The following is a 72,089-nucleotide window of genomic DNA, read 5'->3' as shown; positions in this document are numbered from 1 at the left end:
GATTTTTTTAAAGAATTTTTCAAGAACCAATACAGGGCAATAAACGTGGATTTTTTTTAAAGAATTTTTCAAGAACCAATACAGGACAATAAACGTGGATTTTTTAAAGAATTTTTCAAGGACAAATACAGGACAATAAACGTGGATTTTTTAAAGAATTTTACAAGGACAAAATCCAGGACAATAAACGTGGATTTTTTAAAGAATTTGTCAAGTACCAATACAGGACAATAAACGTGGATTTTTTAAAGAATTTTTCAAGGACCAATACAGGACAATAAACGTGGATTTTTTAAAGAATTTTTCAAGGACCAATACAGGACAATAATCGTGAATTTTTTAAAGAATTTTTCAAGGACCAATACAGGACAATAAACGTGGATTTTTTAAAGAATTTTTCAAGGACCAATACAGGGCAATAAACGTGGATTTTTTAAAGAATTTTTCAAGGACCAATACAGGACAATAAACGTGGATTTTTTAAAGAATTTTTCAAGGACCAGTGCAGGACAATAAACGTGGATTTTTTAAAGAATTTTTCAAGGACAAATACAGGACAATAAACGTGGATTTTTTAAAGAATTTTACAAGGACAAAATCCAGGACAATAAACGTGGATTTTTTAAAGAATTTGTCAAGTACCAATACAGGACAATAAACGTGGATTTTTTAAAGAATTTTTCAAGGACCAATACAGGACAATAAACGTGGATTTTTTAAAGAATTTTTCAAGGACCAATACAGGACAATAATCGTGAATTTTTTAAAGAATTTTTCAAGGACCAATACAGGACAATAAACGTGGATTTTTTAAAGAATTTTTCAAGGACCAATACAGGGCAATAAACGTGGATTTTTTAAAGAATTTTTCAAGGACCAATACAGGACAATAAACGTGGATTTTTTAAAGAATTTTTCAAGGACCAGTGCAGGACAATAAACGTGGATTTTTTAAAGAATTTTTCAAGGACCAGTGCAGGACAATAAACGTGGATTTTTTAAAGAATTTTACAAGGACCAATACAGGACAATAAACGTGGATTTTTTAAAGAATTTTTCAAGGACCAGTGCAGGACAATAAACGTGGATTTTTTAAAGAATTTTACAAGGACCAATACAGGACAATAAACGTGGAATTTTTAAAGAATTTTACAAGGACCAATACAGGACAATAATCGTGGATGTTTTAAAGAATTTTTCAAGGACCACCACAGGACAATAAACGTGGATTTTTTAAAGAATTTTTCAAAGACAAGTACAGGATTTTTGGATTTTTTTTTTTTTTGAATTTTTAAAAAAGGAATTTTTTAAGCATTTTTCAAGGACAAGAACAGGACAATCAACTTGGATTTCTTTAAAGAATTTTACAAGGACCAGCACAAGACAAGAAAAACTAGATTTGTTAAAAAATATACAAGGCCAGCGCCTGGCTAAAAATACGATTTTTAAAGAATTTTACATGGACCAACAAAGAACAATATGGACTAGGTCGGTCCACTACTTCCAGCACCTTCCATACATAATTCCAATAATGTTCTGAAAAGCGAAGACTAATGTTGTCTGGTAAAATGGTAACTTATTTTCGGAGCAAGTGCATATTTCCGGATTGACTCGAAGGAATCTTCGACCAGGGACCTCCATCACAAAAGTTCAAAATTTTCCCTTAAATGCAGTTTAAGGGGTATTCCTGGATTTTTTTTTTTAATTTTCTTGCTTTGATTCTGATTACAACAATATTTTTTCTTTGGTAAGCAAGGCAATGCTTCTTGACATAATCAGCCAAATCATAACTACAAGATTATAATTTTTGTACCCTCCACCATCGAAGTCGATATAACCATGTCCGACTGTCCGTTCGTCTGTCTGTTGAAATCAAGACATAGCTCGAAATATGTATGCCCTCAGCATTTATGCTAACGAAGGTATATATGTATGTATTCTTTCATACTAGCAAAATATGCCTCATCGAAATAATGGTTTTAGACCCCAAGTACGTTTGGACGAAATCCGTTTCAGACCATTTGGAGTCGATTTAGCAATGTCCGTCCGTCTGTCTGTCTGACTGGTGCGCACGATAACTCTCGAACGGATGAACTGTTTTGGTTCAAAATTTGGCTTTCGTAATATATTGTCCAAACTTAGTTTAAGTTCGAAGATGGACCATATCAGTCCACTCCTTCAGGTACCTCCCCCACAAAAGTTCGAAAAAGTTGTGTGCACGATAACTCTTGAAGGGAGTAATCGATGTGGTCCATACTTTGCACATCGTGAAATTACTACCAGACTTAGATAAGGTTCCAATAAGGACTCAATCGGTTCACTCATTCGGGTACATCCCAGCTTTCGAATCGCTTCGATTTTTGTTGTAACGACTTGTATTCAACGCTCCCAATACAACGGTACATGTTTTATCTGGGGCAAGTCCGTACTTCCCGACAAAATAGCCTGAACGGATCTGCCGATTCCGTCCTTGTCATATTTTGTCCAAACTTAGTTTAAGTTCGAAGATAAGCCATATACACTCCTTCAGGTACCTCCCCTACAAAAGTTCCAAAATGTTCGGAAAAATTGTGCGCACGATAACTCTTGAAAGGAGTGACCGATGTGGTCCACACACCCTAATACATCTAACATATGTATATCACGTTTGAATATGGATTATATTTGTCCACTCCTTTGGGTACCTCCCACACAAAATTTCGGATAAGTTCACTTTAAGACCTGCTCTCGAATCACTTTGATTTCTGTTGAAGCAACATGCATTTGCTGCCTCAATTACGACGGTAAAAGTTTTTTCAGGGGTAAGACCATACTTTTTGAGAAAACTGGCCGAAATGTGTAAAACCCCTATGGGGTTTGGCCTTCGTCATATTTTGTCCAAACTTAGTTGCAGTTTCAGTTCGAAGATGGACATTAAAATCATATGCACGATATCTCTTGATTTGCACGATATCTCTTGATTGCGCGTCGGCACCATCAACTTAGTCTTCTCGCCGTTTACCGCCAGACCCACTTTAGAGGATTCTCTTTCATCCTTCTTAAAGGTATCAGTTACTTTTTTTACTTGTCGCCCTATCATGTCTATATCATCGGCATAAGCAAGTAACATGTGGCTATTGGTGAAAATTGCGTCATTTCTTTTAAGATGTGCATCTCGTATAACCTTTTCCAGCATTATGTTGGTCACATTAGGCAAATATTTGCTCCAGAACCCGGCAGTGCGTAAATATTTCATTGAAATGCTCACTTGCGTTTGGAAAGCACATACTGCCGATCACTGGAGCAAATATTTGCCTAATGTGACCATACCTTAAGTCACACGAAAGGCTGTCTCCTTGTCTGAAACCTCTTTTGGTATAAAACTCCTCGCAGAGGTTCTTTTCTATTTAAACTGATTTAATATCATCTTACAAAGCCGAATGAGCTTTGGCTTGGAATACCTTTAAAGGTAGGGGGCTGTCTAAGGCTGCTTTATAATCCACAAAAAAGTGGTAGGTGTCGATCTGCATCTCTTGGGTCTTCTACAAGATTTGCCGCAGGGTAATATCTGCTCAAAGGTGGATTTGCCATTCCTAAAGACGCATTGGTATGGCCCAATTATTTCGTTGACCATAGGCTTTAGTCATTCGCACAATATCCCTGACACCACCTGACACCAGGGTGCTCAGGCTCAAATCGTCGGGTACGCGTTGTTCCTGCCAGATGGCTGATGCATACACTTTATCAGCATGTCGCTTCCGTTTTTGAACAACTCGACTGATAAGCCCTTGGCTTCTGCTGTCTTATTATTCTTCCGCCGAGTTGTTGTTGTCTTTATCTCACCTCGGCCAAACGGTATATATTCAATACCATATCCTATGATTGGAACTGTGATACCTTCTACCTCTTCGCTAATATTGACTACCAACAGTTTGTAAAAATGCTGTGTCCATAACCTGAGCACACTCTCTATATCAGTTACCAAATCACCTTGCTGGTTTTTATACAGGAGGATGTGCCTGTACAAAAGCCATCAGTTTGATGTTTTCCTCTCTGGTAGATTTTTCGTACTTCATTCTGATTCCTGTACATGTCAATTTTTTTATTTTTTCGTTTTTTTCTCTCTCCTTTTCTACCGATACCTCTCCCATGCATAACGCGTTGCTACTGACTGTAGAGTAACCCTATATGGTCCCAGCAAAATGTTTGCCTCCAAAGATGCAGTTAAATCATATGTGCAAGTGATCTGGAAGTGCATCAAACTGTGCATTTTCACTCATGATTTTTACAAGAGTGTGACTAAAGATGCACTCCATTAGCAACTGCATTTTAACTAACCCTTTAAGGTAGAATAGGATGCAGTCCGATTTGCATCCAAAGTACGTGTTTTGATGCAGTGCTTTGGATTGAATTAAAAGGCACTCTTCGGAATGTGTTTCGCGTTCAAAGATGCAATAAAAATGCAAGCCATTGCAAACAATCCCAAAACAAATAAAAAGAATTTATTGTTTGGGTAAAACAAGAATAATAAGAACTTTTTTATCTACACATTGGCTTGCTTGCTAGGGATCACTAAGTAACTGCATGGAAAATATATCGAACGGAGTGCCTTTTTAACGACTCACCTTGAACTGCATCCGGATGTGAGAAATGGATGTCAATAGTGGGATTGCATCCAAATGCTATTAAAATGTGAGGAATTGGAGTGGACGACTCTGACTGAACTGCATTCAGATGCTGTTAAAATGTAAGGAAAGGATTTCATTCATTTCGCATCCGAATGCGGTTAAAATGTAAGGAATGGAGTGCATCTTTAACGACTCCGTTTGAACTGCATCAAGACATGACGTGAAAGAACTAGTCTACATTGCACTACTTCCAATTTATTTTGCTGGGGTGCACTTTTCCCTTCGGTAGCAGCACGACACTTCTGGTCATACCATGCGTTCCTTGGTGGAGGTCTCTGATATCCAAGAGTTGACTATACTTTGCCAGTTTTCTGATATGTTATCGGAACAAGAAGTGCTTTCAATTGGGCCACTTGAGTGGAAAATGCTGTGGCTTCCGTGTTGTGTCTGTTCGTACTTTATATGCTACGTTTAATCTGATACGTACATTTGTTGCAAAACAGTGGTGGTCCTAGTCAATTTTTGCTCCTCGGAACGATCGTACATCCAGCACGCTCGATGAATGTCTTCTATCTATCACAACGTGATCAAGTTCTTTTCTTGTTGTTTTGGTTTGGAGACAGCCAGGTGCCCTTATGAATGTCGATTGGCATAAAACTGGTACTGATAACTACCATGCTTTTTTGCCTCTGCGAAGTCTATTAGCCTCATACCCATTGTCAGATGTTTCACTGATTTTCCCGACTGTTGGAGCAAAGATATTCTGCTTTTCAATTTTGGCATTAAAATTGCCAAGAATAATTTAAGGTCATGGGCAGGACAATGGTCATATGTTTCTTCTTAGTGCTCGTCCTTGTCTTCAGTGGGAGAAGGAGCAAAAATAAAGCTGATGTTGTAGATTTTCACAGGGGTGAAGCTGGAGGCCAGATGTTATAACTTCGGACAAACTACAAATCCGCACGCAAAATCATGCTTTATGTCATGGCAGCTATAATAGTTTTTGTTGTGACGCCTTTCCCAATATCGGTCTTATATTTTTCAAGTGCATCTGCCAATGCGTATACTGCGCGTCCTCTATAAAGAGTGCGAACATTACAGGTGCATATTCGACGATCATGGTCCTTAAAACCATTGCAGGGGTAGTCAACTTAAAGGGTGTTTCTTTTAATTTTTTTTTCATAGTGCTATATTTTTTGGAGAATATATCTTCTGAGATGATTTGTGGGACAAATAGGAAATGCTAGCCAACCACCCACAGTTACTAAATAAATATTCTCGTAAGTTTTGTAGAAAATAGCTATGAAAGGCGCTGGACTATATCTGCAATTCTAACTAGACGAAGAATATGTCCCTTTTCAACATAAAAATGCATTATTGGTTAATTTGTGTATAACTGACAAATGTAGGAAATTAATTTTCACTCTCGTTTTAAATCTTGAAGTTCCGTATTAAATTTTGTATTGAATTTAAAGAAAATGCGTGAAGCAATTAAAACAAAACCACTTAAACGTGCCTCCAGTTTTTCTTTTCATTTTTAATTCAATAAAAATTCAATTTTGAAGCTAATTGGAAACTCATGAAATTTCATAGGTGACATTATTAATTTGTGAATGCGTATGTATGCCGTCCGATTAGCGTGTCGTTTTCTTTTCGTCATCTTCTTGGCATCATTTCGTTGCGAATCAATAGCTGTAGAGAATTTCCGCCTATGGTTGTCTCGAATTGTTGTTGTTCTTCTTTTTCAAAATTAATTAATTTAAATTGGTATGTCTTCCGAGCCGTTTACTGAAACCAACCAAAGAATTTAACGCAAGCACTTGAGCTATGTAAACAATGATGGCAAGCAAACTCGTTGGCAACAGGAGATGTGCGGAAGGAAAAAAATGAGGAAATGTGTATGCCGCCACGTTGGATTCAATTGTCAAAGGTGAAGGAAGAAATGTCATAGACCTTGATATGACCTACGTATAATTTATAACTTTAGAAGCTTTTGAGTACACATACATACATTATATAACCATCAAAATATAACTTTGACCATGTAGTACTGCGCTCCAAAAGCTACATGAATCTAATGAACTTTTGACTATGGGAAAACACTTCGGATTAGATGGACATTTTATAAGCATACTTTGCGGCGGAATATTTTAATAATAAAATTAACGAACTACGAAGTTATAAAAATTTAAAATCATGCACCATTATTGTTTAATAAGTTTGAAATGTGGTGAGATTTTGAAAAAAAGTTTTTATTATAGTAAAAAACAATAGTATCGTACTCACAAATCGACGCCTCCAAACAATAGTATGCTAAGTCGACATAGCATGTTTCAAGTTCTTTACATTTTTATATTTAACGTCCTTTAACTTAAATTCTGTCAAATTTTGGTAATGATCGGACAATCCGAACAGAAGTTCAAACAAATTTCCAAACTTTGAGAGCTTCTCCTGCAAAACTCACGTTTTAGACTTAGCATACTATTATTTGGAGTTGTCGATATGAAGTGCCTCATTCGTACAAATATACGAAATAAATGTTTCGTCAAAAACATGGGTCTCAAAACAAACAGACATGTATGATATACAACGTCCTGACAATAACAAACTGAAATAAAAAAGAAAAACAATAATTTAACTGAATAACGACCACCAAGAATAAGAAACGGGAAATTGAAAAAGAACACCTCGGTACAGGAAAACATTGACGTAGAATACAAATAAAATAATGCAGATGCTTAAAAGTAAAAGTAGAAAAGGCACACTTTAATGAAAGTTGCAAACAACAAATGCAACATGCCAAAAAAGTGACCTGGTTAGAAGTAGTAAAACAAACTCTGTATCTTCGTGGAAAAATTAACAATTCAAAGTTTTAATTAAGATGCCAATGCTTTAAAGTAAAAATCCTAAACCAGTATGATTTTAGAAGTTAGTGCAAGATATAAGGTCAAATCTTAGTTCAACCATTACTGTCTAACAGAGGTCAAATGAAAATGCAACGTTTCGAGAAACCTTAACCCAATCTTAACCAAATTTAATATCAACCATTGCAGGCCTACTGTGCTCACAATTTCAGGACGATATCAATAAAATTGCAACCTTAGAGTGATTAACAAGTTTATATGGACACCAGACGGACGGACGGAGGTACACTTTATACTTGTCTTCGCAAAGCCACATCTTTGTTGTCTTGTGAGCTACCCCAAAAACCAATACATAATTGGAAAGATGAGACGTTCTTCTTTCAAATGATGCAGAGAAGAAGAGAAGGAAAAGGTTCATGAAAAAATGTAACGAAGATGGAAAGCTCTAGAACGCCCGTTCCCTCACAAGAATTCCGGGAAACCTTCTGAGATTTCTCAATTCATCAAGCCGGGTATAATTGGAATAGCAATCAATACGCGAGTGGTGCGGATTTAAAAACGATATAGGTATTAATCCTACCGATTGAGGCTATGGAGGAAACCAACGGACCAAAAGAAAGAGAACCCTCTAGTTTTCTAAAAGACACAGTAGTCATCTTTAAAATATCAGAGCAAGTGGTACTATATAATCTAGAAGACTCTGCTGCCTTCTACAAGATAGAAGACAGTATGCTGTTCTATATGTTAAAAGAATCTGTTCTCTTCTATAAGTATATCCTTGATAAATGCACTCTATCTACGATGGTGAATAAAATTATCCACGATGGTAGATAAAATATCCACTTTGGTGGATAAAATTATCCACTTTTGTGGATAAAATTATCCACGATGTGATTGCTTAAGTCTGGAGTATTCCACGATGGTGAATAAAATTATCCAAGAAGGTAGGTTAAATTAACCACGATGGTAATTACTAACGATAATGAATAAAATTGTCTATGATTGTGGATAATTATATCCACAATGGTGCATAAAATTATCAACGATTGTGGACAAAATTATCCACGATGGTGAATAAAATTATCTACGATTTTGGATAAAATTATCCGCGACGGTGGATAAAATTATCCACGATGGTGGATAAAATTATCCACGATGGTGGATAAATTAATCCACGATGATAGTTTAAATTATTCACTATGGTGTACAAAACTACCCACGATGGTGGATAAAATTATCTACGAATGTGAATAAAACTGTCCACTATGGTGGATAAAATTGTCTATCACGGTGGATAAAAAATTATCCACTATGGTGGATAAAATTAATCACGAGATGGTGCATAAAATTACCCACGATGGTGGACAAAATTATCCGCTATCATGAATAAAATTATCCACGATGGTAGATAAAATTGTTCATTATGGTGGATACAATTATCACGATGGTGAATTACATTATCTACGATGGTGGATAAAATTAAAAACTAAAATTATCCACGATTGTGGATAAAATTAATCACCATGGTTAATGAAATTTTTCACCACTGTGGAAAAAAATATCCACGACGGTAGATAATGTTATCCAATATGGTAAATAAAATTATCCACGATGGCGGACAAAATAAATCACGATGGTGAACAAAATTATCCACTATTGCGGATAAAATGGCCACGATAGTAAAATTATCCACTATGGTGGATGAAGTTATCCGCATTTGTGGATAAAATTATCCGCGAATGTGGATAAAATTATCCACGATGGTGAATAAATATTGTGGATAAAATTATAGACGATGTTGACGATGGCGAATAAAACTATCCACGATTGTGGATAAAATTATCCATGATTGTGGATTAAATTATCCTCTACTGTGGATAAAATTATCCACGATGGTGGATAAAATTATCCACGATTTTCGAAAAAAATATCCAAGATTGTGAATAAAATAATCAACGACTGTGGAAAAAATTATCCACTATTGTGGATAAAATTATCCACGATGGCGGATAAAAATAATCACGATGATTGATTGCAGATAAAATGATCAACTCTTGCGTTTAAAATTATCCACTATTTGGGAAAAATTTATCCACGATTGTGGATAAAATTACCAAAGATTGGAAAAAATTATCCGAGATTGTGCATACAATTATCAACGATTTTGGATAAAATTATCCACGATATTGGAAAAAATTATCCGCGATTGTGGATAAAATTATCAACGATTGTAGATAAAATTATTCAAAATATGTGAATAAAATTCTCCTCTATTACGGATAAAATTATTAATGATTTTGGATAAAATTATCCACGATTTTGGATAAAATTATCAACGATTGTGGATAAAATTATCCACGATTGTGAATAAAATGTTCCTCTATTGAGGATAAAATTATCCACGAGTGTGGATAAAATTATCCACTACTGTGGATAAAATTGTCGACGATGCAGGATAAAATTATAAACATTGGTGGATAAAATTATCCACGATGGCGGATAAAATTATACACAATTATGTATAAAATTATTCACGATTGTGGATAAAATTATTATCCACGATGATGAATAAAATTATCCACGATTACAGATAATATTATCTACGATGGTGGATAAAATTATCCATGATAGTGGATAAAATTTTTCACAATGGTGGATAAAACTATCCACAATGGCGAATAAAATTATCCACCATGGTAAATAAAACTATCCACGATAAAATTATCCATTATGGTGGATAAAAATAAGCACGATGGTGGAAAAACTTATCCACATTGGTGGATAAAATTATCCGCGATTGTGGATAAAATTATACACGATTGTAGATAAAATAATCCACGATGGTAAATAAATATTGTGGATAAAATTATCAAGGATGGTGAATAAAATTATCCACTATTGTGGATAAAATTATCGACGATTGTGGATATAGCATATAAAATTATCCACGATTTTTGAAAAAATTATCCACGAATGTGGATAAAATTATCCACGATTGTGGATTAAATTATCCTCTATTTTGGATAAAATTATCCACGATGGTGGATAAAATTGTCCACGATTTTCGAAAAAAATTATCCAAGATTGTGGATAATATTATCCACGATTTTCGAAAAAAATATCCACAATTGTGGATAAAATTATCCACGATTTTGGAACAAAATATCCACGATTGAGGATAAAATAACCCACGACTGTGGAAAAAATTATCCACGATTGTGGATAAAATAACCCACGACTGTGGAAAAAATTATCCACAATGGCAGATAAAATTATGTAAATGGCGTAAAAAATTATTGACGATTGTGGATAAAATTATTCACGATGGCGGATAAAAATAATCACGATGATTGATTGCAGATAAAATTATCAACTCTTGCGTTTAAAATTATCCACGATTTTGGATAAAAATTATCTACGATTGTGGATAAAATCACCCAAAATTGGAAAAAATTATCCACGATTGTGGACAAAATTATCCACGATTGTGGATAAAACTATTCGCAACTGTGGATAAAATTATCCACGATTGTGGATAAAATCGTCCACGATGCAGGATAAAATTATTAACATTGGTGGATAAAATTATCCATTATGGCGGATAAAATTATACACAATGATGTAAAAAATTATTCGCGATTGTGGATAAAATGTATCACAATGGTGGATAAAATTATCAATATTGGTGGGTAAAATTATTAAAATTATCCACAATGGTGTATAGAATTATCCACGATTATGAATAAAATTATCCACGATTACAGATAATATTATCTACGACGGTGGATAAAATTATTCATAATTGTGGATAAAATGGCGAATAAAATTATCCACTATGGTAAATAAAATTATCCACGATTACGGATAAAATTATCCACGATGGTGGATAAAAATAATCACGATGGTGGAAAAACTTATCCACATTGGTGGTTAAAATTATCCACGATTGTGGATAAAAATATCCACGATGGTGAATAAAATTATCCACGTTTGTGGATAAAATTATTAACGATGGTGCATAAAATTTTCCACGACTGTGGATAAAATTATCCACCATCGTGAATTATACAAAGGTGGCCCACTAATGGTGAAGAAATAATATAATAAATTATCCACATTTGTGGATAACATTACCCAAGAAAATGGATAACATTAGCTTGTAATGGGGAATAAAATTATACACATTGGTGGATAAAATTTTACACATTGTTTGATTAATTATCCACGATGATGGATAACATTTATGAAAACAAGTAAAAAAGTATCAGTCGGCTTTGCCGACAGAGATATACCCTCAGCCTGTGCAAATTGAAACACGTTTTTCACAAAAAAAAATATGTATTTAGGGGGTTTCAAAATTTTGGTCGTATGAACCGACAAAAATGTTAATTAAGATTAAAGTTCAAAAATTTTGCCGAAAAGGTACTTAAAGGAATGAACCGACATAGACTATGGGGGTGACATAGGGGGTTTTTACACCCTTCGGGCTGTTTTCTCAAGAAGTATGGACTTGCCCCTGAAACAACTTTTACCATCGTAATTGAAGCAGCGAATGTAAGTTGCTTCAACAAAAATCAATGTGATTCAATAGCAGGTCTTAAAGTGAACTTATCAAAAATTTTGTGTGGGAGGTACGGGATGGAGTGGACAAATATAGTCCATATTCGAACCTGATCTATATCTGGTATATATTATGAGAATATGTAAAGTATGGACCAAATCGGTCACTCCCATCAAGAGTTATCGTGCGCACAATTTTAGCGAATATTCTTGAACTTTTGTGGGGTAGGTACCTGAAGGAGTGGACCGATATGGCTTATCTACGAACTTAAACTAAGTTTGGAAACAATATTACGAAGGCCAAATTTTGGCCGGAATCGGCATATCCGTTCGAGAATTATCTTGCGCTTCCACCCATAAACATGGTGTCATAGGGTTTGTTTTTCAACTTTCAGGTTATTTTTTCAGGAAGTATGGACTTGCCCCTGAGGAAACTTGTACCTTCGTATAGGGGACAGTGAATACAAGAAGTTACAACAAAAACCAACGCGATTCGAGACCAGGTCCTAAACTGAACTTTCCCGAAATTTTGTGTGGGAGGTACTCGAAGGAGTTTACCGATTGAGTCCATATTGGAACCTCATCTAAGTCTGGTAGAAATTTCATAATGTCCAAAGTATGGACCAAATCGGTTACTCCCTTCAGGAGTTGTCGTACGCACAAATTTTCCGAACATTTTCGAACTTTTGTGGGGGAGGTACCGGAAGGAGTGGATGGATATAATCCATCTTTGAACTTGAACTAAGTTTGGACAAAATATTACGAAAGCCAAATTTTGGACCGAATCGGCAGATCCGTTCGAGAGTTATCTTGCGCTCCAACCACTACACACGGTGTCATAGGTTTTTTTGTAACTTTCAGGCTATTTTCTCAGGAAGTATGGACTTGCCCCTAATGAAACTTACAGCGTCGTATAGAGGACAGCGAATACAACTTGCGTAAACAAAAATCAAAGCGATTCGAGACCAGGTCCCAAACTGAACTTTTCCGAAATTTTGTGTGGGAGGTACCTGAAGGAGTGGACCGATTGAGTCCATATTGGAACCTCATCTAAGTTTGGTAGAAATTACACGATGTGTAAAGTATGGACCTAATCGGTTATTCCCTACAAGAGTTATCGTGCGCACAAGTTTTGCGACAATTTTTGAACATTTGTGGGGGAGGTACCTGAAGGAGTGGACCTATATGGCCCATCTTCGAACTTAAATCGAATCTGGACAAAATATTTCGATACCCAAAATTTGAACCGAATCGATTGATCCGTTCGAGAGTTATCGTGCGCACCAGCCAGACAGACAGACAGACAGACGGACAGACAGACAGACGGACGGACATTGCTAGATCTACTCAAAATTGTCTGAAACGGATATCGTACAAACATACTTGGGGTCTAAAACCATTATTTCTATGAGGCACATTTTTGGTCGTATCAAAGTGTAAATACCCTCTTTAGCCTAAAGGCTGAGGGTATAAAAATTATCCATATTTGTGGGATAATTTTACCCAACATCGTGGATAAAATGTTGGCCATCTATAAAGACGCCTTTTTGTCGTCTATAAAAAAGCCCTTAAGGTCTATGAAAAGGCTCTTAAGTCGTATATAAAGAAGCTTTTTTGGTCGTCTATAAATATGTCTTTAAGTCGTCTATAGGGGCACTAGTTCCATCGTCTATAAAGACGACCTTTAGGTTGTCAATAAAGACGCCCTTTAGGTCGTTTATAAAGACGCCCTTTAGGTCCTCCATAAAGTCGTTCTTCAGGCCATCTAATAAGACGATTTAAGTCGTATATAAATACATTTGTTATGTTGTCCTTTAGGTAGTCTATAAGTCGTCTATAAAGACGTTCTTCAGGTCATCTTTAAGACGACATGTAGGTCGTCTAAAAAGACGCCCTTTAGGCCGTCTATAAAGTCGCCTTGTAGGTCATCTATAAAGACAATAGAACTGAGTTCCACACCCTTAAAAATTGAAATCAATTAAATTCCATACAAGAAAACTTCAATAAAAAAACAACTATCATACAATGTTGCATTTATTGTTGTTGAAAAAGACAATAAACCCAACAACCACCTTTTAGAATTTGCCTCAAGGCCATCGCCATTGTGCATCCGTCCCGTACTTATTAGACAATCTCCATAGCTTTATATGTTTACCTTGCTTACATTGTTTCAGCAATTCTTTCTTTTACTTTTTACAACTCATTTGAACAAAGAAGAGAAATGCATAAAACTTTGCGCACACAACGTCTTCATTATTGTTATTATTTTATCATAAATTTTGCTTTCTTTTTTCATTTTGCCATGGACTGACATCCCTCTAAGCAGCGGCAAGGCAATGATTTATGGCCACTCAAAAGCGTTTTGCCGCCTTTATCAAAATGTTTGCTTAGTAATTTGTATTCGTTGCTAATTATTATTTAAGTGATGGGCAATAAAAGCACCAACTAATTCCGGGGCATAATAAACCGGGAAAGCAAGTAACCAAAAGGGCGTCGAGGGGGTGGTGTTTGGAGGACAATGATTTATGGTTACGGTTTACAAATGATTTTATGTCTAAAAGTTTTGCCAACAACAACAACAGGACACGTTAAAGTAATGGAGATATTGAGAACTTTTTGTAGATTTTAAGAAACGTTGTGGCCCCCCAAAAATGTTTTATTTTATTTTAATAATACAATTGGGTAAATCACAGCTTGATGCTTCAATTGTCCATAAAACGAATGACATTTAAACGTAGAAGGATCTTTGACAAAAGGACTTAAATATTCATAAAAAAGGAAAGCGAAGGGCAGCACATTGCTACGACTTGTACTATCATTGCACCCTTAGTGTCAATCTGTCATTATCCATTGTTGATGGGAAAATATATTAGAAGATCTCCTAAGTCCCCATCTTCAGAATGCAGGCAACGTCTAACCTTATCTAGCGTTAACTGGCAATTAGTTGACTTATTTTATTCAATATCAAAAACTACAACACCCCAAGAAACAGTAATAAATTTATGTAAATAATAAACATAAACTTAGCCAGAAGTTGCTGCTAATGCCGGAACTACTTGCCCCCATTTTAATGAAGATACGTTAGCAAAAAGCCAACATAAAAACTACACACACACACACACTCACAGTCTTATTTCCATACTATGATATTTATGACAGAATCTAAGCCGCATTACTGTTACCATTATAGCGACCACATGCATAAAGATACAATAAATATAATTTCCTCTAGAGTTCACATCCTTTCCTCAGCAGCTCAGCACTATCTCTGTCAGCAACACTTTTACATACACACACACACTCACTACTCATAGAAAGCAAAAGAAAAAAACTCGACTCTTTCATTTGAAATATTTAAGTACCGATGCTAGAATCCTGTTAAACTGATGTCCTGTCGGGGACATTATAGATAAAAACCGAGCAAACGATGAATGAAAAAAAATAACCACAACAACAATAAAGGACAAGCAAGCAACACCTCGTTCATTCCATGGAAAACCATTGACTTTCAAAGGAAAATAGGTTTCCAGACACAAAACGAAACGCTGTCTGATGATGATGTTCGTCGGTCGCCTGGGAGATGGGGAACACAGAAAAAATTGTACACAAAACAGGCCATCAAAATGGCAATAATGATCATAAAAATTGTAATAATAACAATAAAAACGATTAAATATTTTACTTTCAGTGGCAGTCAAATCGTATTTTTGCGAAAACGCACATTTACACGACGCACACATAAAAGTATGACCTTCGAACACATTCATGTTGAAGGGTGGGGATACAGGAAACGGTCTTAGATAAGAATTGAATCTAAGAAGAGATGGGAAAAATGTCTAAGGAAAAATTATGGCACGATAGATAGGTTATTACGTTGTTGTTGTTGTGGTTGTAGCAAAATTCGCAAACCAGGACTGGCAGGATCAATAAAGAATCAGAAGATATCGCTCATTTACTCAAAGAGTGACACATCTCGAAAATTCAAGTTTCGAGAAAAACGCGTTTTAAGTTGTCGATTGATATTTGATTTCCCAACTTAAAAAATTATTACACACAAAATAAAATAACTAATTGGACCATCTTTTATATCGAGGTAGTCAGATATCAGTGCTAAATTTTTGTGCAAGATCGAGCATGATTTTAGGTGCTTAAGTTCATCATAAACTCAAAAAACTATTTTGATGATTTATGCCAAACTCCTAGCAAATAAGCTGTAACTCGTTGAGTTTTAGAGATATCAACTTGAAAATTTGACACAATATAAAATATATAAAAAAAGCCGTAGAAAAAATAAAAATTGCTAAGTCAAAAACCCCATTTTTTGAGTTATGCCACTCTTTGAGTAAATGAGCGATATGAGGATAATTTATTGATCTGCAAACGTGGATAATTTATTTATCCACAAAACGTGGATAATTTCTTTATCCACAAAACGTGGATAATTTCTTTATTCACAAAACATGGATAATTTCTTTATCCACAAAACGTGGATAATTTATTTATTAAAAAACGTGGATAATGTGAATCATCCACAAATGTGGATAATTTATTTATTTATCCACAAACATGGATATTTAATCATTTATAGATTTATTTATTGATTGATTTATTTATTAATTATCCACGAAACGTGGATAATTTTTTAATCCACGTACGTGGATAATCTTTTAATCCACGTACGTGGATAATTTTTTAATCCACGTACGTGGATAATTTATTTATATATAACCCGTGCATAATTTGTTTATCCACAAAACGTGGAGAATTTATTTATTCACAAATGTGGATAATTTATTTATCCACAAATGTGGATAATTTATTTATCCACAAATGTGGATAATTTATTTATCCACAAATGTGGATAATTTTTTTATTCAAACACTTGGATAACTTATTTATCCACAAAATGTGGATAATTTATTTATCCACAAAACGTGGCTAATTTATTTATATACAAAACGTGTATAATTTATTTATTTATCCACAAAAGGCGGATAATTTATTTATTCACAAACCGCGGATTATTTATTTATACACAAAACGGGGAGAATTTAATTATCCATTAAATGTGGATAAATTATTTATACAAAAACGTGGATAATTTATTAATGCACAAAACATGGATAATTTATTTATCCACGTAGTACGTGGATAATTTATTTATATACAAAACGTAGATAATTTGTTTGTCCACAAAACGAGAATAATTTATTTATCCACAAAACGTGAATAATTTATTTATTTATCCACAAACGCGGATAATTTACAAACTTTGAGTAATTATTTATCCACAAAATGTGGATAATTTGTTTATCGACAAAAGGTGGATAATTTATTTATCCACAAAATGTGGATAATTTACTTATCCAAAACGCGGATAATTTATGTATTTTTCCACAAACATGGATAAATTATTTTTCCACAAAATGTGTATAATTCGTCTATCCGCAAAACGTGGATAATTTATTTATTCACAAATGTGTATTATTATTTATCCACAAATGCGGATAATTTATTTATCCACAAATGTGGATTATTTATTTATCCACAATGTGGATAATTTATTTTTCCACAAAAGTGGATAATTTATTTATCCACAAAACGTAGATAACTTATTTATTTATCCACAAACGCGGATAATTTATGTATTTATCAACAAAGCGTGGATAATTTGTTTATCCACAAAACGTGGATAATTTATTTATTTTATTTATCCAAAAAACGTGGATAATTTATTTATTTATTCACGAAACGTGGATAATTTATTTATTTATCCACGAAACGTGGATAATTTATTAATTTATCCACAAAACGTGGATAATTTATTTATTTATTCACAAAACGTGGATAATTTATTTATTTATCCACGAAACGTGGATAATTTATTTATTCTTAAAATGTGGATAATTTTTTATTCACAACACGTGGATAATTTATTAATTTATAATCCACAAAACGTGGATAATTTATTTATCCAAAAGCGTATAATTTATTTATCCACCAAATATGAATAATTTATTTATCCAGAAAACGTGGATAATTTATTTATTTATAGACAAAACGTGGATAATTTATTTATCCACAAAACAAGGTTAATTTGTTTATCCACAAAACGTGGATAATTTATTTATTTATCCACAGAACGTGGATAATTTATTTATCCACAAACATGGATAATTTATTTATTTATCCACAATACGTAGATAATTTATTTATCCACAAAACGTGGATAATTGATTTATCCACAAAATGTGGATAATTTATTTATTCACAAAACGTGGATAATTTATTTATCCACAAAATGTGGATAATTTATTTATCCACGTATGTAGTTAATTTATTTATATACAAAACGAGAATAATTTATTTATCCACAAAACGTGGATAATTTATTTATCCACAAAACGTGGAGAATGTATGTATCCACAAAACGAGGATAATTTATTTATATACAAAACGTGGATAATTTATTTATCAACGCACGTGGATAATTTATTTATCCACGCACGCGGATAATTTATTTATTCACGCACGTGGATAATTTATTTATCCACGCTTGTGGATAATTTATTTATCCACACATGTGGATAATTTATTTATCCACACATGTGGATAATTTATTTATTCACAAAACGTGGAGAATTTATTTATCCACAAAACTTGGATACTTTATTTATCCACGCACGTTTATTTATTTTATTTGTATACAAAACGCGGATAATTTATTTATCCACAAAATGTGGATAATTTATTTATCCACAAAATGTGGATAATTCACTTATCCATAAAACCTGGATAATTTTATTGTTTTATCCACAAAACGTGGATTATTTATTTATTTATTTATCCACAAAATGTGGATAATTTATCTATCCACAAAGCGTGGATAATTTATTTATTTATCCGCAAAACGTGGACAATTTATTTATCCACAAAATGTGGATAATTTATTTATTAACAACACGTGGATAATTTATTAATTCAAAAATGTGGATAATTTATCCACAAAACGGGGATAATTTATTTATTAATCCACAAAATTTGGATAATTTGTTTATCCGCAAAACGTGGATAATTTATTAACAACACGAGGATAATTTATTTGTCCATAAAATGTGGATAATTTATTTATCCAAACACATGGACAATTTATTTATCCACAAAATGGATAATTTATTTATTCACAAATGTGGATAAATTATTAATAAATAATTATCCACAAAATTTGGATTATTAATTTATCCACAAAATGTGGATAATTTATCCACAAAGCGTGGATAATTTATTTATCCGCAAAACGTGGATAATTTATTTATTAAAAATACGTGGATAATTTATTTATTCATAAAATGTGGATAATTTATTTATCCAAAAACGTGGATAATTTATTTATCCACAAAACGTGGATAATTTATTTATTCACAGATGTGGATAATTTATCCACAAATGTGGATAGTTTATTTATTTATTTATCCCCAAAAGCGGAAAATTTATGTATTTATCCACAAACTTGAATAAATTATTTATCCACTAAAGGTGAATAATTTATTTATCCACAAAACGTGGATAATTTATTTATTCGCAAAATGTGGATAATTTATTTATCCACAAAATATGGATAATTTATTTATCCACAAATTGTGGATAATTTGTTTATCCACAAAAGGTGGATAATTTATATATCCACAAAACGTGGATAATTTATTTATCCAAAACGCTGATAATTTATGTATTTATCCACAAACATGGATAAAATATTTATCCACAAAATGTGGATAAAATGTTTATCGGCAAAACGTGGATAATTTATTCACAAATGTGGACAATTTATTTATCCACAAATGTGGGTAACTTATTTATCCTCAAATGTGGATAATTTGTTTATCCACAAAAGTGGATAATTTATTTATTTATCCACAAACGTGAATAATTTATATATACACAAAACGTGGATAATTTATTTATTTATCCACAAACGCGGATAATTTATGTATTTATTAACAAAACGTGGATAATTTGTTTATCCACAAAACGTGGATAATCTATTTATCCACAAAACGTGGATAATTTATTTATTCACCAATGTGGATAATTTATTTATCCACAAACTTGAATAATTTATTTATTTATCCACGTACGTGGATAATTTATTTATATACAAAACGTGGATAATTTACTTATTCACAACACGTGAAAAATTTATATCCACAAAATGTGGATAATTTATTTATCTACAAAGCGAGGATAATTTATTTATTTGTCCACAAATTTATTTGTTTATCCACAAAATCTGGATAAATTATTTATCCACAAAATGTGGATAATTTATTTATCCACAAAATGTGGATAATTTATTTATCCACAAAATGTGGATAATTTATCTATCCACAAATGTAGATAATTTGTTTATCCACAAATGTGGATAATTTATTTATCCACAAAATGTGGATAATTTATCTATCCACAAAACTTGGATAACGTTTTTATCCACAAAACGTGGATAATTTATTTATCCACAAAACGTGGATAGTTTATTCATCCACAAAACGTGGTTAATTTATTTATCCATAAAATGAGTATAATTTATTTATCCACAAAACGTGGATAATTTATTTATTTGCCCATAAAACGTTGATAATTTACTTATAATGTTTTTATCCACAAAACGTGGATAATTTATTTATCCACAAAACGTGGATAGTTTATTAATTTATTTATCCATAAAATGAGTATAATTTATTTATCCGCAAAACGTGAATAATTTATTTATCCACAAACGTGGATAATTTAGTTATCCAGAAACGTGGATAATTTATTTATCCACAAACGAGAATAATTTATTTATCCAAAAACGTGGATAATTTATTTATCCACAAACGTGGATAATTTATTTATCCACAAACGTGGATAATTTATTTATCCACAAACGTGGATAATTTATTTATCCACAAACGTGAATAATTTATTTATCCACAAACGTGGACAATTTATTCATTTATCTACGTGGATAATCCACAAATTTATTTATTGTCTTCTTTGGATGGTCTTAGAGCTTGTTCAAATTTTTATATTATCTCCAATGGGTGTTCCAAAAAATTATTTTAAATCCACGTTGTTGTGTCCTTTTGGGTGCTTTGTCTCCCACTTTTCATCAAATCACATTTTTTTATTTCTTCCTTTTTAATTTAAATGCGTGGTAATAAATGTCAAGGTTGTGTACGAATTTGATACAAATTTTGTTTTTCTGCTTTAGAAAAACGTGTTAAGTAAGCTGTGAGATTAGTGGGGGTCTTAGTAATACGTGTAGGAGGCTATAATATAGAAGAGATGAAGAGGTGTCCCGGTGATACCAAAAAAAAAACAAATATCTAAATCAAGACGAGGAAAATAAACTTTAGCCACTGGCATTTGTTTTTCGAAAGGTGACAATATTCCCTCAAACACGACAACAACAATAATATTTCCGCATTATTGAGGTGTTTGACAATTCGGGTCTTCTTTTTTTTTTGTATCCTTTTTTTTGGAGGTGAAAGAAAGATATAAAAAAAGTTGTCATGGCTTAGAAAAAATAAAAATATTTACAAGGGATTTAAATGTCCTTTTCGCGGTGACAAGCATTCCCTAGGGCACCCCAGATCTTTTTGACAAATGCCTTTTTTCCGTCCTAACGAAAATTATGATTATTAACTGCAATATAACCGATTTAAGCTTTAAAATAAACACACAATGGCCAATGGGAGTTAACAATCAATGTTGCACACAAACACACATTCCCATGGCTGCGATGACAATTAAAAGAAATGTCATTGCAATTGTGTTAATGTTCATGTTGTCGGTGAGTGGGTGGGTGGATGGGGGAGCTCTCACCACTCCACTAATATATTGGCCATTTTGGTGGTGGTGTGGTCGTTAATATTAACTTCCTTCCGACGATTCTCCGCAATCGGATGCATTGAAATTATTATCCTTTGTTGATTGTAACGGCAACACGGCCTCATGGCATGACAACGGCAATAGCAACAACAATGCCATTAAAGCTGCGCTTCGTAGAGCAATAGTGTCGCGTGTTACGCTGTGGCTTTGTTATATCGAAAATGTATTTAATTTGTAACCAAATATCTGCCTTGGGTGTTATTGCGTGCCAGAGAAATAAATGAAGCCGAACATTACATCGATAAAGTCAGTCAGACAAACTGCCACAATAACGGGCTAACGGGAAGTTTGTAAAGCAGTTTAAAAATGTACACAAAAATTATCGCGGATGTTGGTGGATGTACTACAAATATAAAAGCGGATGTATAAGAACTTTTGAATAGTATAATCAATATTTGAATAAATTCTTAAAGGATTTTAAATTTGAACCCAACGGATTGATGGGAAAATACATAGGAAACTATTTCAAATGAAAATCCCAGAAGAGACAAGGAAATACTTCTCTCGTATTGAAGATTAAATTTGTAGGAGTTATTATATTGGATTTCCTTCTGCGAGGAGGGCTAGATGTGAGACGGACACACCAATCATTCCACCACGGTGACAAACAAACAGATATTTCAACAGACATTTTTATTGGAATTCTTCAAAAAAATATAATTTTAAAAATAGTATGATTCCCACCACCATACCAAAAAATATTAATATATGGTAAAAACGAAATTTCCTTCGCAATTCTATTGCAAAAAATTTAAAAAATTTTTTGCGAGCACATCTTTGGTATAGAGGATAAGGGAAAATTCTGGTTTCAAATCTGTTTGCGTTCACAAAATTGGATGATGCGCGCAAAAGTTATATCGGTTTTTATTATCATATAAATATGACATATTTAAAACAAGTGAGCAAAGGCTATAGTCGGGACGGAGCCGACCATGTGATACCCTACATCACTACCCCTGTACATACGCTTTTCACTAGTTTTAGGGAATATAATCCGACTACCAACAAACATAATATGCCTCATTCTCTCTGGGACCCCCATAAGCAACTAAAATTTCGTGACCATGGAAATAGATAATTTTGATGCATTACCGACTATTGTGATATTTCCCTTGTTTGACCACCTTCGCCAAACTACTTTACACCAATGCAACGGTAATATTTTATACTTCCATTGACAGGCTTTGACGTTGGAATACCCCTACTAGAAGCCGATATATTCACAAAGAATAAAACTTTGAATTTGTCTCCACATGAGTTTTTCCCCATTCCGACCCCTAAATATTATCTGACTATCGCCGAAATATTATCTGACTTCTTCCTCTGTGGGGCCCCCATCAACCTATCAAAATTTCATGACTATCCGATCAAAATTCCAACCTTAGCGTGATTACAAATAACGTAAAAAGAGGATATATTAGTGACTTTTCCGATATCTCGGTTGTTTGCCCACTTACGCCAACATACTTTGCATCAATATAAAGGAGATCTTTTCTTCCATTGACGGGCTTTCATTTTGGAATACTCCTACCAGGTACGGAGATAATCGCACAAGAAATTTCTACTTTCCTTGACAGGTTTTGCTTTTGATACACCTCTTAAAGAAACAGAGATATTGGCTTTGAAATAAAACGTTTTTGCCCATTCCGACCCCTGAGTATTATCCGACCATCATCAAAATAAAGAGGATTCTTCCTCGGACCCCCATTAACCCCCGAAATTTCGTGACGATCCGATCAAAATTGCGACCTGTAGCGCGATTTCGAAAAAACTTAAAAATGGGATGTACGAGTATTGCCGACTATTGCTATATCTCCGTTAATTGGCCACATACACCAACCTACTTTGCATCATCGCAAAGGTGGGATATTCTACTTTCATAGTCAGGCTTTGCATTTGGAAGCTCCCCAACCAAAGCTGTGATATTCGTCATTATAATTAAAATCGCAAAAATGAAAAGATGGGTTGTATTAGCGACTATTGCGATATCTTCGTTGTTTGATCACCTACGACAACATTTACATATGTTGGTATATATAAGTATGGGTCTACGACCATTATTTCGATGCGTTAAAGACTTTTTGGCCAAAACCAACACATAGTGGTGTAGGGTATAACAAGTATAAAAGTATCAGTCGGCTTTGCCGACAGATATATACCCTCAGCCTATGTGAATTAAAACTTTCATCTACCGACAGATCGAATGTATTTAGGGCATATACTAATGGATACATAGACGACGGTTCACTCAATTTTTCCGCGGTCAAGTCACTCAAACCCTAAAACTCAAAAAAGTTGGAAGATGATTTTTGGGGAAAATTGCAATATTTTATTGGATATTTTTATCTGAGGATATAGTTCCCATCAAAAGCTAACCCTATGTAGTCTTTTGTCAGAACAAAATATTTGTTAAGTTGTATTTTTTGACATTTTTTATTGAGTTTCTTAGTTACCAGACTCAATTCGAGAGAGACGTCGGATCTATGTCTTCATTAGTCTATGTTTAGGGTCTTTTTAGAATTTTGTGGCACTTTTTGGAGATTTTAACTTGCCGAATAAAATGTGGATTAGGATTAAAGTTCAAAAGTTTTGCGGAGGAGGGAATGGACTCACATAGTGCATTACGGAAGTGGATCTTATTTTGAGAGTCATATATTTTCGATAGATATCGCGCCAACTGTTGGACCAGTATGCCAGGAAACGTGGACTTGTCCACGGAAAACATAATATGGCTGTAAACAGGACCACAAAGAACGTTGTCGGTATAAATTTCCAAAGGAACAGACGCTAAACTGCATTTGGACACAAATTTTGAACTTTTGTGGAGGAGGTATCCTAAGGAGAAGACCGATATGGGTCATTTTAGAAGTTAAACTAAGTTTGGACAAAATATGACGAAGGCCAAATTTTGGTTTTCTTTCAAAGAAGTATGGACTTCCCACTGAAAAAAAACTTTTACCGTCGTAATTGAGACAGCGATTGCAAGTTGCTTCAACAGAAATCAAAGTTAGTCAAGAGCAGGTCTTAAAGTGTACTTATTCGAAATTTTGTGTGGGACGCACCCGAAGGAATGGGCAAATATAGTCCATATTAAAACCTGATCTATATCTGGTACATATATTAGGATGCGTAAAGTATGGACCAAATCGGTCCCTCCCTTCAAGAGTTATCGTGCGCACAATTTTTCCGAACATTTTTGAACTTTTGTGGGGGAGGTACCTGAAGCAGTGAAAAGATATGGCTTATCTTCGAACTTAAACTAAGTTTACACAAAATATTATGAAGGCCAAATGTTGGACCGAATCGGCAGATCCGTTCGAGAGTTATCTTGCGCTCCAACCACTAAACACGGTGTCATGGGGGTTTTTTTACACTTGCAGGCTATTTTCTCAGGAAGTCGTATGGGGGGCAATGAATACAATGAATGAATGTGGAAGGTGACCGAAGGATTGGTCCGAATGAGTCCATATTGGAACCTCATCTAATTCTGTTAGATGTGCAAAGTATGGACCAAATCGGTTACTCACTTCAAGAGTTATCGTGCTCACAAATTTTCCGAACATTTTCGATCTTTTGAGGGGGAGGTACCGGAAGGTGTGGACGGATATAACCCATCTTCGAACTTAAACTAAGTTTGGACAAAATATTACGAAAACCAAATTTTGGACATAATCGGTAGATCCGTTCGAGAGTTATCGTGCGCTCAAGCCAGACAGACGGTCATGTTTACATCGAAATTACGTTTTTTTTGTGGGCAAGTCCTTTCTTCCTGACATAAATGTCCAAAACCTATAAATTATACGGTAACCAACTGGAATGGCTGGCGGGCGCATTACATTACACATAATTCTTGTGATAAAGGATTTTGGTTGTGTAGCCGGTATTCGATATGTCCATAGATGAAAGTTTCAATTCACACAGGGTTGTAAGATATGGCGATTTCTCGCCGAAGTGACGAATTATCAATGGGTTTAGCGACTTCAGTTTTGAATTAACTTCATCGCGATTTTTTGGTGATATATTGAATAGTTGGCAATTTTATTGGCTAATTGTAGCAAATTTCGTCTTTTTTATTTTTTAAGCATTTTTTTATATTTTTTATATTTTATATGAGACAGTTAAAACTTCTAAGCAATGTGAGCAGGGCAGGTCAATTTCGAAGATGGGCTATATCGACCCACATGAAAATAGGCTCCAATATAACGGTACCGACCGATTTTAGTACTTTTAACTACATTTCTGACCGAATTGGCTATAATTTGGCATTTGGGATCCCAGTGGTCAACTGGCGAATTATTGTCAATTCGATCTGAAAATTAAGCTAAAAAGCTTTAAAATACCTGAAATCGAGAGATATTGTTATATTAGGGCTATTTCAAACCATGGACCTATGCTAAAAAATGTAGCTAAAAACTTTAAAATACCTGAAAGGGGGCGGTACCGTTATATAGAGACTATACCAAAACGTTGGCCGATATAGCCCATCCTCGAGGTTGACTTGCCAGCAAACAAAGAAGCATCTATTCAAAATTGTGGTGTTCTATATCAATTTGTCTGGATGCTTGAGTGACTACTATATACGGACGGAAACGTATAGATCGACATAGAATTTCACCCTGATCACAAATACGAGTGGAACCAGAAAAATTTGTGGCCCAGATGCCATTTTACATTTCCATTGAAAATTTTGAAATGTTAGCATAAACGTTTGCAGTGTCACTTTGCCAATAAATGGAATTTGCTTGTGAACATTTTGGTCCGATCATTTTTGACAACTTTCTACATGTGTAATCACGCAAGAGTGCATTGATCAAATTAAATCTTTGTATGTCGATTAAGGACCTTTCTATAATGCGATGAAGAACTGGTTTAATGAATTCAATCGTGGCCGACTCTCACTAAAAAACGAAGGTGGTGAGGGTTGTCCAAAAACGGCCGTTGTGCCAGAAAAAAATTAAGCCGTTCGTGAACGGATAATGCAAGATCATCATGTTACATACCGTGAGATAGAGGCACATTTGATATTGCATGAATACCTGGCAGCAAAAATGGATTTTTCTCGTTAGATCAATGGCTCAAAAAAAGGATCTTGTGCAAAAAATTGTGAATAAAAACAATCGCGACATTTTTAATATCGTTACAGACGAATCTTGGATCTATGCTTAGGATCCCGAATCAAAACGGGAATCGACCGTTTGGGTCTTCGAAAGCGGGTCAAATCCAACGAAAGTTGTTCATGGAAGAATACCTTCAAAGCAAATTGTCGCCTGTTTCTTCAGAAAAACTGACCGTGTGGCGACTATAATAATTCTGATTGATACACTACAATTTGTTTGCCTGAAGTCTAATGAGAAATTCGAAATACAAACAAGAGCAGACGAATCGTTCTGCATAATGGCAATGCGAGCTCTCACACATCGATTCAAACCAGCCCCTTCTTGATAGGACAAAACGTGGAATTGTTGGTCATCTGTCGTACAGCCCTGACTTGGAACCTATTAACTTCATTTGATTCCCTCACATCAAGAAAAAAGCCGAGATCAACGATTTTCGTCGCCTGAAGATGCTGTTGAGGCGTTCAAAACCATGTTGTGGAGGTATCTCAATCGGAGTGGAAAAAGTGCTTCGACAATTGGTTTGGTGTATAAATCATAAGAAAACAATAAAACTATTTTTTTATGGTAAATATTCCCTTTTTCCTTGCTAGGCCAGACACTGTTCTAGTTCCCCTCGTATAATCAAACTTATCAATCACTCCAAAAATAAAGCCACAAATTGTTTAAAACCCAAACAAACAAACTCTCGGTCAATTTTTTATAAATTTCTGTTCCTCTTAAAAACAAGATTATTAGGTTAGACACGAAGATCGGCCTATTCTTTTTCGAGCTATCGTTGGCACTGCAAAACGCTTTTACAGAAAAAGGATTACGCATGTAGCCATTTACCACAAAACTATGCAATATTTTTCAACAACAAAAATTGCAAAAGTATTATAAGTTGTGCTCTTTCAGATGAAAGAAAAAAATTCTTAAAAATTGGCAGTTTCTTTGAAAAAAAAAAAAAAAATCATTAAAAATGGGTTGTTTTGTCTGCACAACTAGGGATAACCTCTTAAGTAGCAAATCCATACGCATTTGGACGACAGATCATTTTATTAAAGATTTATTTTCCTACGGAAGGTAGTATTTTTTAGAAACAAAAAATATGTCATGTGATCACTTGACAATAAAATGACAACAATAGATTGTCTGTCATAAACAAAGAACTTGATGTTTTGTTTCACTTGTATAGTTAAAGAGTTATACTGATATTAAAAGTTTTTATGGCTGTGAAACGTGACAACAATATTTAAAGAAACAAAGAACGTATTGATAACTCGGTTAGTTAAAGAGTTATACTGATACTGATGAGTGGACATTTTTTTGATTACTGTAACAAACGACTGTATAGCGAGGCAATATAAAGATCTGTACATGACAAGCAATATTTAAGCAGGCCATATATAAAATGTATAATATTGTTGAAGAATTGTCATACCACAGAGGTTAGTTATCTTTTATAGTTAACGAGATATACCGTGTTTAAATTAAATAAACAACACGTGTAGTTTAAGAGTTATAATGCCAATCAATTTAAAGCAGAAATCTTGTACATTGGTATCAGTAAATTTCTGACTACGCTACTTGTGTATTGACGAGCTGGCTTTGTAAGCATTGACACGTGTTATTGCTTGAGATTTGCTTGCAATACACGTAGTTGTAAAAAATGTGGAAAACAAATTTGAATTCAAATGGAAACATGGAAATTGAACAACGTAGATGAAGGGAATTTGTATGGGGGGAATATATCAGGAAAAATGTCTAAAATTGTCTTTTCCATTTCAAAAAAATCAAAAACAAATCTTGATACTACATCAATGATTTTTGGTACATAGATTAAGAAAAAAATCCGCATTCCAAATCTGTTTTCGTTACTAACATTGATCGTTGCGCGCAAAAGATATGACCGTTTTAATTATGATAATTAGAAAAAATTCTAAAAAAATCGCGGCCTAATATAGTTAGCTGTTATATCCTATTATCGTTAACTGAATTCGTAACGTTTGCGATGATGCAAAAAATAATCCCAAAGTCTCAATGGATTCGCGAAAAATCACATATGTTAAATAATTTCATACTTACGAAAAATATATAACAAAATTATAACAGCATCCAGACATTTTGAGGAATAAAATGAAACCTAATTTGTGAAGGTTGGAGGTATAGTATTCATGTTATTTGCAAAAATACGAAGAAAATATTACGAAAAAATTAAAATCATATTATTCTAATTTTATTTTTTTATGGTTTTATAGGAAAAGTTGGAGAAAAAATGTTTGAGTTCTTCGGCATTTTCGTCAAAATTTCACGCAATAATGATGATATTCCGTTGTAACAAATTTGTCGCTTATAATTTTCCTATTGGATAATATTATTAAAACCTTATATAAAATCACAAGGAATTCCAATTGTGGCATAACGTAAAAATAATGTTATATTGAATATTACAACATTTGAGACGCATATAAACCGCGTAATTATGAAAATGACATGATGCGCATCCGATTTTCCAACACAGCGAATCAATCCCTCTTATTTGATGTACAGTTTGTCAAATTCTATTTGGCGGCCACGATGTAGCATCTGCAGCATATTAGGGTGCAAAATACAGTAAAATGGTCATAAATTCCGCGAAGTTCATTTACATTTTATGCGCATCTGATTTCAATAATCACCATTAGAAAATACATCATTTTATGCCGTTTCAATGCGATCCATCAAGAACCGTGGATGTAGCATCGCACTCAATTTTTAGAAAAAATCTATTTTATCTCTGGATTTACGAGAGTTTTTAAATATCTGTTTTCGCGCAGTTTAAACACGCGTATCGATCTATTTATTTAAGTAGAACTGACACATCCAAAACGCGTTTTAATATGCGATATTTTCAAAATAATTTTTTGCAAATTTTCGAAATTTGAGGGGTATCATATCCGCCGATCCAGTGGGTTTTTACGCATCGTGGCTTGTTAGATTCAGAACGTAAAAAAAACTAAATTTACGCGGGTTTCCACGGAAATCGAATGACGTTTGTAAATGTTAAACCAAAAAAATAGGTTTTTGAGAAAAATTTACGCACAAAAATTTCGTGTTTGGGCGCAGATTACTGTGATCCTGTGAGGGCTACACCCTCATGGTATACATTAAAAATGCGAAATTGCGAGTACTACAATCAAATAATAAGCTTTTAGGGAAATCCTGCTGGGCGTCCCGATTAGAGCAAAAATTCAAAAAACCCCATTTTTCAGGTTTCAAAATGTCAGCATCCGTTTGAGGTAGATACAGTGGATATATTAAAAAATCATACATTAGAAACTTCAACTCTTAAGTGTACTCTTTAACTTCTCCTTTGAGCATTAAGCTCTACATTGTGTTGTAAAACCACTAATTGGAAAATAACATAATGAAACTCGTTTATTTCAACGATTTTTTCCGATTTTTTTTACATTAGTACGACCACAGCTTCCGCTCAAATTATTATTTTAAGAAACCCCTCGGTGAATCGGGCTAAAACAGTTTATTTTACCGAAATGCGGTCAAAAGTTATGATATAGTAAAACTGATCGCGAGTAACAATACCCCATACCTCAGTTTCAACATAAGTTAATTTTCTACAAAAAGCTTGATATATAAATTCATTGTGTGCCCTGTTCTACTCTACAATTTTTGAATTTTTAACAAATTTATAAAGGAATAGATTTTCAAAATTTGAAAAATAGCAGGCTCTTGCAGATTCTGGCACAGATCAGTGGTCTGTCCACATTCGGAAAATATTTATCCGAATATTCCACTCAAGCAATCAAAATATCTAAAATTGCTTTGATTGTTTTTATTAGCAATTCAAAAATATTTTATACTTTTCATCTCTTTTGGAAAATATTTTCAAACAAACATATTACAATGAGTTGATGCCGTTTTTCAAAACGGTATATTTAACATACTAATTGAGGCTATGAAGGTTATAGGCACCACGTAACCATTATGCCGTGAATAATATATTTTCTTGATAAATAATAATTTTGTTATTCATCTCATTTGGAATTTCTGCCGCAAACTATTGCGGTTAATTGATATCAGATTAATTGACAGCAAAAATGCACTGGCGTTACTGTAAATCAGCTGAAGCACCACATTTTAAATAAAAAAACAAATGAGACACAACTAATGGGAAAGTACACATCTTTGAGAAATACCCAATCCATGTAAAGGGATTTATTCTATACCACATGTCAAAAACCAAGCCTTTAGGAATATTTCTGTTTTGTTCCACAATTCGAATTGATTTGATTTAAATAGTGTAAAATATCTATTTATTCTCAGGCCTATATTTATATGTATACCACGTTTATTGTATAATTTATGTGCAGGGATCTAATCATGTCAGTGTTAAAATAATAAAATTTCGCAACGTGTTACGGGAAAATGCGTAAACATGTCTTGACAGGTACTTTATTCAAATGGGTTATTTACCCCGACAATACCAAAAACTGTAACGAAATCTGTCAAGTCAAGTATGTATTTTTAACAAAGATAGAAAATTGTAAAGAATGGAAAAAATCTATGTAAACAACTAAAAGAGCGTTATTCGACTTTGCCAGCTGAGGCTTACTTTAAGACTTTGATATAAAAAAGGAAATACAAGGAATGCTAGAGAAATTGTCATCACAAACCACTAGACAACATGTTTCCAACTTGGTGACGGTGTTCATCAGGTGTATTATGTTCCATATATACCGAATTTATTTCCTCAAGTAGTAAAGGCTTCAATACGACCTCGAACAACCCATAAACCAAACTTAATCGTGGTCTATTTAAAAAATTTCCTTTAAAATCCAAACCCAAGAAAATACCTTTTTTATTCTGAAAGTGTCCGTAACAAATGTGTCTCATTTGTTAGGTATGTGGGTCTTATGATTGACATTCACATATCATTTAAATTCATTTCGCCTTGACATTTTAAGAACTGCCACCACTTTCGATAAAAAAAAATCCTAAAATCTAAAATGTCAATCAATTTTCAAAAATAATTTTGGACCTACATTTCTCAACTATTCAGGTCACTCGTGTGAAAGATAAAATAAATATTTCCAAAATAGGTAGACATTTTTGTTTATATGTTTTTGTGAATTGTATGAAAATTCAGTTAGGTGCATTTGTAACAGTTACAGTAGCTAAATGTAAAAAATTGTGGTTAAAAAGTGTGTAATAGAAACTCGATAAGATAAGCCTGTAATAAAGTTATTGAACTTTTTTCTGCTGCATGTATGTTATGAAGGTTTCAACATGTAATGACAAAAACCAACAAGTATGTATGTTTGTCATGCCTCTGTTCATATTGTTAAAACAAAAGACCCATTTAACAAAAGAAAAATCCCCAAAATCGTATTGCAATGAAGTAAATTACAAATTTCCATATCACTACATACCACAGATAAGTTAAAAATGCAGTAGAATAAACTGTAAAACATAAAACATAAAATATAAAATATAAAATATAAAATATAAAATATAAAATATAAAATATAAAATATAAAATATAAAATATAAAATATAAAATATAAAATATAAAATATAAAATATAAAATATAAAATATAAAATATAAAATATAAAATATAAAATATAAAATATAAAATATAAAATATAAAATATAAAATATAAAATATAAAATATAAAATATAAAATATAAAATATAAAATATAAAATATAAAATATAAAATATAAAATATAAAATATAAAATATAAAATATAAAATATAAAATATAAAATATAAAATATAAAATATAAAATATAAAATATAAAATATAAAATATAAAATATAAAATATAAAATATAAAATATAAAATATAAAATATAAAATATAAAATATAAAATATAAAATATAAAATATAAAATATAAAATATAAAATATAAAATATAAAATATAAAATATAAAATATAAAATATAAAATATAAAATATAAAATATAAAATATAAAATATAAAATATAAAATATAAAATATAAAATATAAAATATAAAATATAAAATATAAAATATAAAATATAAAATATAAAATATAAAATATAAAATATAAAATATAAAATATAAAATATAAAATATAAAATATAAAATATAAAATATAAAATATAAAATATAAAATATAAAATATAAAATATAAAATATAAAATATAAAATATAAAATATAAAATATAAAATATAAAATATAAAATATAAAATATAAAATATAAAATATAAAATATAAAATATAAAATATAAAATATAAAATATAAAATATAAAATATAAAATATAAAATATAAAATATAAAATATAAAATATAAAATATAAAATATAAAATATAAAATATAAAATATAAAATATAAAATATAAAATATAAAATATAAAATATAAAATATAAAATATAAAATATAAAATATAAAATATAAAATATAAAATATAAAATATAAAATATAAAATATAAAATATAAAATATAAAATATAAAATATAAAATATAAAATATAAAATATAAAATATAAAATATAAAATATAAAATATAAAATATAAAATATAAAATATAAAATATAAAATATAAAATATAAAATATAAAATATAAAATATAAAATATAAAATATAAAATATAAAATATAAAATATAAAATATAAAATATAAAATATAAAATATAAAATATAAAATATAAAATATAAAATATAAAATATAAAATATAAAATATAAAATATAAAATATAAAATATAAAATATAAAATATAAAATATAAAATATAAAATATAAAATATAAAATATAAAATATAAAATATAAAATATAAAATATAAAATATAAAATATAAAATATAAAATATAAAATATAAAATATAAAATATAAAATATAAAATATAAAATATAAAATATAAAATATAAAATATAAAATATAAAATATAAAATATAAAATATAAAATATAAAATATAAAATATAAAATATAAAATATAAAATATAAAATATAAAATATAAAATATAAAATATAAAATATAAAATATAAAATATAAAATATAAAATATAAAATATAAAATATAAAATATAAAATATAAAATATAAAATATAAAATATAAAATATAAAATATAAAATATAAAATATAAAATATAAAATATAAAATATAAAATATAAAATATAAAATATAAAATATAAAATATAAAATATAAAATATAAAATATAAAATATAAAATATAAAATATAAAATATAAAATATAAAATATAAAATATAAAATATAAAATATAAAATATAAAATATAAAATATAAAATATAAAATATAAAATATAAAATATAAAATATAAAATATAAAATATAAAATATAAAATATAAAATATAAAATATAAAATATAAAATATAAAATATAAAATATAAAATATAAAATATAAAATATAAAATATAAAATATAAAATATAAAATATAAAATATAAAATATAAAATATAAAATATAAAATATAAAATATAAAATATAAAATATAAAATATAAAATATAAAATATAAAATATAAAATATAAAATATAAAATATAAAATATAAAATATAAAATATAAAATATAAAATATAAAATATAAAATATAAAATATAAAATATAAAATATAAAATATAAAATATAAAATATAAAATATAAAATATAAAATATAAAATATAAAATATAAAATATAAAATATAAAATATAAAATATAAAATATAAAATATAAAATATAAAATATAAAATATAAAATATAAAATATAAAATATAAAATATAAAATATAAAATATAAAATATAAAATATAAAATATAAAATATAAAATATAAAATATAAAATATAAAATATAAAATATAAAATATAAAATATAAAATATAAAATATAAAATATAAAATATAAAATATAAAATATAAAATATAAAATATAAAATATAAAATATAAAATATAAAATATAAAATATAAAATATAAAATATAAAATATAAAATATAAAATATAAAATATAAAATATAAAATATAAAATATAAAATATAAAATATAAAATATAAAATATAAAATATAAAATATAAAATATAAAATATAAAATATAAAATATAAAATATAAAATATAAAATATAAAATATAAAATATAAAATATAAAATATAAAATATAAAATATAAAATATAAAATATAAAATATAAAATATAAAATATAAAATATAAAATATAAAATATAAAATATAAAATATAAAATATAAAATATAAAATATAAAATATAAAATATAAAATATAAAATATAAAATATAAAATATAAAATATAAAATATAAAATATAAAATATAAAATATAAAATATAAAATATAAAATATAAAATATAAAATATAAAATATAAAATATAAAATATAAAATATAAAATATAAAATATAAAATATAAAATATAAAATATAAAATATAAAATATAAAATATAAAATATAAAATATAAAATATAAAATATAAAATATAAAATATAAAATATAAAATATAAAATATAAAATATAAAATAACACATACAAAATATAAAATACTAAATACATACAAAATATGAAATATAAAACATAAATTATAATTTATAAAATACAAAATATAACATATAAAATATAAAAAATGAAATATAAAATATTCAATATGAATTATTAAGTATAAAGAAATATGATATATATTATATTTAATACAAAATTAAAACTGTAAAATATAAAATATATAAAATAATACTACTTTGTAATAGCCTTTTGTGGCTCCCAATAACTTTCTCTGCCCACATTATTAAACATAACTAACGGTTTCCTTTCCGCCAGCAAAACACTTGTATAAACTTATTTAATATTAACTAAAATAAAACCATAGTAATTGAAAAATAAAATCCCCTATAATAAAATAAAACAACAAATTCTAGTTCGCCCACTTGTTTTTCAAATAAACAAGCAGAGGTACTTAAGGTGAATAAACTATTGACGACGGTGTTAGTTGAATTTTTAATTTCCAAGAAATATTCCTCCAATGATTTTGAATAATTTTCAACTAATGTCTGAACAATAACTACTGCTGCTGCCGACTATGTCTATATAAACAAATCTTTGAGGCTTATCGGAACTGGAACTTAGTGCGTTCATCATCTTGTATTGCTGATGTTGTGTTTTGTTGTCTGACAACAAATTAAGAAAATATATTTTGCATATATTGGCAAATGAAATTGAAAACTAGTTTTGAAACAGACAAGTAAAAACACACACGCACAGCACAAACACACCTCAAGTTGCAAATTCCTTTCAGAATTATTGAAATATTAGCTGTTAAGTCATACTAATATGGCCTAGACCCATATATCCCGCAGACTTAGATAGCAGACACAAAGAGAAGGAATCAAGCTCAGATGAAAGGTGGTGGTATTACACATATCAATCAATCATAACAAAACACAGCAAAAAGTTAAAAGTTAAAGTAAAAAGAAAAATAATACCGCCACACATTTCGAATCTTAAAATAGTTTTGCGGTTTGTTCGGATTGAATGGATATCAATTGACATCAAAATACAGACGAGAAAAATAAAAACATTCTCAGTGAGAATGAGAACCACAGGTTTTACTTATGTGAGGGCAATTGAGCTTGTTGTGAGAACATGAGCGACACATTGGGACACAGTGTTTTGATTTTTGGGAAAAAAGACAGTAAAATAAAATAAGAACTCGATTGGAAATAAAATATATAAGAACATCTAAAAAACGAATCAGTTGATTTTTTTTTACATTTATTACATCATCATGTAATAATAATAATTATAATAATATTTTTTGCGGTTAGGGATGGGAAAATGCGTTATGCATCTGGCGATGTCGTCACAATCGTCGTATGTCGGACTCAGCTCTATACCGGCTAAAAACCCACCACATTCCTCCCCGGGGATCGGCTCCACCACGGAACTGCTTGCGCATTACTTCGAGGTGGACCCCTCATTTGGTGTCTCCCACCATCTTCTTCACATATTGCCTGCGTCCAGGCGCCGCTATTGTATTCTACGGGTTCCTATCTAAACCCACCTTTTTGTTGCGGAGAACGTGTTCCATGTACTTGCATACTTCTTTCCACACTACATCTCTTTCAATCATTTTCATTGTGATACTTCCGATTCCAACTTCACCTATATCGATTTCTAGTGTCTGTCATCTTTCTGACCATTGGCTACGGCTTACACGTCGTCAAGTACCTCCTCCTCCTCTTCGTATATACAATGGGGTGTACTGCATTTGCCCATTCTGCATAGGTATTTCCGGAAATATCCGTGACCTGTTAGCATCTGGGTTAGATAATAGTTGACTTCCTCATGCTTCCTCTTATACCAGCTCTGTACGTCTGGGATTAACTTCCGTGTCCATTTGCCCCTATTTTCACCACCGTTGTTGCCATATTTCCATTGTTTCTTGCCGAAAAGCCAGGGCGTATTCAGTTTGTAATACGTTTTGGTGCTTGGCGGTAAAAATCTTATGGCGCTCCATTGCCTGCAGATCGAAAAGGATCATTCCAACTATTACGAGTACGGCTACTGCAGATACCGTTCGGTATGCTGATGTTACGCGTAATGCCGCTGTTCTTTGCACGGACAATAGCCCTGGAGCGCGTTTTTAGAGCCGGAGCCCAAATTTCCGAACCGTACAACATTACACTATTGCACGCCTCCATGAGAATCTTCCTCCTACTTGGCAGAGGGCCGCCAATATTTGCCATCAACTGACTGAATTGTGAGGTTATTCTTGCAGATTTAGTGGTTGCATACTCAATCTGCTTTGAGTATGTCAACATTGAGTCCAGTCTCATGCCTAGGTATGTAAAGGATTGCTTTGTGGGGATTACTATGTTGCCTTCTATTTCTTATGTAATTTCTGATGATACTAAGTAAATATTTCGGGATTTTGAAGATTTTATCTAGAGCTTCTATAACGCCGGCCCAGCGCAGGCTATTGAAAGCGTTTTTTTACATCCAGTGTGGCTAACAATATAATGGGCCGGGAGTGATGATTTCCACTTTGAGTACCTTCTACAGTGTCTATCACGTCTTTGAGGGCTCCTACCGTTGATTTGCCTGGACGAAAACCGTATAGTCTTCTGGAGAGACCGCCTACAGTTTGTATGGCTTCATTTAGTCTGGGCTTGATTAACCTCTGTAGTAGCTTCCCAGCTGTGTCAAGCATACATAGTGGTCTGTACGCTGATGGTTCTGTGCTTTCACTCTTTCCTTTACTTAGTAGTACCAGTTTTAGTGTTTTCCATAGATCCGGGAAAGTGCCTTCCATTAAACATATATTGTAAATTGTGAGTAGTACATTAGGGCGGTTTTGTGCATTTGCTTTAATAACTTCGGTAGGTATGCCATCGGGACCGGGTGCTTTTTTAGTTTTGAGCAGCTGCTTGCAGTTTGTCTGTGGTGAACAGTGGTATGTTTGTGGGAGATTCTGGTTCCGTTGTTTCTTCTCTAATGGTGTGTTTTGGAAATAATGTGTTCACAATATTATCCATAATGTGTTCATCCATCTGGCCAACCGCGTTTTTTGATCCGAGTTTTCGCATGACGACCTTGTATAACCCAGTCCCCATAGATCTTGGTTGATGTCTGCTCTTAGTTCTTCCCATTTTTGTTTCTTACTTCTCTCGATGGCGTTCTGCAGCTGTTTTTTAGCATCTTTGTATGCGTCGTGTTCCATATGTGCTTCGCCTCTTCGTGTAGCTAGCCTGGACTCATCGATCGTGGTGTTCCACCAATAGACCTCTTTTCGTTTTGGACGTGAGATAGCTTTCGGCATGGCTTTGTTACAGCTTCTAACGAGAATATCCATTGCGTTTTTCACGGTTTGTTCCGCATCTAATTCGTCTTGTAATTCTTCAGCTAATCTGTCTATCTCTGAGAGTAGTACGGCAGTGTTGAGTTTGTTAACGTTCCATTTTCGAGTGGATACGTTGGTACATTTGGTCTGCAGGTTTTCATCTGTTCCGCTTGCTGTGTATGTTTCCATGGCATGCAATTTTTTAACTTTCCCTAGTAATCCATCTGAAGCAAAGGTTACATCTGGGATTGTGCCTTCGCACCCTGGTCGTCTGAAAGTTGCAATGCTTCCTGTGTTTACGGTAGTTACACCTAATCGAGCTACCATATCTTCAATCCGCTTGCCTCTAGCGTCTGTTGTCGGCATACCCCTATCGACAGCGCGAGCGTTGAAATCTCCGGCGATTATAAGGCCTCCATGTTGGGACATTGCAAAATCTTCTATCCGTTCTAGTTTTTCTTGAATGGTGTCAATGTTGTCGCTAGGGATAAGGTAGCAGCTAACAATTGTAAGATTGTCAATTTGGATCCACGAAAACCCGTTTCCATGACGGCTCCTTCTTACATTATCTTTACCGCATGCGACCCAAATTGCGGCAGTTTTTGATTCATCTTCGATCCATGTCCCCTTGCGATGCTTGCGTACTGTTCTCTGATTATAACAATGTGTTCTCTTCGTGTACAATTTAAGATAGAAGCGCATGCGCAACTTTTCCCCGATGCATGTTAGCCTGGAGGAACCTCATTGTTTATTTTCTTTGTTTGGTTTACACCTATAGCTGCCGGGCATATGGTTTGTTCGGCTGTTTTTGTACTGCGAGCAGATGCAGAAATTCACTGCGTTTGTACATTCCTGCAGTTTGTGTCCCTTCTGGCCACACCTTAAGCACATTCCCATGCCTTTTCGGTCGGGTCCTTTGCAGTCCCATTGCATATGACCCGATTCGAAACATCTGTAGCATCGCTTCACTTCTTGTTTGTATTTTATTTTGGCGTATACCAATCCAATAAATATCTTGCGCTTATCGATGAGTTTATTTGCATCTGTTGCAGGTAAATTTACAAAAGCCCTCTTTTGTTTTCGCGCTTTGGTACCAGTTACTTGCACGTTCATGTCCTCTAATGGGATACTTATCGCTTTATTTATAGCATCCATCACCTCCCTTTCGGTGGGGAGCGCGTCGAGATTTTGAACTTCAATAGTGGCCAACGCCTTCATTCTTCTTCCTTTAGTGACCCTACAATTGTCTCCCGAAACTGTTCTTTGTTTCCTCCTTTTCCCATCACAATGAGTATGGAGCCAGTCTTTGTCTTGCGGACGGATTGAACTGCCACATTTGTGCTTTCTGGATTCACCTTTTCCCTAAGCTTTTTAATACATCTGCGTAATTGCGGCCGCCTCGAGGTTTTATGACGACGGCATCTGGTCTCTCCTTTGGTCTCTTTGCATGTGGCTTCCTCCTTCTGCCTGCAGTTTTCCAATCAAGTTCGTACTCTGTTTGGGTTCGGTTCGACACTGCTTCTAGAGGATTTTCTTCTGCTTTCTTTTTGTATTTTTTCTCCGGGTTGGTTTCAACTGGACTGGTTGCACTTCTCTTCTTTTGAATTGTTTGTGATGTTGGCTTGTTTAGACATATTGCGGAATTTTGAGCCTTCACAGAATCTATCTCTTTTTGGTCTTTTTCCAATTTCTTCTGTAGTCACCAATAACATCTAATAGCTCGGCTAGTTCGTTAACGCCATTTTGGACGTCTCTGCTTATGTTGCGCTGTTTGGCACTTCGCGAGCGCTTCTTCTTCTGATGTTCTCATCTTGAGAATGAACTCCTGTTTAGGAGAGTTGTTGATCAGTGCTGATCTCTCTCTTCGTGCTGTGCTGGCGTTAGATTGTGGAGTTTCTATCACCGTCGGCGTCTCTGTTACTTCCCCTCTGTTACCTTTGGTTTTCGAACTCATTCGAAAAGCGTTTTCTCCTTCTTCGATGGTTTTGGGAGTTTCATTATTCATCGTCCCAACTCAGAGCCGTTATCCTTAATCGTAATGCAGTTGCCTTTCTTTGACCCCGAGGGTGCCTTTGCGAGCAGTGAGGTTCTTGCGAGGGTTGACACAAGACCTTATGAGCAATTGTGTTCAGAGCCAGGTCGGCATTAATCAGGATTACATCGACTGAACCTGCCAGGTCAACTAAATGACGAAGTAAGAAGCGTTCCCTGAGTCCTAGCCAAGGTATTATTGGGACGGAAGACAGGCCCGACATTAACCTGAAAGCCATTTCAGTGAGATGTCACTCTCACCTACTGAGGTAACAGAATGCCGCGTCTGCCATCCCGATGCAGTCTTGTTATAAAGTATCCGGATCGGTGTTCATGTTCATAGCGATGTCATCAGTGCGTCGTTGTTTGATTGGGGGGACCAGGGAGGCATCACTCTCCTGTTTGCTCTATCAGTAGAGCACCCCGTGTGGGTGCATGCTTAGTTAGATGGCGGCTTTCGTTTGCCATGTCACGATAAGCCTTATCGGACGTTGATTTCCTTTTGTAACATATCCTTAGCTTTCACCGCTCAATGGTCTGGGACTGCTTATTTAATTCGCAGCTAACTTACATATATGTAGGACATTCAGTTATCCGCCACTGACTGACCCACCATAGTAGCTCCGAGCATGGAGCCCTAGGATAATAATAATAATAGTCATGAATTTTCTCCAAAAACTTCATGAAAGAATCAGAATCTCAACATTATTATCTTTATGGAAATCTTCATTCAACAATTCATTTTCTATTGTACCTCCAATGAATGCAGAACAACTGAAATTTGACAAGATGACCTTTATGGGTCCACTCCTTCAAATATCTACCCATCAAAATATCAAAATTGTCCTCTTATGTGCAGTTTATGTTTATTGTTTATGCTATAAAGTTTAAAAAATGTCAAGATGATCCTCGTCATCTTCAACATTTTTGGAAAAAATATTACTGGTGACAAAGTTTAGAACATATCGATTGGTGCTTTCTATCTGAAACGCATTTCGTCTGACATACTTATAGGCACATTTTTTATCGTATCAAGTGTATATGCCCTCGTTAGCCTAAAGACTAAGAGTATAAATATTCAAATCAAAGTAAACATCTGATATCAATTCCTATCACATCCGTAACACTGTGCGATGTGAGCGAGCAGTGGTTAAGGTTAAGTACTTAACCACGATTGACACTCACTGTAGTTAATGTTGATTGGTTACAAAGAGAGACAGAGAACGGGAGAGATTATGATTTTCATGTTGCTCGTTTAAAATAACCGTTAACAACAAGTTAAACGATCAGTAGTTTGCGAAAGGTCTACGAGGTTAGACCTTTGCAACAACGCACTGTGATTGAATAAACGGAAACCGACGAAACAAGTTTTCAAAATAAATAAAAAAGAAACGAAAACATAAAAAAAACAAATACCGAAAACGGGAAAGTGAAAAACGAATATCGTTTAACGACAGTTTTTAACAAGTTGTTTGTTTATTTTAAAAAAAGTAGCTCAATAATGGATGAGGCCCGCGATGCATCTTCAGATCAGCACGATCTGTTGGTTACCAAATGCTTGGCCATGGTTTGTCTGTTCCTTGCAACAGTCATCTTTGGTTGCATTCCATTCATGTTGAATTGTTGTTTGAAATTCACAGAAAAGCCACCGGAATCCCGTTCGGCTCGTGTAGTTCAATATCTGTTGTATTTTGGCGGTGGTGTATTGCTGGCCACAACATTTATCCACTTATTACCCGAAGTTCAAGAGGTGGTGGAACATTTACAGACATGCGGTCAAATGGGTGAAACAAATTTTGCCGTTGCCGAAACTTTTATGTGTGCCGGCTTCTTTTTGATGTATTTGATTGAGGAATGTGTGCATAAATTTTTGCATCGCCACAAGAAAAGCGACCATGAAAGCGATGCGGAAGATGATGATAGCGTGGCAGCCGCCTTTGAGAGGGGCCACAGTATACGGAACAGTGTTTTGGTTAAGGGACGTCGTAAGAAGTCCGAGGATTATGTGGCCGAAGATAATGTGGCAGGCACCATCACCATAAAAAGTGTTGAGGTCATGGGTAATGGTAACGCAAATGGAAGTTATGAAAATCCCAGCTATTTGCAATCTACCTTAACTGTCAATCATTTGGTTGGTGATCAGGGCTGTGAAAAACACAGCGATTTACAATTGGAACCGACAAAATCACCCTGCTCCACACCCAAACATCATCATGACAATCAAGTTGGCGATCACCAGCATCACGATCATGGCGGCCATGGTCATTCTCATTTACCCATACAATCGAGCAACGATAATGAAAATGTTGTCAGTTCTTCTCTTCGGGGTTTGGGTATTGTTTTGGCTTTATCCCTGCATGAGGTGTTCGAGGGTTTAGCCATTGGTCTTGAAGATAGCTCCTCATCGGTGTGGTTTCTGTTTGCCGCTGTTTCGGCCCACAAATTGGTGTTGGCTTTTTGTGTTGGCGTCGAGTTGATTGTAGCCCGCACCAAACCTGTTCTAGCAGCTGTTTACACCATAACCTTTGCCATTGTCAGTCCCATAGGTGTGGCCATTGGCATTGCGGTAAGCCATGATTCTTCAACATCAGAGGACAGCATACCATCCGCTGTTCTGCAGGGCATTGCTTGTGGCACCCTGCTGTATGTGGTCTTCTTTGAGATTCTCAATAAAAATCATGCCGGATTTGGTGCATTCTTAGCCATGTTAATAGGATTTGGCTTAATGTTTGGATTACAAAATATAGGTAAGTGGAATGAAATGTTAGCAATAAATGCAAAGAAAACAACAATAACAAAATTAAAAATGATTAATGACACTAAAACGAGTGAACAAATTGTTTGGCTATAACCAATTACTTATCAAAGTGGATTGGTCAGTTATTAGGTGGAATTTTTGTTGTACCAAATGATAAATTAGGGAAATATAAAGTATAAAGTACCAAATATAAAGTTTAAAATATAAAATACAAAAAATGTAATATAAAAATATGATATAAAATATAAAATAAAATAAATAAAATAAAATATAAATAAAAAAAAATATAAAATATAAAATATACAATATAAAATATAATATATAATATATAAAATATAAAATATAAAATATAAAATATAAAATATAAAATATAAAATATAAAATATAAAATATAAAATATAAAATATAAAATATAAAATATAAAATATAAAATATAAAATATAAAATATAAAATATAAAATATAAAATATAAAATATAAAATATAAAATATAAAATATAAAATATAAAATATAAAATATAAAATATAAAATATAAAATATAAAATATAAAATATAAAATATAAAATATAAAATATAAAATATAAAATATAAAATATAAAATATAAAATATAAAATATAAAATATAAAATATAAAATATAAAATATAAAATATAAAATATAAAATATAAAATATAAAATATAAAATATAAAATATAAAATATAAAATATAAAATATAAAATATAAAATATAAAATATAAAATATAAAATATAAAATATAAAATATAAAATATAAAATATAAAATATAAAATATAAAATATAAAATATAAAATATAAAATATAAAATATAAAATATAAAATATAAAATATAAAATATAAAATATAAAATATAAAATATAAAATATAAAATATAAAATATAAAATATAAAATATAAAATATAAAATATAAAATATAAAATATAAAATATAAAATATAAAATATAAAATATAAAATATAAAATATAAAATATAAAATATAAAATATAAAATATAAAATATAAAATATAAAATATAAAATATAAAATATAAAATATAAAATATAAAATATAAAATATAAAATATAAAATATAAAATATAAAATATAAAATATAAAATATAAAATATAAAATATAAAATATAAAATATAAAATATAAAATATAAAATATAAAATATAAAATATAAAATATAAAATATAAAATATAAAATATAAAATATAAAATATAAAATATAAAATATAAAATATAAAATATAAAATATAAAATATAAAATATAAAATATAAAATATAAAATATAAAATATAAAATATAAAATATAAAATATAAAATATAAAATATAAAATATAAAATATAAAATATAAAATATAAAATATAAAATATAAAATATAAAATATAAAATATAAAATATAAAATATAAAATATAAAATATAAAATATAAAATATAAAATATAAAATATAAAATATAAAATATAAAATATAAAATATAAAATATAAAATATAAAATATAAAATATAAAATATAAAATATAAAATATAAAATGTAAAATATTTTGTTTCTCAAAATAGTCTGGCTTACTCGTAATCCCATTGTTGTTGTTGTTTTAATATTTTAAAACAACGTATTTTATTAAAATTTTGAACATATTTTTTTATTGCAGAAAAATTTGTTTTTTAGATTAGAATTTTAAATAATAAATCAAAATTAAAGTCCTTTAAGGGCAAAACTTGTGTTAAGTGGAAGTAGTGGTGTAGGGTATCACATTATCGGCTCTGTCCTCCTTTTACTTTCTTTCTGCCCTTTCATAATTGTCTCACAATATTTAATATATGCTCAGTCACAACAATGTGCACTTAAATTAAATACCTTTTGTCGCCAATTTTCTATATTTTAACTCATAAAATTAAAAGTGTGCTAAATACTCGAATGTCTACCTTAGCACAGCAACAATTTCAAAATAAATTCCAGTGACACTTAAAATACTTAAAAAAAAGATAATAAAATATAAACACATTTACTTCCACAGATAACTGACCATAAAACTTAAAACCATATCATAATTTCATTAGGGTAAAAATCAAATATAAATTTTAAGATGTTACTTTTTTAATTTCTAAATTTAGTTAAACAATTTAATCAGATGTTTAATTGATAACTGACGTCTTGGAAGGGTATATTTTTCACTGACTGTCTGACCGATAAGATATATTTGTTTGTATTTCAAATATAGAACATTAACAAAGAATAAATGTTATTGATTATGTGGGGCATTGATGATGGACGATTTAAGAAGACCTGTAGATGAAGAAATGACGTGTGAATATATTTTTAATTTTTATTTGGGTCAATAGCCGACATAAATGATAAAGAACAAAAGTCGAATTAAACATTTTTAAGTTTTTAGGTGTCTCGATTTTATCGCATTAGTTTGAAATTCGATTTTTGATCTTTCATGCCCATTGTGTATACCCTCCTCCTCCACTATTGTAGAAGTTGATTTACTCTTTACACTACAATTCTCCTTTTACCTTGGTGATATTTTCAAAAAGTTTGTTCCTTCCGCATCTTGATTTTGGAAAAGGTATCAGTCGGCTTTGCCGACACAGATATACCCTCAGCCTGTGTGAATAGAAACGTCCATCTATTGACAATATCGAATCTACGGATTACGGATTTTGTAGCCCTTTTGAAATTTGCTGACAAAAAATATATTTGGTTTGAAGCTCAAATGTGTTGCGAAGGATGTACTTGAAGGAATGGGCCGATATAGTCCATTTTGGAAGTTGATCTTAGTTTGGGATTCATTCCTTTTGATAGATATTGTGCCCACCAGTCCAGTTGGTCACTGTATAACTTAGAGGTTTTGTGCCCACGAAAAACATAAAAATGACTTAAACAGGACCACAAATAATAGCATCGGTTAATTTTCCAAATGTTCTTCGAACAGATCCTAAGCTGCACTTCAACAAAAATATTCAACTTTTGTGAGGGAGGTACCCTAAGGAGAAGACGGATTTCTGAAGTAAAACTACATTGAGATAAAATATTAGGAGATCCAAGGTTTGGACGGTTGCTGCGCTCAGAAGATATAGCGCCTACTATTTTTGTGAATTTTTTAACTTTTGGGGGTGGGGGAGGTGCAAGAAAGAGCGCACCGGCAGTGCCAACCTTCAAACTTAAACTAACAGCCTGTTTATGTATGTCGAAACGAAAATGTGTGTGAGTGAAATACACCCAAACTTTAATTTTCGAAATATTATTTCCTTTGGTTTTGCTTCAAAACGAAAACCAAATTTGAAAACCACACTCAAATTTGGTAATGTTTCTTACTTACTTACTTAGCTGGCCCATTACAGAACATTTGTTCCATAGGCCGAACTAAGAAAAGATCTCCATTTCTCTCTATTTGTTGCTTCGCACTCTGGAATACCGCGCCTTTTCATCTCATCATCCACTTGTTTGCGCCATCTATTCCTTGGCCTGCCAATTCTGCGTGCACCGCCATGTGGCATGTATTCATACGCCTTTTTAGCGGGTTCATCATCGCTCATTCTTATGATATGGCCTAGCCAACGCAATCGCTGCATCTCGATACGTTTAACTATATTGATGTCGTTGTATAGCAGATACAGCTCGTGGTTCATGCGACGTCGATATTCACCGTCAACGCAGATTGGTCCGTAGATCTTTCGAAGAATTTTTCTCTCAAACACACCAAGCACTGCCATGTCTGCTTGCGCAAGTACCCAGGCTTCGGAGCCATACATCAGCACGGGTAGTATCAGTGTTTTGTAGAGCGTTATTTTTGTTTGACGAGATGTGGCTTTGCTTTTAACCTGCTTACTTAAGCCAAAGTAGCATCTGTTGGCCAATACAATTCTTCTTTTTATTTCACAACTGATGTCGTTTGTTGTGTTTACGGAGGTGCCGAGGTAGACGAAGTCTTTTACTACCTCAATATTATAGGAACCAACTTCCACAGTCGGTCCGAGCTCAATGGACGCATTGCGCGTCGACACCATCAACTTGGTCTTCTCACCGTTTACCGCCAGACCCACTTTAGCAGATTCTCCTTCGACCTTTATTAAGGTATCAGTTACTTCTTTTACTGATCGGCCCATGATGTCTATATCATCAGCATAAGCAAGTAACATGTGACTATTGGTGTAGATTGTGCCACTTCCCAGCAAAATGTTCGATGCCAAAGATGACATTCAATCATGGGTGCAACTGATCTAGAATGTCATCTTTTTAGCATCTTCATCGATGAATTTTATATGAGCGTGGACCCCAAAAGATGACGTTCTTTTCTGGATCCTAAGCATGTCATTTTAACCAATGCGTTGACATGTCATTTCCACCAATGCTTTGGCATGTCATTTCCACCAATGATTTGACATGTCATTTTCACCAATGCCTTGACACGTCATTTTCACCCATGCTTTGACATGTCATTTTCACCAACCCCTTGGCATGAAATTTTCATGTCTTGTTTGGAAAATGGAAATGCTGTATTGAAATGTGGTTTTCATGAAAAACAAAACTCTTTATTAATTCAAACGAATTCATGAAATAGCAACAATTAATTTATCAGTTTAGTTTTTCAAAAGTTTACATCCAAAATTGCAATGTAATCACCACCGCTGCAACGCAAAAGATAACTTCCTCCGTTCTCCGCAACTGATATTCTTTCATCTTACAAAAGATTTTTTCAATTATCTTCCCATCACCAGTTCAGATTTCAACATGGACTCCAAATGCACTCCTTTAAGTATTTTTATTTCGTAAATTACTTTTATTTTATAATTTTGTTATTTTATAACAACATTTTGGTAATTTATACTCTTTTGTTTAGTGACGGAAATATGTAGGGATCTACAACCCGGCTTGCTTTAGGGATCTCTAAGAACAAAATGTAACGAACGGGGAGGAGAGACTTTTTATGGAAAATACCATTTATGCTTAATTAATTTATTTTTAATTGTTTCTTTCCAAAAGTAGTTTCTTCTTTTTTTTCAGATTCTTGTTCCTTTTCGTTTCGGACTTTTTTTCAAATTCCAAGAAGCGAGATTTGATTGATTTCATTCTATGTCAGATTTAGAACAGACAAGGGAACTTTTAAAATAGCAATGTGTGCAGTCCGATTCTATTTTTAGCTCGATGGTTGGGACTTCATATAATACCAATTGTTTAGAAGTTTTAGTTGTTTGATATGCAGGAAATGTAAGACAACATCACGACGACAGTTCTAACAACTTTGGTCTGTTCCAGAAATTGCAAGAATCTACTTATTTTTACTACGATAACAATTTTTCCTTTATGTTATCGGAAAAAATAGTAAAAATTAGTAGATTTTTGCAGTACTGGAACATACCAAAATGAAAATAAACAGATGTGTAAATAAAAACACAAACATCATCTCTATTGGATCGATGGAATGGGTACAAATGCTGATGAAAATATCGGATCTTTCATGACTTCCTTTGCATTGGTTCAAATCCTAATGAAAAGATCGGATCTTTCACGACTTCCTTTGAACCAATGCAAAAGATGACATGAAATCACGTCATCGCAAAGAACCCCTTCCGTCAAATTTTGCTGGGCTTCTTTTGACGTTTGCCTCTCGTAAACCTTTTCCAGCAGGATGTTGAAGAGATCACACGAAAGGCTGTCTCCTTGTCTGAAACCTCTTTTGGTACCAAACTCTTCGGAGAGGTTCTTTCCTATTTTAACTGAGGACCTCGTGTCAGTTAAAGTCATTTTACAAAGCCGGATGAGCTTTGCGGGAATACCAAATTCAGACATGGCTTGGAATACCTTTGAACGCAGCGGGCTGTCAAAGGCTGCTTTATAATCGACAAAAAGGTGGTAGGTGTCGATCTGTATCTCTTGGGTCTTCTCCAGGATTTGCCGCAGGGTAAATATCTGGTCAATGGTGGACTTGCCGGGTCTATAGGGAGTAGACTTATGCCCATATAGTTAGAGCATACAGTCTTATCTCCCTTCTTGTGGACGGGGCACAGGATACTCAGGTTCCAATCGTCGGGTACTCGTTCTTCCTGCCAGATGATGCTAACTAGCTGATGAATACACCTTATCCGCGTGTCGCCTCCGGTTTTGAACAGCTCGGCTGGTAAGCCATCGGCTTCTGCTGCCTTATTATTCTTTAGCCGATTTATTGCTGTCTTTACCTCTTCTTGGCTGGGCGGTATACATTCAATACCATCTTCTGGGATTGGGACTGTGGTATCTTCGTCGTCTTCGCTGCTATTGGATACCAGAGTAGTGTTTCTTACTCATTCATTTTCTTATTGACATACATAAACAGGGCCTTAGTTTGGACTAAATATTACAAAGCCCAACTTTTGGACGGAATCGGCTGATCCGTTCGAGAGTTATCGTAGGCGTAGTGCCATATGGACTTTTACAGCTTTCGTGCTATTTTCTCAGGAAGTATGGACTTGCCCCCGAAAAAAACTTGCACCGTCGTCATTGGGGCAGCGAATACAAGTTGCTACAACAAAAATCAAAACGACCCGAGAGCAGGTCCTAAACTGAACTTTTCCGAAATTTTGTGTGGGAGGTACCCGACGAATTGAACCGTTAGAGTTTATATTGGGGTTTATCTATGCCTGGTAGGAATTTCACGACGTGCAAAGTATGAACCAAATCGGTTGCTCCCTTCAGGAGTTATCGTGGGAACAAATTTTCCGAATATTTTCTAACTTTTGTGGGAGAGGTACCTAAAGGAATGGACCGATATGGCTCACCTTCGGACTTAAACTAAGTTCACACAAAATATTACGATGGCCAAATTTTAGACTGAATCGACAGATCCGTTCGAGAGTTATCGTGCGCTCCAACCACTACACATTGTGTCATAGGGAATTTTTACAATGTTCTGGCTATATTCTCACGAAGTATGGACTTGCGCCAGATAAATCTTAGACCTTCGTAATGGGGGCAGCGAATACAAGTTGCTACAACAAAAATCAAAACGATCGGTGAGCTGGTCCTAAACCGAACTTTTCCGAAATTTTGTGTGGGAGGTACCCGAAGGAGTGGACCGTTAGAGTGTATATTGGAACCTCAATTATGCCTGGTAGGAATTTCACGATGTGCAAAGTATGGAGCAAATCGCTTGCTCCCTTCAAGAGTTATTGTGCGCACAAATTTTCCGAATATTTTCGAACTTTTGTGGGGGAGGTACTTAAACTAAGTTTGGACAAAATATTACGAATGCTACATTTTGGACCAAATCGACTCATCCGTTCGATAGTGCGCGCCAGCCAGACAGACTGACGGACATTTTGCCCGTATGAAAGTGTATATTAGGGTTATGACTTTTTTACAACCTCATATCCCTGTATCATAGCGTGATGAGTTTTGCCATAAGATTACATAAAATCTTAGTTATAAGGTGATTTGGAGAAAAAACTTCACGCACAAAATGATTTTAAAATTTGAATTTATCAAAATTATGGACAATTTTTTGAAGTCACTGAAAACAGATATATTATTGAAAATAAATTTTAGAGCCACATGAGATAATTTAAATGACATCAAATTTATTTCTCACTATTTCTCTTCAATTCTGAGAATCGTAAAAATGTCGTAAACGCTTTTATTCAAAAATATAATTTTTTAACAAAAAACAAAAAATTTAAATTTTTTTCAAAGTGGCTTTTTTGCGACTTTTTTAATATTTGAATGAAATAAACGTTATTATAGTTATTAGTATTCTCATATTTATTTATTCGTGCAACAAAAAATAATTTTTTGAAAAAAAAAATTTTTCATCTCATATATTTTTTAAAAAAATTATTTTTTTAAAATCGATTTGTGCGTGAACTTTTTTTATATTTCAATGGAATAAACGATAGCATAGTGATAAATAGGCAAAAGTTCATTCATCCCTGCTACAGGAAATCATTTTTGAGGAAAAATGTCAAAAAGTCATAACCCTAGTGTATATACCCTCGTTAGCATAAATGCTGAGGGTATAATGAATTGTATCAATCGTATCGGGTGCCACCGTGGTGCAATGGTATGCACTCCCGCGTTTCACACATAAGGTCGTGGGTTCGACAAAATACCCCTCAGTAATGTTGGCGACATTTCCTGACATTTCCATGTAAAACTTCTCTACAAAAGTGGTGTCTTAGACACGCCGTTCGGACTCGGCGATAGACTGTAGGTCCCATATCATTGATCTAATATGAATCGGGGTGCACTCATTGATATGAGAGAAGTCTCCACTGTCCTTTATGGGATGTTTGTGGAACAATTATTATATTATTATCAATCGCGCAGTGTTTTATACGGCAAGGAGAAAATTCAATGATTTTGCTACAAGGTTGTGAACTGTTAAACAATTTTCTGTGTCTTTCGACTGCATAATTTGTGTTAATAAATCGTTAATGTATTCATAAAATAATCAGAACACGATTTGTACAACATATCTTAGCTGTATTATATTTAAAGCTTTATGAACCCTTAGGTTCCCAATCCAAACTTGCAATAGAAAGTTCTCCTCTCAAACAAGTTTTTATTATTTCCTCAGACTAATAATCTAAACATATTAATATCCGGGTAGTAATACGCTTTCGTTATTGTTCTGCCCTTTAATATCATGACTAAACGACAAGCCCTACCGCAGGGCGTGTTAAGCTACACCGTCTGTCCATGTGAACAAATTTTAAAAAATATTGCGAACGAAAATGTTCTTCCCATAAAAAAAATCGACTACTTCCGTATAAAAACTTACTTTTTTAGAACATACAGCCAGCCAGCCAGTCATCATAATTAAAAAAAGTTTCTTTTTTTGGGGTTCTGACGTGTGCCATGCGGCGGTCTTTGCTTGCCGCCAAGATTTCCGTTGACATACCTCGTTAATATTCAAAACGCAGACACAACAAACAAACCCGAACCAACCTCAATGTGTGTGTTATGGTTTATTAATTGGCCAATAGAGAAAAAAAAAATACAAAAATAAAAACAATTCAAAAATTATTGGCTACCGCAATGAACCTTAAAAGATTATTTCGTTTTTTTAACGTAATAATTTTTATAACAAACAATAAAAAAACTGATAAGAAAGATTTTGTTTTCATTTGAAATTGACTCAGTAAAGTGTTGACTGCATTTTTGATGGAGGGGCAAATTCAATATGGAGTCTTGGTGCGATAACTCGATAACTAAAAATTTTACCTTGTTCTGCTTTCCGTGTTCGCTGCCATGTGAATTGTTTTGTTTACTTGAGATTCTTGGAACCAAAAACTACGTTGTTCTGCTTGTTCTGGCTCGGTGTTAGTTAACCGAGATAACAATTTTGCATTGCGATAACTCGTTAACTAGCAAAGTTTTTGTGTAGTAAATTTGGTTTATTGACATCATCGTGCACTCGACATTTTTAAATGGAAAATTATTATGTTATAAAACCGAAAACAAATAAACAATAGAGTAAAATAATGCGTCTGAGATATATTCGACGAGCGCTTACAAGAATTATATGACTGTTGTCCTTACTGCCCATGACAATTAAATTTTGCTAGGCGATTTCAATGCCAAAATTGGTAAGAAGAATCGCTTTGGCCCAACATTTGGGAAATTTAGACTTCACAGTGAAACATCTGACAATGGAATCAGGCTGATAGTTTACGGCAAAAAACTTGTTAGTTAGCATTAACAGATTTAAGCATCTCGGCATTCATAGGGGCATCTAGCTTTCTCCAGATCAGAAAACAAGAAATCAAATTGATCACGTTGTAATAGATGGAAGATCGTTCCGAGGAGCAAGCATCGATTCGTTTCACTTGTTCGCTCCAACGAATCGTTGGCCTTCCAGATCTGAGTAAACCTCCATGCGGCCCGAATTTATACGCTTTTTAGCGGGTTCATCACCACTCATTCTTATGACATGGCCTAGCCATCGCAATCGTTGTACCTCGATTCGTTCAACATATCAGCACAATGGCAAAATATTGCCCACTCCATGCAAATAGCCGCAAAATCCATACTTGGATACCAGAGATCTCCACCATGGAACCCATGGTATGACAAGGAGTGTCGTGCTTTTAGAGAAGATAAATATGCGGCATATAGGGCTACTTTACAATCGTAGCCACGCGTAGCGCACGAGAAAGGTGTCGGAGGAAAAGGAGAGAGGAGGAACGTGTTTGCCGCAGGAAAAAAGAGAAATGAAAAGCGGTAGTGCGAAAAAATCAAGATGTACAGGAGCCAGAATGAAGTGCGAAAATTCTAGAGTGAAACATCAAACTGATGGCTTTGGTACAGGCACATCCTTCTGTGGAGACCAGCAAGGTAAATTTGGTAACTGATACAGATAGTGTGCTCGGGAAATGGAAAGAGCATTTTCCAAACTGTTGGCATGTAATGCTAACGAAGACGACGAAGATACCAAAGATACAATCCCAGAAGATGGTATTGAATGTATACCGCCCGGCAAAGATGAGGTAAAACAGCGATAAACCGGCTGAAGAATAATAAGAAGACAGGGGAATTTTTTGTCAAATTTTAGGACTGGGCATATTTTTGTGTTTCTGATTAAACTGCAATCGAAACATATCACATATGCAAAAATATGCAAAATGCATATTTTATTTTTTGCAAATGCAAATTTACATACAAATACATATATCAAAAATATTTTCAAAAATTTTTGTGTGTACATTTTTTATACCCACAGCATTTATGCTAAGGAGGGTATACACACTTTCATACGGGCAAAATGTGCCTCATCGAAATAATGGTTTTAGACCCCAAGTATGTTTGGATGAAATGTGTTCAGACAATTTGGAGTCGATTTAGCAATGTCCGTCTGTCTGTCTGGCTGGTGCTCACGATAACTCTCAAACGGATGAGCCGATTTGGTCCAAAATTTGGCTATCGTAATATTTTGTCCAAACTTAGTTTAAGTTCGAAGATGGGCCATATCGGTCTCCTCCTTCAGGTACCTCCCCCACAAAAGTTTGAAAATGTTCGGAAAATTTATGCGCACGATAACTCTTAAAGGGAGTAATCGATTTGGTCCATACTTTGCACATCGTGAAATTTGTACCTGACTTAGATAAGGTTTTAATATGGACTCAATTGGTCCACTCCATCGGGTACCTCCCACACAAAATTTCGGAAAAGTTCAGATTAGGGCCATCTCTCGAATAGCTTTGATTTTTGTTGTAACAACTTCTACTCACTGCCTTCCATACGACGGTACAAGTTTCATCAGGGGCAAATCCATACTTCCTGAGAAAATAGACTGAAAGGTGCAAAACCCCATATGACACCGTGTGTAGTGGTTGGAGCGTAAGATAACTCTCGAACGGATCTGGCGTTCCGGTCCAAAATGTGGCCTTCGTAATAATTTGTGCAAACTTCGTTTAAGTTCGAAGATAAGCAATATTGGTCCACTCCTTCAGGTACCTCCCACACAAAAGCTCAAAAATGTTCGGAAAAAATTGTGCGCACTATAACTGTTGATGGGAGTGACAGATTTGGTCCATACTTTACACATTCTAATATATCTACCAGGTATAGGACAGGTTCGAATATGGACTATATTTGTCCCCTCCGTCGGGTACCTCCCACACACATTTTTGTATAAATTCACTTTAAGATCTGCTCTCGGATCACTTTGATTTTTGTTGAAGCAACTTGCATTCGCTGCCTCAATTACGACAGTAAAATTTTTTCAAGGGCAAGTCCATACTTCTTGAGAAAAAAGTCCGAAAGTTGTTAAAACCCATATGTAGTGACTAGAGAGCTCGAACCGAAAACAGCGTTCGTCCACACTTTGGATATCGTAATACTTCTTCGAATATTTGAAGAAATTCGAATATTAGAAAAAGTTCGAAAATATTTGCTAAAATGCTACGAGCGATATCTCATAGACGTAGCAACCGACTTGGTCCAAACTTTGGATCTCTAAATATTCTCGAAACATATTTTATCTTCAAATTTGGTCCTTATCTGTCCAATCCTTGGGGTACCACCCACACAAATGTTCAACATTTTGGTGTGGTTCGAGAATCCTTTAGTATGTTAAAAAAAACCCTATCTATCGATATCCCCGCAAATTGTTGAGCTTTAATTCTATCCATATTTTTGTCGGCCCTTACGCCCAAAATATTGAGAACCCCCTAAATACATAAGTGTTTTTGCGAAAAAAGTACGTCAATACACACAGGCTAAGGGTATATCTCTGTCGGCAATATCGACTGATCCCAGCAAAATGTTTGTAGCCAAAGAAGTAGTTAAATCATGAGTGCAAGTGATTCCGGACTACATCTTTTTACGTGAAAGATGTCATGATTTTTACAAGGGCATGGTGCAGTGAGGATACTGTCTAATTTACTTCTTAAGCACACATTTTGCATTAGTTCTTTGTAGTGAATAAATCACAACAACATATGATTCAACTACTTCTTTGGCTACAAACAAAGATGTAGTTCGAAATCACTTTTATTATTTTTTGTATACAAATTACTTTTTATGAATGCAAACATATTGCTGTTATTATAATTAACAAGAAACAAATTAAGTTCTTTGTCTTTTTAAGTTTTTTTTTGCAAAATTTTGAAATTTCTAAAATGTGAAAAATTTATGAAATGGATTCAAATCGGACATTGTCAAAATGTGAAGAACGGACTGCATTTTTCATGACTCTGCGTGGACTGCTTCAAAAAAAAACTATTCAATCACTACTTCACAAGGAACAACTTCAAATAAATTTTGCTGGGATACTTTTTTACTTGTTTTATATTCATTTCACATACCTCTCCTTACAATTACAAAAAAATATGTATCTAAAAACTGTTGTTTATTTTGGATATTAGAATATTTTAATAAACAACTGAAAAATTGAGAAAAAAAATTTCCAAATAGGGCCACTTTGACCTGCTTTTATACCCACATCCTAAATAACAAACTTATATATTTTTCATAACTACACGAAGTGGGATCCTATAAAGAATATTTGACATTATTTAGTGTAAATTGATATAATTTTTTCGATATTTTGACCAGGTTTTTCGGAAATTTGGCCACTGTGCAACGATATGGGACCCACTGTTTATTACCGAGTCCGAACGGCGTGTCCTAAGACACCACTTGTAGAGAAGTTTTACATTGCTGAAATACTCAGAAAATGTCGCCAACATTACTGAGGGGTATTTTGCCAACGTTCGATGTTTGCCTGGCCGGGGAATCAAAACCACCACCTTCTGCGTGCAAGGCGGGTGTGCGTACGATTGCACCACGGTGGCACCCGTTATAGGTGTCAGGTATATTATGCGAACGACTAAAGACTATGGTCAATGAAATAATTGGACCATACCAATACGGCTTTAGACCTGGCAAGGCCACCATTGACCAGATATTTACCCTGCGGCAAATTCTGGAGAGGAACCAAGAGATGCAGATCGACACCTAACACCTTTTTGTCGATTATAAAGCAGCCCACGACAGGCCTATACGTTCAAAGGTATTCCAAGCCATGTCTGAATTTGGTATCCCCGAAAAGCTCATTCGGCTTTGTAAAATGACTCTGACACAAGATCTTCAGTTAAAATAGGAAAGAACCTCTCCGAAGAGTTTTGTACCAAACGAGGTTTCAGGCAAGGAGACAGTCTTTCGTGTGATCTTTTCAACATCCTGCTGCAAAAGGTCATACGAGAGGCAAACGTCAAATGAATTGGCACAATCTACACCAATAGTCACATGTTACTTGCTTATGCTGATGATATAGACATCATGGGACGATCAGTAAAAGAAGTAACCGATACCTTTATGAAGGTCGAAGGAGAATCTGCTAAAGTGGGTCTGGCGGTAAACGGCGAGAAGACTAAGCTGATGGTGTCGACGCGCAATGCGTCCATTGAGATCGGACCAACTGAAATTGAAACATATCACATATGCAAAATGCATAAATTATACATATGCAAATATTATTTTTTGCATATGCAAAATTTATGCATTTTACATATTTTCGTATGCAACAAGTATTTCAATAATATCTTCAAAAATGTTTAAGTGTAAATTTTTTCTGTTTAAAATTCTCTTCAGAGAAATGTATACCCACAGCCACGACCTTCAAAATACCGAATATCGGGAGGTATCGTTCTATGGGGGCTATATGAAGGCCTGGATCTATACCGACAAATTTCAGGTGGAAAGTTTTATACACCTATCGAAGACCTAATACCAAATTTCAGCCATTTCGGGGGAATACTTAGGCCACAACCTTCAAAATACCGGAAATCGGGAGGTACTGTTCTACGGGAGGCTATATGTAGACGTGGACCTATACCTACAAATTTCCGTTCAAAAGTTTTATACCTCCAAGGAAGACTAAATAATAAATTTCAGTCATTTCGGTGGGATATTGAGGCCGGAACCTTCAAAATCGGGAGGTACCTCTCTATGGGGGATGTATAAAGACGTGGACCTATACCGACAAATTTCAGGTGGAAAGTTGTATAGCCCCAACGAAGATTAAATACCAAATGTAAGTCATTTCATTGGGATATGAAGGCCACAACCTTCAAAATACCGAAAATCGGGAGGTACCGTTCTATGGGGGCTGTATGAAGTCGTGGTCCTTTGCGGAACAATTTCAGATAGAAAGTTTTATACCATCAACGAAGACTTAATACAAAATTTCAGGCATTTCTGTGGAGTATTGGGGTCATAAACTTCGAAGTACAGAAAATAGGGAGGTACCTTTCTGTGGGGACTATATGAAGACGTGGACCTATACCGCAAATTTTCAGGTGGAAAGTTGTATACCCCCAACGACGTCTTAACACTAATATTCTGCCTTTTCGATGGGATACTTAGGCCACAAATCCTTGAATATTGTTTTGCATATGTTCATTTTATTAAAATATGTCAAAATATGCAAAATATGCAAGATACGCATTCTAGTGATGATGAACCCGCACAACTAGAAGGATATGGCGTCGTTTGGGCGAACAAGTTAAACGCGACATCAGAAAACTCCATATTCCAGATTGGGAAAATACGGTTGCAAACCGAGAGGATTGAAGATCATTTCTTAGTTCGGCTGTAAACAAGTAAAAAAGTATCAGTTGGCTTTCCCGACAGAGATATACCCTCAGCCTATGTGAATTGAATCTATCATATACGGGCAGATCAAATATATTTAGGGTTTTTTGTGGACCTTTTTCAACATTTGAACTTACAGACAAAATGTGGTTTAGGATTAAAGTTGTACTTGAAGGAATGTCCATTATGAAGGAATAGTACATTATGGAAGTGGATCTTATTTTGAGAGGCATATCGCACCCACTAGTAATTGCAGTGGGTCATCGTATAACATTTGGACCAGTATGCCAGGAAGCATGAACTTGTCCACGGAAAACATAACAGGACCACAGCCAGTAGCATCGGTACACATTTCCAACGGATCTTCGAACAGACCCTAAACTGCACTTAAAAATGTTGAAGTTTTGCTTGGGAGATACCTTAAGAAGAGGACCAATATGGACCATTTTAGAAGTTAAACTAAATTTGGAAGAAATATTAGAAGATTCCAAGTTTGGACCAAATTGGATACCATGTTCAAGAAAGTGTACCGTGCATACCATTTAAGTGGCATTTTTAAAATTTTAGAAATACTGGAAGTTGTGGACCGGTATTGTCGATCTTCGAACTGAAACTAAGTTTGGACAAAATATGACGAAGGCGAAATTTCGGACCAAATCCGTTGACCAGTTCGAGTGATATAGTGCGCTCCAGCCACTACACTTTGTACAACTTTCGGGCTATTTTCTCAGAAAGTATTTATTTGCCCCTGAAAAAAACTTGTACCATTGTAAAGGGGGTCAGTGAATGCAATTTGCTTCAACAAAAATCAAAGGGATTCGAGAGCAGGTCTTAAAGTGAACTTATCCCAAATTTTGTGTGGGAGGTACCCGAAGGGGTGGACAAATATAGTCCATATTCGAAACTGATTTATACCTGGTAGATATATTAGGATGTGTAAAGTATGGACTAAATCTGTCACTCCCTTCAAGATTTATCGTGCGCACAATTTTTCCGAACATTTTTGAACCTTAGTGGGGAAGTAAATTGAAGGAGTGGTCCGATATGTCTTATCTTTGAACTTAAACTAAGTTTGGACAAAATATTACGGAGGCCAAATGTTGGACCGAATCGGCAGATCCGTTCGAGAGTTATCTTGCGCTCCAAAAACTACACACGGAGTCATTGGGGTTGTTTGTAATTTTCAGGCTATTTTGTCAGGAAGTATTGGCCTGCCCCTAATGAAACTTGTACCGTCGTATGGGGGGCAGTGAATACAAGTTGATACAACAAAAAACAAAGCGATTCGAGAGCAGGTCCTAAACTAAATTTTTCCGAAATTTTGTGTGGGAGGTACCCGTAGGAGTGGACCGATTAAGTCCATATTGGAACCTCATCTAAGTCTGGTAGAAATTACACGATGTGCAAAGTATGGACCAAATCGGTTACTCCCTTCAAGCGTTATCATGCGTACAAAATTTTCGAACATTTTCGAACTTTTGTGGGGGAGGTACCGAAAGGAGTTGACCGATAAAACCCATCTCCGAACTTAAACTAAGTTTGGACAAAATATTACGAAAGCCAAATTTTGGACCGGATCGGTTGATCCGTTCGAGAGTTATCGAGCGCTCCAACCAGCCAGACAGACAGACAGACGGACATGGCTAAATCGACTCCAAATTGTCTGCAACACATTTCTTCCAAACATACTTGGGGGTCTAAAACCATTATTTCGATGAGGCACATTTTGCCCCTATGAAAGTGTACCCAGCAAAAAAAGTCCTCCCAAAATCATGGGTTTCGTAAGTGATTTTTGGCGGCCGTAACTACTCTCAAACCCCTTTCTTCCCCATTATTTTTAGAAGGGCATGTCGCACTCAGTTTCTAGTTATTTTATGACCACTAGAATAACTAGTTATTCTGTGGCCAATAGAAGTTGAAAATTAAGGTGAAAAAATACTATTTTTAGAACAGTTGATGTGGAGAATTCGTCTTTAGTTTCAACACACTTCTTTCTTTTATTTTACTTTATTTCATTTCGCCCCCTGCCCGAGTTGAACACACGAACCCTCTGATTTCTAGTCAAACACACCACACACTGTGCCACGCACACGAACATTAAGGGTTGCTTAAGAACTTAAATGCGCAGTGCACCACGAACTGTTATTTTTTAATTAACAAAAAGTTTTTATTTTTTGAAATTTTGCTTGTTAGGGCGAAGATTATTTTTTTAATGATTTTTTATTAAAGTTTTTGTTTTTGTCAAAAACTCGCGTGCCGACGGTGAGCGTTGAACACACAACCCTAGGATTTATAGTCGGACACACACACACTGTGCCACCGTCGTCATTACTTAGAGAAGAGTAAAGTAAGTAGGTTTACCTTGTAAATTACTTTTCAGATTACTTGTAATGCGAAAAGAAGCTTGTTTACATTACTTTGTAAAGGGTTACGTAATGACTACCGGATCCAAATTTTTGCTGGGTATATACCCTCGTTAGCATATATGCTGAGGGTATAAAAATCGAAATTGTTTGTCCTTTGTCTATTATTCTTTCACCAGAAATGGCCCAAAACTTTACTCAAACATGTATTGTTATTTCGGCTTAACTCTTTAACTATTGCATGACAACATCTTGGCGGCTTTAAAGGTTTTCAAATATTAATGTAGTATTTTCGGAACCTGTTTTCAATACAATCATTCAGCTATGGCGGCATAATAGCGGTCTTAAAAACATGTTTATCACATTGATAACATAAAAAGTAGAAGATCTCAGTTGATTGAAACAAATGAAGTGAAATATTCAATAATCTCTTGACATAACTGTCACTTTCTTGTCGTGTGTCATAAATTCAAAGGCTTTTATATACCGAAAAAAACACCACCACACCTTAGGTATCTACAGTTGATTTTAATTCATTTCAATCATTCATTTACACCTCTCATTTAAACACAAAAAAGACAACAATGTTGCCAAAGACACAAATAATTCCTCCACATTTTTAACGCATTTTTTCTGTTGTTATGACACCTCAGTGAGTGAGTGTCTTTGCCGCCACCCATCACTTGTTCATCGCAATCTTGACACATGAAGTTTTTATTTCGATTCAAAAAAAATCTCGAGATAACATCTGTAGAACTGTGTACACCATATCCATGGGACCTAAATCGTTGTGTCTGTCTGTGTCCATAAAATTTGTGTTGCTAAATTAAGTTGCCAAAGTAGATAACAACATTGTTGTTTTAAAACAAACACGACCGAAATGCACTGCCAGCCAACCACTTGGTGATATTTGTGTTGTTGTCTGCTTGGTGAGAACTTTATGATTTAGCAACCTCTCGAGTTATTATCTATGACGAAAGGTTGTTGTTGTGTGTGAGTTTTTTGTATGCAAACAAGTACTTATTTTAAATTGCATTTAAATTATCAACATCTTAAATCGTATTAAGGGAAAAATGTTGAAAGTTCCGCGAGAGACGAAGTACCAAAGCTATGAAATTGATACAAATACATGTGAATGCAATAAAATAAACAAAAAACTTTAAATGATTTGGATTTTAGGGACATGTTAGATTAACAAGTCATTGAACTTTATATCAGAAATTATTTTAATCAGTTGAAGTTTGTCAAATTGTTAATATATAATCAAGCTATGTATATAAAAACGTTAAGTATTTTCTTCCATGGCATACAATTTTAAAATATTATAAAATAGGTACACTAGACCGACAAAAATTGTTTTGATTGGAACTCCTACACCCTAATTTCCATTTGAAATGCGAAATGCGCCGCCGGCGAATATATCTTTGAAAAAAAATCGCGTGATTTTTTACAAAAATATTTTCATAATTTAAAAAGATAAAAAGTGTTTAGAAAAATATTCCAATACTTTCTGAAAAGCGAAATGAGACGCAGGCGAAAATATTTTTGAAAAATCGCGCGATTTTTTACAAAAATATTTTCACAATTTAAAAAGAAAAAAAAGAAAAAAGGTTTTTAGAAAAATATTCAAATACATTCTGAAAACGAAAAACGAAATTTTTTTACAAAAAATCGCGCGATTTTCTTACCAAATATTTCCACAATTTAAACCTTCTCCGAACTGCTATTTACATAATTTCGGGCATAATTTCGTATTTAAATAATTTTATGAAATCAGGAGGAGGAGGATACTTTGGCATTGGTTGGCACTTAGGCCTTCTCATATGTGTAAGTCTGCTTACATTCTAACTTCTACTCTAAAATTAAAAAAAAAAAAAACAAGTAAAAATGTGTCAGTCGGCTTTGCCGACAGAGGTATACCCTCAGCCAATGTGAATTGAAACTTTCATCTACGGATAGATAGAATGTATTTAGAGTCTCTTCAGAATTGTGTGGCCCTTTTTAAACATTTGAACTTGCCGACAAAAATGTGGATTAGGAATTAACACAAATGTTGAACCTTTGTGGGACCGATATGGGCCATTTTAGAAGTTAAACAAAATTTTGACAAAATATTAGTAGATCCAAAGTTTGGACCAAATTGGTTACACCATTCAAGTGATATCGTTCTAGCATTTTAGTGACATTTTTAAATATTGGGGAGATGTACCGGAAGTTGGGGACCGGTGTTACCCCATGAAACTAAGTTTGGATAAAATATGACGAATATCAAATGTTGCACCAAATCGGTAGAACAGTTCGAGAGCCACATATGGTGACATAGGGCTTTTTACACCTTTCGGGATGTTTTGCCAAGAAATATGGACCTGCTCCTAAAAAAACTTTTACCGTCGTAATGGATGTAGCAAATCACTTCAACAAAAATCAAAGTGATTCGAGAGCAGGTCTTAAAGTGAACTTATCAGAAATTTTGTGTGGGAGGTAACCAAAGGAGTGCACAAATATAGTCCATATTCGAACCTGATCTATATCTGGTAGATATATTAGGATGTGCAGAGTATGGATTACATCAGTCACTCCCTTCAAGAGTTATCGTGCGCATATTTTTTTCGAAGACTTTTTGAATTTTTGTGAGGGATGTACCTGAAGGAGTGGACCGACGTTGTTTATCTTCGAACTTAAACTATGTTTGGACAAAATATTACGAAGGCCAAATTTTGGACCGAATCGACAGATCCGTTCGAGAGTTATCTTGCCCTGCAATCACTACACAAGGTGTCATAGCGGCTTTTTGTACCTTTCCGGTCATTTTCTCAGGAAGTATGGACTTGCCCCTGATGAAACTTGTACCGTCGTATGTGGGGCAGTGAATACAAGTTGCTACAACAAAAATCAAAGCGATTCAGTCCTAAACTGAACTTATCCGAAATTTTGTGTGGGAGGTACCCGAAGGAGTGGACCGATTGAGTCCACATTGGAACCTCATCTAAGTTTGGTAGAAATATCACGATGTGCAAAGTATGGTCCAAGTCGGTTACTCCCTTCAAGAGTTATCGTGCGCACAAATTTCCAAACTTTTGGACCAAATCGGTTCATCCGTTCGAGAGTTATCGTGCGCACCAGCCAGCCAGACAGACGGACAGACAGACAGACGGACATAGCCAAATCGACTCCAAATTGTCCGAAACACATTTCGTCCAAACATACTTGGGGTCTAAAACCATTATTTCGATGAGGCACATTTTGCCCGTATGAAAGGGTATATACCCTCGTTAGCATAAATGCTGAGGGTATAAAAACATATATAACTATACATTTTAAAACTAAGCAAAGAAATAAATAATAAATAATTTATAATATTAATAATTAAATAATAATTAAGAAAAAAAGTCGTTGGGACCGCGATTTTTTGGGTGTTATGTCCGCTTTGCTTCACGGACATAACTCCCAAAGTCCAGCGGACATAACGCCCAAAATCATTCGTGGGAGTTATGTCCGGGCACCTTTCTTGTATCGTTAGAAGATTTCCAAAAGTCTTCTCTTGTCTATAGAAGATCCCCATAGGTCTTCTGTTTTCCATATAATACCTCCTGAGGTTTTCTGTCTTTAGAAGACCTCCAGAAGTTTTCTATTGTTTTTAGTACACCTCCAAAGATCTTCTGTTGCCTTTAGAAGACCTTAAGAGATCTTGTTGTCCAAAAAAAATATCCAAAGGTCTTCTGATGTCTTTTGAAGACCTTAAGAGATCTTCTATTTTTTATAAAAGACCTTAGCAGACCTCCAAAGGTCTTCTGTTGTCTTTAGAAGACCCCCAAAAGGTCTTCTGATGTCTTTTGAAATCCTCATAATGTTTCCGCTGTTTTGAAAAGACCTTCAAAGGTCTTATGTTGTCTATAGAAGAGCATCAGATGTCTTCTGTTGTCTTTAGAGGACCTCCAAAGGTCTTCCGTTGTCTGTACAAAACATCAAAAGGTTTTCTGATGTCTTTTGTAGACCTCAAGAGATCGTCTGCTGTTTATAAAAGACCTCCAAAGATCTTCTGCTGTCTATAGAAGTCCTCCAAAGGTCTTCTGTTGGCTTTAGAAGACCTCCACAGGTCTCCAATTGCCTTTAGAAAGCCTCCAGAGGTTTTCTGCTGTTTCTAAAAGACCACCAAAGCTCTTATATTGTCTGTTGTCTTTAGAAGACCCTGAAAAGTCTTCTGTTGGCTTTAGCAGACCTCCAAAGGTCTTCTGTTGTCTTTAGAAAACCTCATAAGGTTTCTGCTGTTTTGAAAAGACCTCCAATGGTCTTCTGTTATCTATAGAAGAGCACCAGATGACCCTAAAAAGTCTTCTGTTGGCTTAAGGAGACCTCCAAAGGTCTTCCGTTGTCTTTAGAAGACCTCCAAAGGGTCTTCCGTTGTCTTTAGAAGACCTCAAGGGACCTTCTGTTGTTTATAAAAGACCTCCAAAGATCTTCTGCTGTCTATAGGAGACCTCCAAAGGTCTTCTGTTCTGTTTTGATGACCTCATAAGGTTTATGCTGTTCTTAAAAGACCTCTAATAGGTCTTCTGTTGTCTTTAGAAGACCCTGAAAAGTCTTTTGTTTGCTTTAGCACACCTCCAAAGGTCTTCTGTTGTCTTTCGAAGACCTCAAAAGGTCTTCTGATGTCTTTTGAAAACCTCATAATGTTCTCCAAAGGTCTTATGTTGTCTACAGAAGAGCACCAGAGGTCTTCGGTTGTCTTTAGAAGACCCTGAAAAGTCTTCTGTTGGCTTAATAAGACCTCAAAAGGTCTTCTGTTGCTTTTCGAAGACCTCATAAGGTTTTTGCTGTTTTTAAAAGACCTCCAAAGATCCTATGTTGTCTATAGAAGAGTACCAGAGGTCTTCGGTTGTCTTTAGAAGACCCTGAAAAGTCTTCTGTTGGCTTTAGGATATCTGCAAAGGTCTTCTGTTGTCTTTTGAAGACGTCATAAGGTTTCTGCTGTTTAAAAAATACCTCCAAAGATCTTATGTTGTCTATAGAAGAGCATCAGACGTCTTCCGTTGTCTTTAGAAGACCCTGAAAAGTCTTCTGCTGGCTTTATAAGACCTCAAAAAGTCTTCTGATGTCTTTTGAAGACCTCATAAGGTTACTGCTGTTTTCAAAAGACCTCAATATATCTTATGTTGTCTTTAGAAGACCCTGAAAAGTCTCCTTTGGCTTTAGGAAAACTCCCAAGGTCTTCAGTTGCCTTTAGAAGACCCTCAAAGGTCTTCACTTACCTTTATAAGACCTCCAAAACTCCTCTGTATTATAATATATACAATGTGTTTTTACAGCGACGACGGAGGTTAAGAGTTTGGCTTTGAACGCTAGCGCGTCGCACAGTGGTACATAATCGTTTGAACGGATAGAGATATTTTCATTTTTTTCGACATATAACATTATCAGCTTTCCGATGAATTAAAATCATTCGAATTCGGCCTACACCTTTTTATACCCTCAGCCTTTAGGCTAATGAGGGTATTTACACTTTGATACGACCAAAAATGTGCCTCATCGAAATAATGGTTTTAGACCCCAAGTATGTTTGTACGATAACCGTTTCAGACAATTTTGAGTAGATCTAGCAATGTCCGTCCGTCTGTCTGTCTGTCTGGCTGGCTGGTGCGCACGATAACTCTCGAACGGATCAATCGATTCGGTTCAAATTTTGGGTATCGAAATATTTTGTCCAGATTCGATTTAAGTTCGAAGATGGGACATATAGATCCACTCCTTCAGGTACCTCCCCCACAAATGTTCAAAAATTGCCGCAAAACTTGTGCGCACGATAACTCTTGTAGGGAATAACCGATTTGGTCCATACTTTGCACATCGTGTAATTTCTACTAAACTTAGATGAGGTTCCAATATGGACTCAATCGGTCCACTCCTTCGGGTACCTCCCACACAAAATTTCGGATAAGTTCAGTTTAGGACCTGGTTTCGAATCGCTTTGATTTTTGTTTACGCAAGTTGTATTCGCTGTCCTATATACGACGCTGTAAGTTTCATTAGGGGCAATTCCATACTTGTTGAGAAAATAGCCTGAAAGTTACAAGAAACCCTATGACACCGTGTGTAGTGGTTGGAGCGCAAGATAACTCTCGAACGGATCTTCCGATTCGGTCCAAAATTTGGCTTTCGTAATATTTTGTCCAAACTTAGTTCAAGTTCAAAGATGAATTATATCGGTCCACTCCTTCCGGTACCTCCCCCACAAAAGTTCGAAAATGTTCGGAAAATTTGTGCGTACGATAACTCTTGAAGGGAGCAACCGATTTGGTCCATACTTTGTACATTATGAAATTTCTACCAGACTTAGATGAGGTTCCAATATAGACTCAATCGCTAAACGCCTTCGAGTACCTCCCACACAAAATTTCGGAAAAGTTCAGTTTAGGACCTGCTTTCGAATCGCCTTGGTTTTTGTTGTAGCATTTTGTATTCACTGTCCCCTATACGAAGGTACAAGTTTTCTCACCGGCAAGTCCATACTTCCTGAAAGTTGAAAAACAAACCCTATGACACCATGTTTATGGGTGGAAGCGCAAGATAATTCTCGAACGAGTATGCCGATTCCGGCCAAAATTTGGCCTTCGTAATATTGTTTCCAAACTTAGTTTAAGTTTGTAGATAAGCCATATCGGTCCACTCCTTCAGGTACCTACCCCACAAAAGTTCAAAAATATTCGGAAAAATTGTGGGCACGATAACTCTTGATGGGAGTGACCGAGTTGGTCCATACTTTACACATTCTCATATTATCTACCAGATATAGATCAGGTTCGAATATGGACTATATTTGTCCACTCCACCCCGTACCTCCCACACAAAATTTTGGATAAGTTCACTTTAAGACCTGCTATTGAATCACTTTGATTTTTGTTGAAGCAACTTACATTCGCTGCCTCAATTACGATGGTAAAAGTTGTTTCAGGGGCAAGTCCATACTTCTTGAGAAAACAGCCCGAAGGGTGTAAAAACCCCCTATGGCACCCCCGTGGTCCATGTCGGTCCATTCCTTTAAGTACCTTTTCCGCAAAATTTTTGAACTTTAATCCTAATCTACATTTTTATCGGTTCATGCGACTAAAATTTTGAAACCCCCTAAATACATTTTGAAACCCCCTAAATATCTCTGTCGACAAAGCCGACTGATACTTTTTTACTTGTTTTTAAAAAAATTTTGATTTTTTTTTTTTCTTAACACATTTCTTTAAAAAAATTTTATATTTTTTTTTAATTTAATTTTTTTTCAAAAATTCAAAGATACTGCCTTGGGTTTTCATAAAACCCATGTAAAAAATTTGCATTTGTGTAAAAAAGCTATAGTTTTTATGAGAAACGGTATGGAAAAAACCATGGTAGAACAAACAAGGCAAAGTAAATACTACAACAAATACAACTCAACAACAACCATATAGAAATTTGTTTTTGTTTGTAATGTTAGTGTCATCGGTATATGTAAACAAAACAAGGAAATGTCTATAAATTATTGGAATTTTAAAAATTGGTATTTTTAACTTTTGATTGTATATTTTGAAAAATATGAATGAAAATCCGTATCATTTTCAATTTGAATGTTTCCATATTATTGCACTAAATGGATAATTTCTCGCAGAAAGTAGAATTCTTGCAAAAAAGTTTGGAGTCGCTGGAAAATCATTGAAAAAGGAGAAGGTGTTTGAATTTTTTGCTTTTGAAATCAAAAAATCGAATATTTATTAGGGCTTTAGTGTTTTCAAACTTAACAAAATACCACATATATTAACGAATGTTGTCCCGCCTCCATAAGCGGCGTTTTAGTGTTCGGCACCTCGTTCAGACTTGGAGGAGGTTACATGTCATTGATATGAAGAAGTATTTATGGGAAATAGTTTTTTTCTGAATGATATATTTTTTCCTCAAAAAATATACGTCCCTAATATATAACGAAAACAGAAATAAATATATATAAAACTCAAGGCATATTTATATAAGGTATATACATGAATTACACTAACTACAAAATTTACAAAAACTACATTGTTGTTATTGAAAATTAAATGTCAAAGAAAATATTGAATAATAGGGTCGTTCTAAAAGTGTTCTCAGAAAAAACAAACACATTTTGAAAATCCTCTAAAATAGAACCAATTTGAATCTTAATGTAAATATAAAGCATTCAAAACTGTCGTAGGTCCTTTTTATTACATGTTTAGGATGCAAGAAATGTTATAGTAGCAAATTTCGAAGTTTCAAATTTAATGAGTAGAGACCTCCTTTTTCTATATTTCTACCATGTACGGAATTTAGCACTAACATTACAGACCAGTTCAATCAGTTGGGTATTTATGTTACCTTATATTATTCTACCATGGGAAAAAACACACATTTTACCCATGTAATTTAAAAAAGTGTCAAACGGACGGAACGGTTACAAACGTATATATGGGCTGAAAGAGGACACTCTCGGGCATCATTCGGTGAAAACGGAACTTTGTTCCGATCTGTTCCACTAAAGTTAGAATTTCACTAAAATTTAGTACCTGAGGAAAAATAAAATAGCTCACTTCGTGTAAACGCTACGGTAATTTATTGAAATGGTACTTAAAGACAACAATCCTACCTACCAAACAAAAACAATGAACACAATAGCTGCTATAGTTCTGAGAAATAGCTATTTCTTTCTCCAGAAATTTGCAAAAATTACATATATTCCAAAATTGTGTAAAATGGTCGTCTTTAGAAGTACGCCACGCCTACACTTTCCAATATTTTTACCTAATTTAAATGACAATATTCTTTGTAAAAATTCTAGACTATGATAGTTCCTACCATCTCTATTGTTAATGATTTTACAATATTGCGGAATTTCGAAAGTGGTTTTTGTTTTTTATGTTTGGAGCAAAAGATGGTATTTTTGCAAAACAAATAATATATTTTTGTTCCAACAAAAGCGAAAAATAACTTTTCTCTGCGTGCAGGAAAATCGATTCCTGAACCACTGTGTGTCGTGATAACATTTTCATATGTTTTCGAGGACGTGGGTTCAAATCCCTGCCGGACACAGGTGATTTTTTATTTGAAATTTTGCCTGTTAGGTTGAAAATCATTTGAATGTTAATTTTTATAAATTTTTTTTCGTTGGAGTTTAGTTGGTATTGATTTTCATATTTGAGATTTTCGCAATGTTTGGCCTATGTTTTCTCTATATGCAACGGAAGCAATATATTTCATCTTATTTTAAAAACTGTTTCCCCAAAAGTTTTCCTTTTAAAATTATCAAACTTATATATTTTTTAAATAATTTTTAAATAAAAAGTCAATTAAATAACTGTATTCATTATTTTCTTTCAGGCGAGGGTCATGATCACGAGCACGAAGAATGTCCTGGTGCAGCAGTAACAACAACAGCCACAACTCTTTTGGATTTAACCACAAAATTCTCATTATAGAATTCTGATCGATCGATCAGATAGCAACAGAGATTGGCTATAGCGATACGATTTATTTAGTATATATTTATATAACATGAATAACATGTGATATTTTAGGTTTAAGCGATGAGACGACAACGATAAAGAAGTAAAACCAATAATTAAGATTGATTAGGTACAGAAAACACACTTAAGAAAATACAATGTAAGTGTAAAAAATAAAGTATTACTAATTGTAAATAAATGACTAAAAATAAGAACGAGCCCTGTCTGATTTAAATAAAATGAAATGGAAACATTTGGCGAAATGATGTCATCATTGGCGGTGGTGAAATGGGGAAAAAATCCCCAAATGAGTACATCATTGGCAAGAATAATAAAGAAAGTTTACGTCTCTTGGTTGTGATGGTGGAAGTGGTCGCGAACGGGGAAGAACCAAAACAACAAGAATTGCAAAGCATATAACACCAGGCAGGTGGATGGACATGACTGTTGTGTAGAAAAAAATCCCATAACCTTTTTTAGAAAAAAAGTAAGAAAAAAATCCCACTAAAGCGTACCTTTTAGATTATGGATCGAGATTTTATGTGGTACTTATTGAATTGTCGCCTTATCAGGTTGAAAAGTCTCGAGTGTATGAGTCGGAGTCAAGCAATTTTTGAGTGGTATTGGAAATTACACATAGTCGGGATGGGCCGAGTATATCATACCCTACACTACTACCCCGTATATAATCTTTTCACTGATTAACATTTCTTTCATGGAGATACGAAAGTAGGGTTGGGAATGTAGGGCTAACCGAAACCTTAATTATTTTGGTTCCACAAATTGGAAATTGGGATACCAGTAGTGGAATTCTGTAACTCAATTTTCGAGTTACCGACAAAAATCAGTAAAATACAAATGCTTATAATTTCGGTTATTAACGAAATTTGTCGGTTAGTTAACAACCAAAAGAATGTTGTCGTTAAGTTCTACCGAAAGCAACAGTGTTGTCAACTTTTATTGGCACTTTTCATTCTTAATTTTTCGTTGTAATTTTAACAATTTTTGTCGGCAACTCAAAAAATTAATGTCTTTTTCTATATTTCTACAACGTTGGAATGCTCCCAACTAAACCTGGAATATAAGTAAATACAATTCAAATGAAACGAGTAAAAAAGTATCAGTCGGCTTTGTGGACCGAGGTATACCCAAAGCCCTGCGTATTAAAACACCTTTTTCCCAACAAACTTATATATTTAGGGGGTGTAGAGAATTTTGGGCGTATGAACTTGCCGACAAAAATATGGATTAGGATAAAATCTCAAAAGTTTTGCGGTAGAGGTACCTAACAGAGAGGACGGACATAGTCCATTTTGGAAGTGTGTCTTATTTTGGGAATCATTCCTCTCGATAAGACCATTATATCAGGAAACATGAACTTTCCCACGAAAAACATCATATCGCTGTAAACAAGGCCACTAGAAGGAAGTACCTTAGGTAAAATTTTCCAAAGGATCCCCGAACAGACCCTTAAGCGGACTTACACAAAACAGTTGACATTTGTGTGGGTGGACCTATAGAGAGCAGGGAGG

At 33.6% G+C, this 72,089-nt stretch overlaps 2 protein-coding genes across 2 annotated transcripts; one reads left to right on the top strand and one right to left on the bottom strand.

Annotated features, from left to right (window-relative positions):
- Positions 1-37,518: 37,518 nt before the first annotated feature.
- LOC141406203 (uncharacterized) lies at positions 37,519-39,466 on the bottom strand. Its single transcript, XM_073991399.1, has 4 exons — positions 39,420-39,466; positions 38,678-39,336; positions 38,069-38,506; positions 37,519-37,853 (listed from the first exon to the last, which is right to left on the bottom strand). The coding sequence occupies exons 1-4, from the start codon at positions 39,464-39,466 to the stop codon at positions 37,519-37,521; spliced, it is 1,479 nt and encodes a 492-aa protein (XP_073847500.1).
- A 2,704-nt stretch (positions 39,467-42,170) lies between these two features.
- On the top strand, positions 42,171-70,766 carry LOC141405240 (zinc transporter ZIP3-like). Its single transcript, XM_073989343.1, has 2 exons — positions 42,171-43,633; positions 70,433-70,766. The coding sequence occupies exons 1-2, from the start codon at positions 42,388-42,390 to the stop codon at positions 70,528-70,530; spliced, it is 1,344 nt and encodes a 447-aa protein (XP_073845444.1). The 5' UTR covers positions 42,171-42,387; the 3' UTR covers positions 70,531-70,766.
- Positions 70,767-72,089: the final 1,323 nt, after the last annotated feature.

Source organism: Musca autumnalis, unplaced genomic scaffold (genome assembly GCF_047663935.1).
Source record: "Musca autumnalis isolate F117 unplaced genomic scaffold, ASM4766393v1 scaffold_5, whole genome shotgun sequence".
Classification (NCBI taxonomy): Eukaryota; Metazoa; Arthropoda; class Insecta; order Diptera; family Muscidae; genus Musca; species Musca autumnalis.
The sequence above is the reverse complement of the archived record's forward strand: the minus strand, read 5'-3'. Positions and strand labels throughout refer to the sequence as shown.

Bases quoted from the DNA above. Each gene is read 5' to 3' on its own strand.
- LOC141406203 (XM_073991399.1), bottom strand. From the start codon at position 39,466: ATGAATCAAAAACTGCCGCAATTTGGGTCGCATGCGGTAAAGATAAT. The intron at 39,337-39,419 runs GTAAGAAGGAGC...CCTTATCCCTAG, and splicing joins TCGCATGCGGTAAAGATAAT to CGACAACATTGACACCATTC. The intron at 38,507-38,677 runs GTAAGAAACAAA...ACACACCATTAG, and splicing joins GCAGAACGCCATCGAGAGAA to AGAAGAAACAACGGAACCAG.
- LOC141405240 (XM_073989343.1), top strand. From the start codon at position 42,388: ATGGATGAGGCCCGCGATGCATCTTCAGATCAGCACGATCTGTTGGTT. The intron at 43,634-70,432 runs GTAAGTGGAATG...ATTTTCTTTCAG, and splicing joins GTTTGGATTACAAAATATAG to GCGAGGGTCATGATCACGAG.